Here is a 69844-nt window from a genome sequence, read left to right as displayed (position 1 = left end):
TTTGCTTCACAACCAATTCCGTATTTCTGTCTTCTCTCTCTTTCTACTGAGTCTAAAATGGACGCAAAATCCAGCCCAACTTCAACCATCTTCCGTTCTCAGTCGCCGTCGTCGTCCCCATTACCGCCGCCGCCGAGTGTTCAGGCCGGCTTGGTGGTCAGTCCGTGTGCTGCGTGCAAGACTCTGAGGCGGAGATGCACAGAGAAATGCGTATTGGCGCCCTATTTCCCTCCCTCTGATCCACTCAAGTTTACCATTGCTCACCGTATCTTTGGCGCTAGCAACATCATCAAATTGCTTCAGGTACCTCACCAGCCCCTAATTTCCCCATTTTCTCGAGTTTTCGTGTTATCACTCTGTTCTTAGTTGTTGAAATTGTGAATTTCGATGTGGAAATTGAAATTTGTTCTTGGAATCGTTACGAAATCGTTGAATTACCAAACGATTTTAGGGAAGGAAAACAAATACTATTGACAGGAATAGTTTGGTCAATGCGTATGCGTTCCGAGCAAAAGAACAAAATGGAATTAGTAGTGAAATTGATCTTTCCTTTCCTTTCTATATAATCGAGCGAATCATAATCGAGTAGAACTGTGTGTTTTTGGAGGCGGCTTAGTGCCGTAGGTGACTTGGTGTACAGGCAATGAACATAGTTAGGGCTCACATATACAACGATGTCCATAATTTGCCTGTAAATCTGAAAAATTACGCCATCCAAATCTGTAACGATGTTCATATTTTGCTTGTAAATCTGAAAAATTACGCAATCCAAATCTGTTTGTTTGTTTGTGTTGGCTCAATGGCCATGTGGAGCAATTATAATCAAACAATCAAACAAAGCAGCTCTTCTGTTTGATTTTTGTCCTCAAAGAACAACCAATCATATAAACAATCTGTTCTTCCACAATTCAAATCACCACAAACCAAACACTTCCTGATATCAATCACCTTATTGAATTCTTCAGGATCTTCCTGAATCACAGAGAATTGATGCAGTGAGTAGCTTGGTATACGAAGCAAGCGCAAGAATCAGAGATCCAGTATATGGATGTGCAGGGGCCATTTCCCAGCTCCAAAAACAAATAAACGAACTGCAAGCAGAGCTAGCCAAAACACAGGCTGAGCTTGTCAACATCCACAGCCACCAAACAAATTTGGTGGCTCTAATTTGCAAGGAACTAGCTCAAACACCACCACCGGTGTCACCCCCAGACCACCACGCTCTCGACAACAATCTCAACACTGCCATTCCTCAGAGCTACACAAATTTGTTTGAAGATAGCAGTATTTGGGAGCCTCTTTGGACATGATTAGACCTGAAAAGGTTGTGGGAAGTCAAAGATGGAGTAGAATATATGAAAGTTGAGTAGTTGAATATTGGGTAATATTAGGCAGTTGTTAGGTTAGATGGGTTCCTCATTTGCTCCCTCATAACCAAGAAAAGTGGAGTGAAGAAGAAAAAGGATGATGTTTTACTACACTAGATTAGTGCAAAAGTATTAAATCTTAGTGTGCGTGTATATATATATATATATCCTTAGATATCTTTGTCAAAGTTCCTTTACTTGAAGTGGTGTCAATTGTGTTGCTTCCCTCCTTTGAAAATGACCACAAATGTCCTCTTGCTATGATCTCGGGCTCGACATTTTGATTGATAATATAGTATTTGAAAGAAAGAGTTTGAATTATGTTCAAGTTTACTATTCTTTTTTTTCCTCTTTTATAATCTTGTTTGTGAATAAATTTTTTCTTATATGCTTTCTCATCCCATTCTTATTCTACTCCTTATTTCATTATTATAATATGATAACACTATGTTACCTAAACATTTTAAACAAATATGTCTGTCTAATGTTTTAGATAATGAAAATCCAAAATTTCAAACTAGTTGGATTGGTGATTAAAATAACTTGAATAAGTTCATACAGAATTTGATTGTAATCCTATTTTTAAGTTTGGAGATAAGGCTCGAGCAAAAATTAGGGTTTTGTTTTCTGTTTCCAATAATTACGTCACTCTCCTTTTTTATAAAAAGTAATGCTCGCTTTTTTTTAAATTGAAATCTTATTTATTTAATATTTAAAGGAAATTGAACTTGAGTTCATTAAGGACAATTTGGGGAGACAAGCCTCGTGCTCCACACTAATCCACACAATCATGATTAATCTCCCTTTTAAACGCGTTTTCTTCTTTAAATTACCCTAATTAATAAAATACTAAATTAATAAAAAACATGTTAACTTTATATTTTGCTTAAAAAACATTTCAAAATTAACAACACTAATAATATTTTTTTAAGGATAATAATAATATTTTAATGATTGACCCGAGAACGAACTATGGAACATCTTGAACCTGGTAGTAAGTATTTTATTCCGGAAGTTATATTCAAATAGACACTAAAAGTATCTCGATATTTTAATATATTTAAATTGGAGGAAGTATTGAATTTTTTTTTTTTTTTTCTTATCAAAATATGGGTCAAAATAGGTACAAAAAAGCATTACAAAATTAAAACTAATTTTGATTAGTTAAAAGAAGTTTAAAGATATTTAAGTGCTAAATTTAAACAAACTAATAATTTCAAATTTTGAAATTAAATCCATAATTTTGATGATAATCAAGACTTTTTAATTCAAAAAATATTTAACCCATAATTCCAACTTCACATAATAATCCAATAAGATCTCAACCTTTTTGGGTTGCATGTGTTTGGAGAGAATAAATAAAAAAGTAATAATTAAACACTTTTCGAAAATTTGATGATTCGAAGAATTAGGTCAGCCGAACCCGATTGGTATGATTTGGGTTATATTATCCGAAAACACAGTCTTCTCCATGATTCTTCTCGACTTTTAGTCTTCTTGTATTCTTCTTTTTAAAGACGAATCGGATTGAGATGTACTGACGACCATAATTTTCTAGGGTCGTCTCAACGTTCTTTCGTTCTTCATTTATTTTCGAGATTCAAGGGTTATTATCTCTTTGATTAACAATTCTTATCTATATGAGCGTGAGTTGCTAGCTCCTCAAAGATACCAGGCTTTATATCTTCAAGGATGTAAGGAAATCCTAAATGTTGTAGTTTCTTGGCTCTCGTTCTTATAATTTGACCTTTTTCTTGGTCGTAGTTCATATCAAAGATTCTGACTCTACTGACTCGATCATATTCAAATAACCTATTTGACCAATAGATCTCTTCATATACCAACATTTTCACGTGTTTCAATGAAATGAGCAACATATGCTTTGAGTTTTCTTTCTCATCAAATATCGGTATTTTTATGGTTGTTATCAAGTTGACTTTCGCAACCTATCAATACTCTTTCTATACAGTTTAGAATACAAAAGTGAACTTTCAAAGCCATCGGAAAATTGTGCTCTAATAGGTTTTGTTATCGTGTCTTGATGTTGTCGGACAAATAGGAAGTTCATCGAAGTGGAGTGTCGTAATTGATCTTTTTGGACAACGATCTTCTCTTTGTTGTGATCTTTGACAACACCCGTTTTTACTTGATTTGGTGACATTTTGATTATCAATCATGTTCTTTAGGCATACAATTCGAGAATCTTTGTCATGTATTCTCCCGTGACGCTTGTGTTAAGTGTCATGATGGACACTGCATTGGGATCGAACTTGAACAAAGGGCTATACTTAATGAGTAACTTGATTCTAGCATACGCCATGCAACATAAAATGGTGCAAGAGTCCCTCGTGACAATGATCTTTTAGATGAGAAAAATGTTGGAATTTATGTCATAAAACGTCGTAATTAATTATTTAATTTTTAATAATAATTTTGATGGTATGATATGAAAAATTCATATAATCCTAAATGATATGTAATTAACCTATTTTCAAGTAATAATTTATTTATCTTTAATTATTTCTCTCGGATATATGCTCGATTCGAAGGCTCGAGTTTTTCTCTCGGACATATGCTTTATTTATCTCTAATTTTTGTATGACTGTGATACAATTTTTAGTTCATTTGAACTTAGGCCCGAACATTATATGATCTAATTACATAATTTTATCATTATTTTGATAAATACGTAAATAAATGATGATATTCGAATATCTCGTATTTTCTCTTCAATAAATAAATATTTCATTTACGAACGATATTCGAATCATAGTTATGAGTCAAAGTGTTCAAAAAATCCAATCAACTCAACCCAATTCCAACCATATGCTTCGAGATTAGTTCTTGAATTACACAAAATTTAGATAGATTGAATTGAATCAATCTGAAAAAGTACCGATACAACTATATAGATATACATTTATTTTATTTTTATTTAATTTCATAATTATTTTTTACTTATTTATTGTCTCTTAAAAAGTAATTTTTTTAAAGTATTTTGAAAGATAATTTTCAAAATATTATTCAAATTAAATGGAGAATTTTAAAATTTTAGATTTTTTATAAAGTTTATAAAGATTAGATTTTTTAAACTATTTTATAAAATTATTTTCTAAAAGTTTAAGGCTATTTTTAAAAATTTAAGAATTTTATTCCAAAAATATTCATAAAATTTTAAACCTTTCAGTATCAAATTTAAACTTTCAAAAAAAAATCTAAAAATATCTTTAAACTTAATTTATTTTTAAATACGGATAATTTTTTTTATGTAAACCGTTAATAAATTATCTCAAACTACCTTTTCGAAAGAATTTAAAAATATTATTGATTTCTAAAAAGTTTCATTAATACCAAACTTTCTTAAAAAAAATATTTCAAAAATACGTTAAATTGTTTTTAGAAAAATTACATTAATACTAAGTTTAAAAAATACTCGTAAATTTTAAAAAGTAATATTAAAAGTTTGAGTATAACTTATGAGTATTAATAGACGATTTTCGTCGGTATATTAATATACAAATTTATTTTAACATTTTTTTTATAAAAGTAAAAAGGAATATATTTTAAAAATTTTCAAAAAAAATTAAGATATTAATAAATTCTTAAAATTTAAAATATATTTTTAAAATTTTCAAAAAAAAAATCTTAAAATTTAAAAGATATTTTTTGAAATACTATTAAAATTTTAAAATTAAAAGAAAAAATTAATTTTTTGAGGGAAGGAAGAACGAAGGTTGCTTCGGTTCTCGCGAACTTGGCGCGGTGGGGAATAGTGCGTGTTAGGTTGAATGGCTCAATGACCTGACCTAGGATCACGACCTCATGTATTTATAGATGTGTATAATGAAGATTACATTCTAAATCATAGATTTGTTAACAAACTATGAAATCATAGATTTTGTAACAAACTAGTAAATCATAGATTTGGTAACAATCTAGTAAATCACTAGATTATCTTACTATACACAAATATGATTTACTCTACAGCGGGCGCGGAATTTCGACGATCATTTAGCGTCGGCCTTGCTTCCATAACACATCAATTCTCCGAATACATTTCCGATTTCCCAACCTCTTCTTCTCTCTCTGATCCACAGAAGCAACAACGATGGCGGATACTGTAGACGACAATTACCTTCTAGACTTAATCACCGAGCAACGTTCCGAAATCCTTGCCGCCAAAACCCTCATCTCCGACCTCGATTTCGCCTACCAACTTCAAATGCAGGAGGCAATGAACGCCTCTCTTGGTTCGAAATCCTCGTCCAAACGACCTGCAACCGTTAACAGGGTCGTCCCTGTCTTGGAGTCTGAAGAAACTGGCGCGTTGGACTTCGCGACCACGCTTTTGCTTGAGGACATTGCAAGGATTGCCATGGAGCACACGGACCGGGAGCAGTGTCAGGCGGAGATGAGGAAAATGAAGGAGGAGCTTGACCGTCGGATTCACGATCAGAACTTTGCGAATTACCTTCTGAATGTTCCCGATGATGAGTGGAGTAAGTATGGGGATAATTATGAGAAGCCGTATGGTGAGAGTTATTCGTCGTCGTCGTCGTCTTCTTCTTCTTCTTCGTCTGTTGCTTCGTCGAGGGGTTTGTTGGATTCTGAATGTTTTAGGGTGTATTCGAAGGGGCTGATCAGTCAAGAGAGAATTAGAGATATGACGGTTAGGGTTGCCGGTATTGGGGTTGCGGTTTGTGACCCTAAGGATAATCTGTTGTTTGAGAAGACGAGGCCTCTGGAATCTGTGGTGGATGGTAAGGAGACCAGCTGCGAATGCGCTGAGCTTGAAGCGCTGGTTGAAGGGCTTAATATTGCTCTTGTTTTAGGCTTGAAAAAGGTCACTTTTTTCTGTGCAGATTACAGGCTCTACCAGTATGTAAGTTCCTACAGTTTTCATTATGTTTATACTATTCTGTGTTTAGAGTTCATTGAATTTTGTCTTTTAATATAATTCTCTGTTGGAAACTACTGATTACCTTTAGAATGCTAAGTGTATGAGCATGAGACTTTACTTGCTTTATAATCCCATGATAAGATGTTTTATTGTAAACAAGAATACTCTTTGAGAAGATTAATCAAATAACAATCAAAATGTGATTGATTATAGGATAACTTGATTACCAATCATTACTTGTGTGCATCTCATATGCAAGTCGTCCTCCCAATCCAACAGTCTTTGGAGCTTAAAGAAGTGTCTAGGGTTGAGCCTAAGATATTTTGACCTTCTACTAAGATTCGATATCATCCTACGTGTTAACTTGATTATCGGATAACTTGATTACCAATAATCGTAGGGTTAACTGTGAGAATAATCGAGGTAGGTGCAAACAGGACACTCACAGATATTGAAAACAAACAAGCAAAGTAGGGGGAGTAATTAGATTGAGTGCTTAAATAAAGAGCTTTCTTTGGAAGCCATAATAACGATACAATCTGCGAGGTTGAAATTTACCTTACAGACTAACAAGGTGGTGCGATGGTCATTCTAGCTAGATCATTTTGTTCTAGGATTTTTCATCTCAATTTGTATTTGACTTTATTTGACTTTCTTTTTTGGATTTTTACTGGTGGTATTGGTTTCTTATCGAAAAATAATGCTAATAATATCAAGGTTGGTATGAACTTTTTCTCTGTTGCATCATCATCTCCATTGTTCTTAGTGGTTGGCTGAATAATAATGACCGAGACTAGTTTTAAGTTTTATGTTTCTAGCTTAATGTTAATATGCTATTTATCATGATTTGAATTGCCAGCTTTTCACTCATCCTTGTTGACAAGTAAATAAAAAAATTGCGTATTGCCTTTTCCTTTAAATGATTTATCTTGATTCACATCAGTAATATTGGCAACCTTTCTCATTTTCCATATCCGATATGAAGAATTCATGTAAGAAAGTGTTGCGATTTGACATCATAGTTCATATTCTGTGGTTACAGATTATACGTAGCGTGGCTCCAGGCTCGAGCTCCATGGCAACATTGGTTAATGAGGTGTCTCTTCTTCAGGGAAAATTTACCTGTTGTAACCCATCCCTCTTGACACGTAATGATATCAAGTTTGCTTTTAGACTTGCAAGAGAGGCAATAGTTTCTCAGATCACCTGGCCTGCAGAATCCGAAAATGGAAAGTGCTTGAAGGAAACTTGTACCATTTGCTTTGAAGATGTTTGTGTGGATCAGATGTTCTCAGTTGATGGTTGTTTGCACAGATACTGCTTTTCTTGTATGAAGCAGGATTTAGAAATAAGGTTGCTCAATGGGAATGGGATGCAGGCAAACTGTCCTCATCTGGGTTGTACGTCGGAAATTAATATCAAAAGCTGTGGAAAGTTCTTGGATAGTAGGGTGATTGAGATTATCAGCCAAAGGATTAAGGAAGCGTCTGTGCCCGTTCTGGAGAAAGTTTACTGCCCCTATTCTAGGTGCTCGACATTAATGTCCAAAAGCGAGCTTTTAAAATATAGCGAGGCTTCATTTTTCAATGCAAAACTAACTGGGGCAAGGAAGTGCATGAAATGCAATCTGTTTTTCTGTATTAATTGCAAGGTCCCTTGGCATTATGATATGACTTGCTACAACTTCAGAAAGTTAAATCCCGTTCTCCGTCCTGATGAGGAAATGCTGAAGTCTCTTGCTTCGAAGAAACTTTGGCGCCAATGTGTGACGTGTAACACGATGGTCGAATTGGCCGAGGGCTGCTACCACATCACCTGCAGGTACATTATTTACCTTTATCTTTCTCGCTTGCTCTTTTTCTCCCTTGATGAATATGACAGTTCAAAATTCAATATTTCCTTAGCACCCAATGAGCATTAATGCAATTCACTAATGTCTACTTGCTTGGAAGATGGAGTGAGGGTAAACAGCATCTGAAATTGATACATTTTCTTAGAAGTAATTATAAAACGAATTCTGAAAATGAAAAACACCCGTTCGAGTTGGTTAGCTGCTCTCTACTTCGACGATTATTCTACTTTACTGGATAATTGGTATTGATTTGTCTTGTCAAATAAATGCTAGTAATTGGCATTGATTTGTTGAGGTCAAGTTCCATGAAAGCAAAGACGAGACGATCGACATGTGACGTTGCTACAAGTTTCTTTGTGAAAGTTTTGGTATACATTGGAGTTTTCTTTCCCTACTTTCTAAATATAAATGGATTGTGTGTGCAGATGTGGATATGAGTTTTGCTATACATGCGGAGCCCCCTGGAAAAATAAGAAGCCTACATGCACCTGTCCAATATGGGACGAGCGGAACATCATATGCAATCAACGTCAACGTCGACGATAAGCTCTTTAGCTGAGAATTCGGGGGTAACCGGCCCCTTTCTTTTGCTCTTCAGTTTCTGTTTGTTTGCACTCTTTTAGATGGTAGGCATAGATAAAAGCAGGAATTTTGTGCAGTTCTCTAGTTGGTGACATACTGATATTAGATCATAGGTTTATGTCAACTTTGAATGTCTCATTTTGAAACATAGCACTGGAAGAAGGAATTTTGAGATGAGGACAGTNCGATACTCAGGATTCAGTTTAGTACCACCGGCGTAGCCGACGGTGGTCCGGACGACTCCATCCAAGCAACCAAAGACGGCTTCCGATCTCCAGAAACATCCCAAAGCGAAGACTGCCGTTTTCAAGGAGTGATGGCTTGACGGAATCTTGTTAGAGTCCGCAATCCGATTCGGGGTTCTGATACAACAAGATTTCCCAGACAGGAGAAAGAAGAGGAAGAAGAGGATTGTGAAAATGCGAAGGCAAATTGTGGTCTGCAAAAGCGCCATTGCTGTCTGCAACACATGCGGTCAGAGCTGTTCGAGCACTTGAATCTTCATTTTAGCATTCATGGGCTCGAAAATTGAGCAGCATGGGCCTTATGGCCCGCAGCCCGCTAGAACATTAAAGCCCAGGCCCAATCAAATGATTAGGCCCATTTTTAAGTTACTATAAATATATCAAATATATTTTTAGTAATTTTTTTTTTTTTTTTTTTTTTTTTTCTTAAGCTAACCAACAAAGGTTATTTACATTCTCGTTTTCATTTAATACTCAAACTTACGAGATTTTCGAAAGGTTATTTGCATTCTTGTTTTTATTTAATACTCAAACTTACCATATTTTCGAAAAGGTTATTTACATTCTTGTTTTCATTCGAAAGATTTACCTTCAAATATTCAAACTTACTAGATTTTCGATTTCATTTACCTTCACTTCAAACACTCAAACTTACCAGATCTTCACTTCAAACACTCAAACTTACATTCTTAAAACACTCAAATTTACCAGATTTTCAAAAGGTTATTTACATTCTTGTGTTCATTCGAAAAGTTATTTACATTCTTGTTTTCATCTAAAACTTACTTTAGATTTTCGAAAGGTTATTTACATTCTTGTTTTCATTGTTCTTTACCTTCAAACTTACTCCAGATTTTCAAAATGTTATTTACATTTTTGTTTTCATTCGAAATATTATTTACATTCTTGTATTCTTGTTTTCATCTCGAGGTTATCTTGTTTTCATCCTACCTTTAGATTTTCGAAAGGTTATTTATTTTCATTCAAAAGTTTATTTACATTCTCGTTTTCATTCAAAGGTTGTTCGTTTTCATCTAAAGCTATATTTACATTCTCGTTTTCATCTAAAGGTTATTTACATTCTTGTTATCGTTCTAAAATTAGATTACCATATCAATTGAGATATTTACATTCTAGTATCGTTCTAAAATTAGATTATCATATCAATTGAGATATTTACATTCTTATTTCATCCAAAAGTTTTAGTATCGTTATAAAATTAGATTACCAATTAAGAGATTTTTTTATTTTAAAATATATTTTATCTGATATTTTATTCGATACAAAATTTATATTTTATTCATGTGAGTGAGATAATGTTATTGACATACTTTTCTTATCTAAAACGGTGGGTATATGACTGTTCTAAAATTAGATTACCATATCAATTGAGAGATATTTTATATTTTATATTTTATCAGTTACCATATGAATTGAGAGTATTTTATATTTTTACAAAATTTCATATAAAATTTGATAGGGTAGAGGAGGGAAAAGTAAAATTTGGAATGTTCACAGTCTTAATTCAAATAATATATTTGAATGTATAATATTTTGATTTGGAGTGTTCACCCGTCTTAATTCAAATAATGTATAATAAATATTTTGAGATTCTTATTTTTTTTTTTTACCAAAATTAAGTTTTGATTTTAATAAAACTAAAAGGTTTGTTAAAAAAATGGTAACTAACTAAATCCATAAAATCTAATTTGGGAGAATGAACTAACCAACTAAATCTTAAAAAAATAAACTAACCATAACGAAATTAATTAATTTTTTTTTTTAATTATAATATTCTTAATTTTCATAATATATATTGAATTAACTTTATATTAAATATAATATTCAACTTTTCTCATGGTTTAGGCTTCTATCATGTACACCATGGTTTAGGGTTTTATCGTGTACACCATGGTTGAGCGCAGTTGCTACCTCTCTCCGAATTCGCGTCCCTCCTCGTCCTTCCCTCTCTATAACCATATTCATATATTGATCAGTTGTAGAGGCTTGTCACCTGAATGTCGGCGCCGCACAGGATTTTCTGTGCTATAACTCTCCCTCGCCATCGTTTGTCTTACTCTTCAGCCTTCAATTATAGGGTCTTCTTCCCTTTCATTCCCTACTCTTTTTCCCACCGTATTTTATCTCCTTCTCTTACTATAACAGACTCAATTTCCTTCCCTTCTACGGTTTCTTCTGATTTTCGATTCATGATGCCTTACAATCAGGTACCCATTTCTGAATTTTGTTCGGATGTGATGAATTGATCCTCTCGTTTTTTGTATCTGGGTATCTCTGTTGGTTTTGTTGATGCTTCTGGTAATCATGATCATCTCGTTTGATATTGAGAATTTGTTATTTGTTATCTTTTTGCAACGTTTGATGGGTTTCGTGGAATTTATGATGATGAGTATCATTACAATGCTGCATGCAAAGGGTCCATTAGTTTTTTCTTTTGTTTTGTTCTGTTTTTGCCATATCTGAAACACTTAAATTATTTCTTTGTCTCAAGGAATCGGTAACATGTAATTAGAATTTTATGTTTGGATTGTCCTTGTTAAGTTTGATCTTGATTTGCAGCGAAGGGGTGGTCGTAGAGAGCAGAAGTGGAAAGAGAAGGCAAAGGTTGAAGGAATTTCTACAGAGTCAGAGGCTGCTTCTCAAGTTGTAACTAATGCACTCAGTAATTTGAGGGTTACTGAGAGTAATCAACCGCATATTCCTATTACCAGTGTGCAGTTTGGAAATGCCCAGCCTACAAACCTGGCCACCCCTGGGCTTGGTCATAGAGCAATTTGGAAACCAAAAGCTTATGGAACAACCATTGGGGCTGCAGTGGTTGAAGGTGAAAAGGCATCTGCCGTTGGAACATCTATTGAAAACAAGGGGAGTAATGCTGAAATTGCTGCAAATAGCAGCGCCATTGCCTTGAATCAATTACTTAAGGGCAATCAGATCGAAAAGTTTACTGTGGATAATTCGGCATACACACAGGCACAAATAAGAGCTACATTCTACCCTAAATTTGAGAACGAGAAGTCGGATCAGGAGGTATTTCTTTTTCAAGTTACACTTGGGACTCTGGATTTTTCTTTATTACACTTAATTGTGTATATTTAGCTCGTTTGTTAGATTGTCATTATTCTACCTCGAAGATGGTTTTCCCATTCACCATGTCATTGGCTTGTTTGGTTATGTGTTTTTCTAGGTGCATTCTTTGGGTCATCGACCGAGTTTTGTTTTAACTTCCGCATTTTCTTGTTAACTACATTTAGGAAGAAAAAACCCAATAAGATCTAATAATAAAAAAGAAAAGAAAAGAAGGCCAGAGGGACTCCATTCCAGTATGTATGGAGGCCGGAGGAATACCAAAAATTTAAAGAACTAACGTTTTCATGAGGAAGGTATATAAAAGTCTGAACTCCATTCCAAACAATTCTTCTTCTTCTTCTTTTTTAGTAAGATTTAGTTCAATATTCAACATCCTTACTCCTGTCATCGAAGACTTTTGTTCCTCTAATCAAACACGTATTGTTGCCCGTGCAAAATTACTAAAACCTTCTCTTTCTACCACCCCTAAAAACATCTTAACGATCCAAGTGTATGCAATAAGTCGAAACTGCATCAGGTTGAAAAAGAGTTTGCACCAAAGCTTATAAGAAAAATTAATAAAGTGGTGATTTTAATTAGCAAATAAACTTTGCTTACCACTGGCTCCACCATCCAAGGTGAAAATTGATTTTATATGGATTTCTGGGAATCCTTTGCAATAAACTGCTTGTGTATAGAATTATAGGTTGGGAGAGTGAACACCCTGGACTGCGTTCTGAGGCTTTCATTCTGAATATTGGGGTTGCATCGGTTCTCTCTCTAAGAGTGTGGAAGAGGATTTGGGTTATGATTTATAGCGGTGAACTTGTTAATTTTTTACCAAAACCTTCAGTGTTAGTTTGGGTTCAAATACCTATCTAATCTACTACATTCCTTGAGATTAGACCAAGTAAACCTCCCATTCACTTGGGGGTCCTTTTGCATATGCCAATAAGGGTTCAATTTTGTGGGAGGTTGGTATTTTCGCAGCCTTCGGGGCCTTTGGATTGAGAGAAACGACGGAGTTTTGAGATTTGGAGAGATCTTGGGAGAAGCTTTGGCACACTGCTACTTTTAATGCTTCTGTTTGGGTGTCAGTTTCCAAGGAATCTTGTAATTACCTGTGAAGTCTTATTAGATTGAGTTGGAACCCTTTTCTGTATAGTTAGTTGCGTGGTTGCTTTTAATAGATTATCTAGTTTACCCCTCGTTTGCCCTTTTGTATTTTTTTCAGAAAAATGAGAGCATGATTTCTCCTTTTTTTTTTTTTTTTTTTTATGGATAAATGGATGGGGAAATTATCTTGTGAACCTTCTACTTTTCTTTTGGCTTCTATTGGACCTTTGTCTTTGTGAAACATGCATCATGTCATCATATTTAATGAAATTTTCCATTATGGAAAAAAGGACGGTTTATATGGTTATTCTGGGGTAATTTTTTATAAGGTGATTAGATGTTATTGTTTATTCTTTATAAGATAGATATTTATTTCATTGTCAATGATTAGAGAATTTGTTTCTTGGTAATATGTTTAATGTGTGTATGTTTTTATGTCAGATTAGAACAAGGATGATAGAGATGGTATCAAAAGGCTTGGCTACATTGGAGGTATAAAGATTTACCTGCATTTTTTGTCAAGAGTACCATAATGTTTATGGTGCTTAATCTTCCATTTATAATGGAGTTACTACATATCATTTAATGTCATTCACTCCCTATTCTGGTTTTTTAAACCTTTAATGATAGTGTTTTAGCTTCAAAGTAAAAGTATATTAACTGTTTTGGACGTTGATTCAATATTGGGTGTTGTGTTGGTGACAATGCATTTTGTGATTTTTTATGCTTTAATACTGCAAAAATGGGTCCATACTGTGACCTTACTAAACAGGATTTGTTCTATAGGTTTTACCACTGTGTTCTTGAGTTCTAAAAAAAAGTGGTTCCATTATTGTGAGGGTTAATATGGTTTTCTTATAGCTTTGGAACGATCCCGTTTCCTACTTCATGATAAATTCATATCTTACCGTGAAAATTTTCATTGCTTATACTGCTTGGTTACAGTTTCTCATGGTTATAGTATATTGAATGTGTTCTGAATTCTATAAGTTGTTATTAAGTTATTTAACTTGGAAATTTCTGCAGGTTTCACTAAAACACTCTGGGTCTTTGTTTATGTACGCTGGTCATCAGGGTGGAGCATATGCAAAAAACAGCTTCGGGAATATGTATGCCGATAATTGTCTTTTCTTTAAAAAAATTTTTTGAAGGGTGTATGATATGCCTGATTTGCTAAAATCCATTTTGATAAAGCCAGTATGGAATCAAATTTGAAGTGGTACTCAGTTTTTTTGGTATTCTTTCTTGAATAAGGCTCGTTAACTGCTCTGCACACACTTCCTACAATATCATTTGCCATTATTATTATTTCTTTTGTAGCTTTTAGTATTAGATGAGGAGGATGCCATAAGTTTGGACTTCATAACTTTGGAACTTATCACGGTTGCCATTTCTATTTCGCCACATTTTTAAGCTTTTCTGAATAAAAATACCATTTCAGATACACTGCTGTTGGTGTCTTTGTTCTGGGAAGGATGTTTCAAGAGGCTTGGGGATCTGTAGCACCAAAAAAACAAGCAGAATTCAATGATTTCCTTGAGGTATTAGTTTTTAACCTTGATCCTTGCACCTTCTTTATGCCTTTTTTCTTGTTAATTGGAGCCCCAGTTTTGTATATATTGTACAAGTTCTATGTTTGGTTCTTTTTGTAGGTCCTTTTGTTTCTACCATTTTTTCCACAAAGGACGACTTTTCATGAAAAATAAAATGCTATGAGAATCCTTAACATGTTTATATATTTTCTGTCATCGTACATTTCCTTGCAGCACTCTAACCATCTTGCTACCTTTCTTCTTTTAGAGTAACCGTATGTGCATATCAATGGAGTTAGTAACTGCCGTTCTGGGAGATCATGGCCAGCGACCACAAGAGGATTATGGTAATAGCAATTTAGAACTTTCAATTTATTAGTCTTTCGACTTAAATTTAGAACTTTCAACTTGAACTAATCGTTTTTTGATTTAATTAAGAGGGAGCGCAGGAAAGATTTGTATGATCAATCTGTCCTCTTTGATACTGGATGGAATTCTTTCTCAAGATTTTTTTTCCCTTAAATTTTGTTTTTTAATTATCTTTTCTAAGACTGTTGATTTGATTGAAACTGGAGTAAATTCTTGCTTGAGTGTCCTTTTTATAGATTTTCAATCATGAAGCTGTTCTAATTAATTTTTGAGTTGTTATACATAATAATTATCTTGACATTCTTCCTGCCGTCCAATCAAACTTATATTTACCTTTTTCCACATTGGTCGTTTATGTTTCTATTGAAAATATTATTATTTTTATATTGTGCTTTTCTCTGTCAGTATGTTGCATTAGGTTTTAAGCAATGCACTCTTTCATTTCACGCAGTGGTAGTTACAGCAGTTACAGAACTGGGCAATGGAAAGCCGAAGTTCTATTCAACTTCAGAAATAATAGCTTTTTGTAGAAAGTGGCGCTTACCTACCAATCATGTTTGGTTATTCTCAAGCAGGTGATGGTCCATAATTTCATTTAATTTACTTGGTATGAACAATTTTTTTTTTTTCAGTGTCGGTTTTGACGTCTTATTCACAATCCCTTTTTTTTGTTTGAAGACAATTTGTTTTTTTTAATAAAAGTAATTTCTAATGTGTTGCGTGACATGGAAAATTGAATTAAGGGATTATCTCCCAAAAAAAGTTATGATATCTTCACAGTTGCTGAACTTGCCAACATCCAATGCTTCTCAGATCTCGACATTAATGCTACATCAACCTGTGGTTTATCATTTATTTTTTTGTTGTTTTCTCCCAAATAAGTGGTTGGTTATTGAAGATTTTTTAAGATTGTTAGTCTTATTTGGCAGCAACAAAAGTGCTTTATTAGATGTGTATATCATCCAGGGTTCCAAGTGTTTCTTGCATGCAGCTACTTCTCTACTTTTGTTTACTTTCATGCAGCTTTGGTTTTAATTATGTCTTGAGTGCTCAAGTGATTTTTGTTTTAAACTCGGATGTTCAAATTTGAATATAGTGTGAATTTTACTTTTTTTTTTTTTTTTTAACATGTACNCTAATCTATTAGTTTTTTCTTTTTTCTACCTATACCCTTTCTTTTTTTTTTTCATAAGAATTCCGCATATTTTCATATTTAGGATTTACATATACAACATATATCACTGTCAAGAGTGAATTTTTTTTTTTTTTTTTTTTTTTTAACGTGTAGTGTCTACTTACTGTTTGTTACATAAACAACTCTCTTCTGGCGCCTGATCCCTTTTCTCTTGTAACCACTGAAGGAAATCAGTGACATCTTTTTTTGCTTCCTTTGATGCCCTATGTGAAGAAGGAACTGCTACAACAGTATGTAAGGCTCTTGATGAAGTTGCAGAAATATCTGTACCAGGTATTTTTATTTGTCAGTTTAAACTTTAATTGGTAGCCAGTACATTTATCAGCTGCATGCTGTCCTTTTCAAATTTGTATTCCTATATACCCTTTTACCTTTGTTCTCTTCTGAGACCTTTGTTTTCTTCTGAGACCTTTGTTTTCTTCTGAGACCTTCGTCAAAGTTAGTATGCTATCCATTGAATGGATTGTTCAATGGATAGGTCTCTTTGATTTACGTCTGTTCTATTTTTCCATGACTTGCAGCAATGAACTTAAACTAAGGAATTCTTACATTTTTGTGTGTTGTTAATATTAATTATAATCTTCTCATTTTGATGGATCGTGCAGTGTTTGCTCACTCTTTGTTATCAGTTGAAAAGTTTATAATGGTTGTCAACTGGAATTGGTGTGCAGGCTCAAAAGATCATATAAAAGTGCAGGGTGAAATTCTTGAGGGTCTTGTGGCTCGTATGGTGAGCCACGAGAGTTCAAAACACATGGAGAAAGTATTGGAAGAATTTCCTGCTCTGCCATATAACGAAGGAGGTATGGTGTTGGTGCCGTTATTTACTTTTAATCCTTCTCCATTGGCACCCTTAATTTTGTTTGTATACCCTGTTTTGTTTAGGTGGACTTGATTTGGAACCAAGCCTGAGGGAAATTTGTGCTGCAAATAGATCAGATGAAAAACAGGTAATAGAAATTCCTTGGCATGAAATATGATGGTTTTGCGCGTTTTTTTGGAACAGAAATGGAATGATTTTCATCTATTAAGAATCATATTTTTATTCTTATCTCTGCTTCTGTAAAATACAACTGCAGCAAATAAAAGCACTTCTTCAAAACGTGGGTAGTGCTTTTTGCCCTGATCATTCAGACTGGTATGGTGATTCCCACTCAAGAAATGCAGACAGATCTGTTGTATCAAAATTCTTACAAGCCAAGCCAGCTGATTTTTCCACCTTCAAATTACAGGTTAGATAATCGTTACTTCATGTCAGGACAATGAATTTTTATCTGTTTTTGCGTTTTCTCTTAAAACAAATATTGATTTATCTTTTCCAGATTTGAGAACCAATTTCCCTACCAATGTTTCACGTGTTGGTTATTTTTAAATTCCTTATTGAAGAATTTTTTTGTGGAAATGAAATATCATTCCCCATTCCTCTGTTTTTATCATTGATTTTGTTGGTCATAGTAGTTACCTTCTTTGTGAGCATTTCACTTTACTCGAATTGATCTTGAAGTAATCCAAATCTATCCAGGAAATGGTTCGTCTAATGAGAGAAAGGCGTCTTCCAGCTGCCTTCAAATGCTATCATAACTTTCACAAAGTTGGTTCCATATCAAATGACAACCTTTTCTATAAAATGGTCATTCATGTTCAAAGCGACTCTGCTTTTCGGCGATATCAAAAAGAAATGAGGTACTGCTTGAGACTTTCACTCTATTTTCATTTGCAGTGTTCAAAATAATTGTTCCTATTGGTATCGCTGAGCTACTGTCGTGTTTTTATTAATGGTGTCAAATGTGTTGAACATGGTTCAGGCACAAGCCAGGGTTGTGGCCATTGTATCGAGGTAATAGCTAACCTTTCATACTGTGAATTCCTTTATCTTTATTTCAACTACTTCAATTCAAAGTATCTTAGGCATTCTCTTTACACTTTTGTACATGATGATTATGATTCATAATTCTGATGTTGGACTCTGGTGTGTTTTGTTTCTTATTAGTTGATATCGTGTTTTAGCAGAAAAAAAATTGAACTCAAACAAAATTTCCTTCATGGTTGAAACTTTCTAGAAAGAACAAGAAGAAAAAGACTCCCAGTGTTGGACAAAAGAAAATTAAGTAACGGAAAGAAATATAAAGATGACTAAACTTGAACTTTTAGGGTTATACCTTACATCTTGAACTTTAAAAAACGTCAAATAAATCAATATAAAGATGACTAAACTTGAACTTTTAGGGTTATACCTTACATCTTGAACTTTAAAAAACGTCCAAATAAATCTCTGTACTTTCAATTTTGTGTCTAATAGTAATAGGTCTCTATTAGATTTGAAATTTTATAACTCACGATGAGTCGAAACAAAATTGAAAGGTTATGATTTGTGAATTTTGTCTTGTAAATCCATGAACTTTTAAAAATTTCAAACATGACAGTGAGTCTATAGATCTAATACACTTTTAAACTTTTCAAATTATAGAGACTTACTCGACCCTATATTAAAAGCTTAGAGATTTATTCAGCACAACTTTGATAGCTTAGGGTGTGCTTGGTTAATAATTCGGTAACATAAATTTGAAAACAAGGGATTCAATAAAAAAATGGAGTTGTGTTTTACGTTATAAATTATGTATAATTATCACTTAGTTTTTTATTTTTTAATAAGAAAGTGTATTCATTTGATAGTTGAATTAAAAACATAACAAATGTGGCTTTTACGATTTCCCCTATCTGATCACAAAATTCAAAAATGGTTTTACAAAACAAATCTGCTAAATAGATATTTGTCATGCCACAAAAGGCTCCCCAATTGTTACTGTTGAAAGTGTTCATGAAAGATTATATTTGTCTTAAACCATCACACAGTTGATTTAACATAACATAAGAGCAGGAGGTGCTTTCTTGAAATCATTGTAATGTCATTTTCTTACCCATTATTATTGATAACCATTTGTTTGTGTCATGCAAATTTTTAAGCCAACCACGGAAAGAGTGTTGAAGTATTGGTAGAAGATTAAATTTACCAACACCATATAGAATTAATCTTCCATACTTCTTTTTATTCTTTTGGTTTTATTTAAGGGTCGAATTGGATTGAAAGTGAGCTGAACTCCCCAATCTCATCATCTTTTTAATTTTTTTCCAGCCAATAGTTGCCAACTATGATCAGCAAAACAAGAATGATTTGAAACCACCCTGAAAATACGAGGGAATCTAATCATTAAAGGAGACTCACCAAGCCAAATATCTAATCCATAAGTTGATTGATTGCTATTGCCAACATTGAAAATTAAAACCCAAGCTTAATATGTTTTTCTTCAACTTCCAGTTAGCTGTTCCTAATTAATTAATTCTGTTGACAAGAAACAACTTCTCACTAATAGATGAAAGGAAACTGATGAGTAAAGATGATGAACAAGAAACAACTTCTAAATAATTAATATTTTATTGAGTTTAGTAAGGATATTGTCGGACTTCTCGTAGATTTAAATTGAGTGGCAAGCGGATGCTTGAGAATGTGTATACTAGAGTTCTTAACACCTCCATTCTCTGAAAAAGAATGTTGGTCCACAAGTAAGACACCCAGTCTGGATTGGACCAGTTGGAGTGATCAGATTTAATGAATCTCTATGGTGTGTGCTCATTGAATATTTGAGAGGTGTCTACATTACAGCCATTCCCGGTGGGAGGAGAAAGAATATAAGTTCGAAAAGTTTAAAGCTTAAAAGGGTTTAAGGAGTTTTTTAACTTAATTTCTGATGCTATTTATGTGAGGATTAAAAGTAGAGTCCATGGAGGTGGGGAAGAGAGTTTTGTGAAGGTTGTCTTAGAACACTAGGGTCTTGGTTATTTAGGGAAGAAATTGATAGTCGAGAAAACTAAATCTGGAGGTTGTGTTGATCTAAGAAACAATATTAAAGGAAGTGAATAGAAGGATAATCAAATCCTCCCGGATTTCTATTGATATCATATGAGTGGAGATGGTGGCATATGAACCCTGACACAGGCCTCAAAGCTTTTCCGCCCTGCTGATAGAACTTGAGGCACATTCAAGATAGCCTTTACGAATGCCCCCGAGGTTTAAAGACATGGTGGTTTCACATGTCAAAAGTGATGTTACAAAACTTCACCCACCCATCATAGGAACAGCAAGCATGTCTTTAAACCTTTGATGTCGTGAATTGTACAAGATCACAAAGCTGTCATAAGTCTTTCCTAATTTCCTCTTTCCTCATTTACACGTTGTAAACCCTCCAAGCTAGCTTCAATATTGTAACATCTTCATCCTCTTTAGTAACAAATTGTTCATTTAAGAAGAAAAGGAAAACGAAGAATAATAATAAGAAGAACTAAGTAGAATATGCTGTATCAAACTATTCAACTCTCTTCTAAACTGTATAAAAGACTTTTGCTCACAGTTTCACGTGTTCCCAGGTTTTTTTGTTGACATTAATTTATTCAAAGAAAACAAGGAGAAGGCTGCTGAGATAGTGAAAAGTAAAAACAATTTGATGGAGACTGAAGGCAATGGGACCTTGGGAAGAGATGGATTTGCTGATGAAGATGCAAATCTGATGATAAAACTGAAATTTCTTACATATAAGGTAATTTTTCTTCAACTTGTCTATTTAAGTTATTGTAAAAGTATAAGAAGGAAATAATTTACCTCATACTAGGGCAGGACTTACTTGTCGGTTCTTATTCTTTTGTACCTTCCAGGTTCATTGGGCCAGTTTTATTGTTCACAACATGATTCCTTTTTTTTTCTAATTTTGGAAAATAATATTCGGTTCAGTAGATATTAGCCATTGGTGCAATCCTCTTTTATTTGGGTCATGGTGTAAACATCACGAGCCTTTCAGTTTTAATTTTTAAACCCTAGTCGATTAATGCTCGACGGTTTTTCTTTTCTTTTACTGATGTATTAATGCTAATTTTAGTTGAGTATAGTCTTCACAGAGCTTTATGATTTAATCTAGAATCCTGAGGTCTGAAATCTGAGGTATTAAATTAACAAGTTTCTGAGTATCGCATGTTGTAGGGTTTAGGTTAAGAATTGTGTGAATGTGGTTACCGGATTAAAAAAAGAATTGTTCAGGTGAACTGTCTGTTGTAATTGCTATTAACAAATTATTTTATTAATTAGTCTGAACTCTTAATATTTTCTCGTAGTTGCGGACTTTTTTGATTCGAAATGGTTTGTCAATTCTCTTCAAAGAAGGTCCAGCTGCATACAAGGCCTATTACTTGAGGTATGATCAATTGATTAAATGAAGATGGGCATGCCATATTTTTTACTCGCAAATTTAGAAAATGAATCTATAGTTGAGACGGAAATTGTAGACTAATAATTATTCATGGTGCAAGTGCAATGGGGTTACTTCCCTTCACTCCTGCACTCGGTTAATTATTATTTTTTTTTTTTTTACGAGATTACAACTGCTGGAGTTGTTTTATTTGTCATTTTTAAGTATGAGTCTCTTGTGCAAGTGCATCTTGCTCATTCTCCTCTTTGAACTTCTATCTTGAGGTGGCTCCTTTTAAAAAGTTCTAAATGAAAATTATTTTGCACAAAGTAAAAGATTCTTTTTTGGGAGTAAAAGGAAAACCTCCACCTTCAACCACACAAACGCAATCATGAAGTAATAGATAAGAAATAATCTTACGGACTTGCAATCTTGAAGAACCTTGGAGATCCTTGAGTTTATACCAAAAAGATGCTTCTTAATAGAAATCCTCAATAATCAAGTAGTCCAACTAGAGAATTATTTTGATAAATGCTGAATGTTACAAAGGAATCATGGAACGATATTTTTCAAGACTGTATTTAACAAGACTATGCTGAATGTTACCAATTGTTTTTAGTTTTTATTTTTGGGATACAAGCTAATTGTATTAACTGAAAAGGAAAAGGAGGTACAAAATTACTAAAGACGGAGTAGAACGGTGAGGACTATTTCACCTAGGAAAATCCTGATTGTTAAAAACTCGCCAAGAAAGCCTACCTCTCAATTTTAGAAGCCATACATTTTTACCAGAGAACTCTTATCCCTGTTTATTTTAAGCCCTGAAATGATCTCAAAAGTTGCTAACATGAAATTAAATATCATGTCATCAGCAAATTAGAGATAGGATGGACGAATTCTCTCTCGTTCTACCTGAGGGTCCTTGTCAACCCTTATCCATTTCAATTGACACCATCTTGCTATGGATATTGACTACTACTAGGAAGAGAAGGGGGAACAGGAGGTTTCCTTGTTTCTCACCCTTCTGTGGTATAGATCCGCCCTTTAGGTTTACTATTGTTCAAAATGGAGAAGGTTCGTGGTTTGAAGGCAATTCCACATCCAAGATCTTCATTTCTACCCAAAGCCTTTTCTTCCACAACATTACATCCCCAAAAAAAAATCCAATCTATTAACCATCGCTTTCTTGGAATCGATCTTAAATATAAGACCCTCCAACTTCAGGTTCCTATAATCTTCAATTTTCATTTTCTAAATGAGGATTTCATCCAAAAAAAAAATTCTGTACTACGGAGTCTCCTTGATATTCCAAGAATACTATGGAGAACTTTCCTAAATCATTCGGGGCCATAAGCTTACAGTGATCTTATAAAGGATTATGGTAAGGTTAGTAAGTCTAAAATCCTTGGTTCTCCTTGCACTCTCATTCCTGGGGATGAGGCAAATAAAATTTTCGTTCATGCACTAATCAGTGACAATCCTCTTGTAGAACTTTTCCCAATTCTTCCTTCAATTTTTTGTGCTTATATTTGAGAAAGTTAAATTGAAATTAATAGTAAGACTATAAAAATGTTGAAAGGGGCTTAGAATTTCTCGGAGTGAATTACTGTATTTTGTCTAAACATTCATTATTACATTAGTATTACAATGAGGGTGTGTTGTTTTTCTCTTCTGTATTCTATTCATCAATGAGATTTTTGCTTATATTTTTGTTTTAGAAAATCTATATTATTTGTATTCATCCTGCTACTAAAGTGAAGCATATCTATCTTTATTTTAAAACTGTAGGCAAATGAAGTTGTGGGGTACATCATTTGGAAAACAGAGGGAGCTCAGCAAGATGCTTGACGAATGGTAAGTATATAATTATTGATTGTTTGGCTGTTTTCACTAGAATTGTAGGTACTTTGCAGGAAAAATTAATGAAGTTGATGATATACTTTTAACATGATAGGGCTGTATACTTGAGGAGGAAGTACGGGAATAAACAACTGTCATCGTCTATCTATCTTAGTGAAGCTGAACCTTTTCTTGAACAGTATGCTAAGCGCAGTCCTCAGAATCAGACTCTTATCGGATCTGCTGGAAATTTGGTTAGAGCAGAAGACTTCTTGGCTGTTGTCGACGAAGGAATGGACGAAGAGGGTGATCTTCAGAAAGAGGACACAGCACCATCAAGTCCTATGCTCTCTAGGAAGGATGTTGTGCCAAAAGCAGAGGGCTTAATTGTGTTTTTTCCAGGTACTTGTATTTGCTAATTGGCCAGGCCTTATTTATTTCCAAATGTTCTAAAGATTTTTGTGGTCAAGTTTTTTTCATGTCCAAATTCCATTATCTAGGTTAGGATTATGGATTATCTTGGTGGAGGACTTCATACTTCCTTTATATATATGTGTATATATGCATATATGTGCGCGCGCGTGTATGTGCGTGTATGTATGTATGTGACCATGTATTTTTGTCATATTTTGGATTTCTTTAATTTCTCTTTTGATAAGGCTACCTGAACGTAGTTCTTGTAGCCATGCCCATGCCCATGCCCATTTGCATTTGAATTTGTGTTTGTCCTTTTCTGAAGCATGTAACAATAGTATGGGTATGCTTTCTAGTACTTTTAATTTGTGGTAAAAGAACTAAGAGAACCATTCTACCATCTATATTTAATTTATTCAAGTCAAGACGTTAAAGTATAGGTTGAATGCAGTTTGAGCTAAAAGAACACGTTTATTGTTGGTTGTCAGTTTCCCACATCCTTCAATTATAAAGCTACATATTTTCAGTTGACACTATCACATTGAGGTTTACAAATGTATTTATTGTTTCAATGTGGAAATTCTTTAGCAGCTATTGCTCTTGCATTTTGACTCATACAAGATGCTGTAATTTTTTATCTTGAGTGGCCCTCAAATGCATTATATTTTTGTCGCTTTCAATTAATTTTAGCTTGGTACAGTTCATGAAATACATAGATCTTCTCTAATGTATTATGCAGCATTTTTTGTGGTTTAACCAAATTCTCTGGTTAATAGATTTTTTATAATTCACTTTTATACGTTGCTTTGAACTTCAATTTATAGGAATCCCAGGCTGTGCAAAGTCTTCTCTTTGCAGAGAGATACTTAATGCCCCGGGAGCACTTGGAGATGACCGACCAGTCAATACTCTAACGGGTGACCTGATTAAAGGTAATAGATGAATTTCTTGACTCTTCAATGATTTTAAGCTAGAGATTTCAGATGTTGCCTCTTTGTTTGCCTCTTGGTTAGGGTTCCAAGACAATTTTTATAAAACGAAACAAAGTAGTTTTTAAAAACTCGATTCTGTTTTTGAAGTTTTGTTTAGAATTCAAATGTGTTTTTAAAGGTGCAAAACTGACCAAAAGTTGTGTGGCAACAAGCAATATTTTCAAAAACAAAAATGGTTATCTGGGCGTAAATGAAGAGTTAGAAGAGATGGATAGATTTTTTCAGTAGGTTTTCTATTTTATCTTTCATGAGTTTGATATATTTTTACATCTTGATTTTTTGTTACCTGGAAACAGTAAAAAAAATAAATTCTGATAAGATAGCTTGTTTAGACTTTGGAGGTTTGAGGTTTTTTCTTATCAGGAGAGAAATGTATAGGCCACAGGTTCCAGGGTTAGGTCTTTTGGCCTCCTCAAGAGGCTAATTTGTAGTTCATTCTAACTTCCTAATTGCTTTGGCCATTCTAAGCTTTCTTTTCCTTTTCGAAGCTAGTGAGAAATATAGGCTTTTGGATCCGGAAGAATGCAACTGTGTCTTGAGATTGCATTGTTTTAATTCCCAAAATTCTTGGTTAAGAGTGTTAGGCATATAATTTTGAGCAATCAACTTGTTTCTTATATATTAAATATATACAGGAAGATATTGGCAGAAGGTTGCTGATGAGCGTAGGAGAAAACCATACTCCATAATGCTTGCAGACAAAAACGCACCAAATGAAGAAGTGTGGAGACAAGTATGTTCTCGTTCTTTACTCTAAATAGTAAACATCGATCCAGTGAACAAAGTGGGAGGAATATAAAATAAAGTGAATGTTGCTAGCTTCTTCATCAAATAATTTGGTTACAAATTAAATTCCCATCTTCGGTATACTGCACAGTATTTTAGCATATTGTCTCTATCTCTAATATCAACTTCTTATTTGTAATGGGACTACAGATTATTAAAAGAAAATTCCAGAAAGTAAAAAGAGTCCTTAGAGTCTTTTAGTTGTGGCTTGTAATACTTAAGTTCCTTCTTTGTGGCCTACAGTTTGACTATCTCACTAATATTCCTTTTAGATGTATCATTGGAACTTGTGGTGATAGCATTTGATTTTGACGTCGGAGGATATTCTTTGGTTCTGTTCTTGTCGTCTTAATCCTTCTGTCCCTTGAATTTTCTTTTCGGTTTTATGTAAGCATTGTTTCATTCCAAAGATAGAAATTAAAGGTGAAATCAAATTTGGTATTTGATATTATATCTTGGACGGGTCCAATTTATTCATAGAGCCTCTTTGGTGTATGTCCATGGACCACTGTATCAGCATATTGCATTTCAAAATTATTTATAGTCAATTTGATGCTAGCTCAAATATTTATACAATATGACTATTGATGCTATACCCATTTCGTATTTCCAGCTTCTGGATGAACTTGATAAGGCCATTTTTGTCATATCTTCAACCTGACGGACCTTAGTCCTTCCAATCAATCTGCACCTTGGAATAGGAAAATTGAATCTAGTTCAGAAATTTCATAGATAGGCCACTTTTATTATAACTATCACTTTTGGTTAAAGGAGTTGAAAAAAAGCTATCCAATTTATTGATATTAGCATATGTTTCAACTTCGTTAGAACTTTTTTTTTCATTTTGACATTTTAAATATATTTGATTCTCTTGTTTCTTAAAGTATTGATTGTTTAAACACAGGATGTCAATCCCGAAAAATCATGATTGAATGAATGTCTTACTTTCTGCTATATTTTGTATTTCTTATAAAATAGATGACTATTTTCTATTAAGCCTATTTACAAAAAGAGACCCATCTATTTTGTGATGGGAGAGGCCAAAAGGCCGTGTTAGTTTTTGAGGATGTTCTGTTTTTGAACTGTGTACGTTTTTATTCAACTCCTTATAAGAAACTGCTTTTGTGCAGATTGAAGATATGTGCCATAGCACAGGAGCCTCTGCAGTTCCAGTTATACCTGATTCTGAAGGTTATAATCATTGGATGCTTATAACGTTCAGTTCCTTGTCTCATGATATGTCTAGAGAAGTTATTTCTTTAATTGCACGAAACTTGCTTTATCAACAGAAAGTTCATGGACTATACTAATATTGTGATGCCTTTTTTCACTCACCAATGAAATCAAAAGTTTCCTCCTAAAAAAAAAATATGGGGATGCCTTTTGAAAAAAGTTGCTTTTAATCCTGCATGCAATTCAGACAATTGAATTTGAACTTGTGAGGAGAACTGAGAAATGATTTGGATGAATCATTAATGATTTGGTGTTGCTGGTTCTGGTTTAATATGTTTCCAGCATCTGTGGTATGACGGAACAAGATCAGAAAGGCTGTTCGAAAATGCTTTGTTGTGGAGTATAAAACATGGGGAAGTAGACCTTGGAGAGAGAAACTAATGATAATAAAGGAAAGAAATAAAGAAAACTAGTGATACCTTAAAGGTTGGCTTCTCTTAAATCTGAGGCTGCTATACCCAATTATGCTAAAGGTAATAGAAGGAAATTATGGAGAGCATGACTGATGTGAATATAATTGTCTCTAGCTTCCAACTCATTGTCTCTTCCAATAGTGATTTTTCATGGCAATGAGGAGTTTATGTTGATTCTGTTGCAAATGTTGTGTTGATAAAGGGGATTGTGCCTATTGACATCATTTATGCCATTACTGGAAACTGTTATTTTGGTTACTCGCCCTCCACATTTCACAGAAGAATTCTCATTTACTGTCGCTGAATGTGCAGGAACTGATTCTAACCCTTTCTCCCTTGACGCATTGGCTGTGTTCATGTTCCGTGTGCTGCAAAGAGTTAACCATCCAGTATGCACTCTATGTTGATACTTCAAACAGTAAAAGTATCTCATTTATCATCATTGATTGGGTTACTCTCTTTCTAATGATTCTACTAATGATCTGTGATTCTGAAGGGAAATCTCGACAAGGCGTCCCCTAATGCAGGCTATGTCCTACTAATGTTTTATCACTTTTATGAGGGCAAGGTGTGAGCAGTTCTCATTGCTCCATTTCATCCTCGGTTTCGCTTTTAGTATCTTGATCATTTTTTCTCTAATGCTTTCAGAGTCGTAGAGAGTTCGAAGGTGAGCTTATCGATCGTTTTGGGTCTCTGGTTAAGATTCCATTGCTGAAATCTGATAGGTATAATACCTGATCCTCAGCACTGGTCTTATTTTTCATTATTTCCCCCTCCCCATGCGCTACAATTCTTGTTTCCAAATATTATTTTTAATCAAATTAAAATTCAGAAGGGGATCCAAATCCATACCATAAAAAACCAACCCGTTTCCTAGAAATGTCATACGAGAGCGAAATTTATTATTTGAAAAATTAACTGGTTTTTTTTTTTTCCATCTGCAAAATATTGAGAGTGTTTTCTGAGTTTGTACATCTAATATTTTGCTGTTCTTGGACTGCAGGAGTCCTTTACCTGACAATTTGAAGACTATCTTAGAGGAAGGATTAAGTCTGTATAAGCTCCATACTAGTAGACATGGATGGTTGGTGGCTTGTTCAAGTATTTTTAGTTGTTGAACTTTGTTGACTTGAAGTTTCTAGCATAGGAATGTCACTAGATGATCTGCAATGTGCTTTCTTGTCAGCTACCTCTTATGTAAATCTGGAACTTTTTTGCAGGACGGACTCTACTAAAGGTTCTTACGCGAAAGAATGGGCGGAATGGGAGAAGCAATTGCGAGAAACTTTGTTTGGTAACGCTGAGTATCTCAATGCTATTCAGGTGCATTTTACTTCTCTTTATCTATCCATGCTTCCATTTAGTTTGTATCAAACTATATTAATAAAATAATCAATGTTAATTATCCAGGTTCCATTTGAGTTTTCTGTTCAAAATGTGTTGGAGCAATTAAAGAAGATTTCAAAGGGTGACTATAAAAGCCCTATTACAGAGAGGAAGTCTGCGACCATAGTGTATGCTGCTGTTAGTCTTCCTGTTCAGGAGATCCAAAATGCTCTCGACACGGTAAGTGAACATGTATACAAACCACTTTGGCTCCCACAGCCGGTAGCCCATGGATATTTTTTCAACGTGGTTTTAAGTGAAATTGGTTCAAGACCCAACAAAACTTAAGCGGATAGGTTATAATACTTCCTTTTCTGTGTAGTTTGCCAAATTAGCTTCTAAATCCTTCTCCCGACTTCTAACAGACCGTTAAACAATATTCGAAACATCTTGCAAGTTCCATAGTCTATGACTGAAACATAGTGGATAAGATAACTTGGGAGGAAAAATAGTAGTCCTCATAGAAAAGTATACATCCACGAGCTAAGTTGTTCGGATTTGAAAATTTTCTGGTTAAATCTTCAAATAATCATTATTAGCTTCCCTTTTGGTTTTATTTGTGATCTGCTCCGATATTTTTCCATGTTATCCTTTATCCATTATTTATCTGTAATTTCATCAATATGCACAAGCCAAGTCCCACAATGTGTATCCTTACGTTTTCCAACATTATTGTGCAGTTGGGCAACAAAAATCCTCAGGTTGAAGCATTCATTAAAGAAGGCTACAAGGATTACACACTTAAAAGCGCTCATGTCACACTCGCACACAAAAGAAGCCATGGCATTAAAGCTGTAGCTGACTACGGCATCTTCGAAAACAAAGAAGTTCCAGTTGAGCTGACAGCCCTACTTTTTTCAGATAAAATGGCTGCCTTCGAAGCTCGGGTTGGCAGCATTGAGGATGAAAGAGTGATTTCGAAAAATGAGTGGCCGCATGTAACATTATGGACTAGAGAAGGGATTGCAGCAAAAGAGGCAAACTCATTACCACAGTTAGTATCAGAGGGGAAAGCAACTCTGCTGGAACTGAACCCTCCCATTATCATATCAGGCAAGGTGCAATTCTTTTAGCCTTTTCCTTCCTCCTTCCATTTCTCTGCATTATCAGAGGTTGATTATCAGAAATAAATGGCATAAAATTTTGGTTGCTGAGGTTTTAGATTACAGGTAATAAGAAGTTTTGTAGGATTTTTCTATGGCAAAAGTTTCTGTATAGCCAGCCCACTTTGATCTACTTGAAAACAGGTCGAATTTTTGTTTTTGTTTTTTTTTTTTAATAATATGGAATTTATTTTGTTTTTTTTTTTTTTTTTTTTTTTTTTTTTTGTTGAGATTAGCTTTGCATATGATAGAATTTTGTTGGATAGCATTTTGAAGTGTTCCAGAGCTGTGGCTGCTGCTGTTATTATGAATTTAATAGCATACCAACAATATTTTAAATGAGCTACTGTTATTATGAATCATTTGGTAGAAGGAATGGATATCCAGAATTGGCTGTGGCTTTATTGATTTTGAGGGATTGAACAGATTCCTGAGGTGTTCTTCATATTAAAAAAATGGTTATTGATACATTAACCCAAGAATTTGTGTATGATTGCTAAGATTCAGATGATGGGGACAAAATTAAGATTCAGATGATTGCTAAGATATCTCTAAAATTTTAATTGTGTTAAATATGTTCTTGGCTTATTCAGAGTGGATTGAACGTATAGTCCTATTAAACATAAAATTCAATTTTATATTTTATGTATTAATTAATTTTTAAGAATTTTGAATATGGTAAAAACTTATTAGATACAAAAAGTACAGCACTTTTTCTCCAAATTAGTGTCTATGGATTACGATTCTCAATATATTCGGATTGCATTTACTTTTCTTGGATGTGGCTGTGGCTGTAGCTGACGTACCACCCTTTTAAGAATGGAGAAACTTACTCCCGGCTTTCTTTTGAAATATGTGGTAAGAAAGAAATCTGAGAATATTTGCACAATATACCTCTTCATTTACCTCTTCATTGCAATTAAACACCATGAATTTTTTCCTTTTTTTTTTCTTATACTCCTTAAAGTTCAAGAACTTTGCAAACACTTTGGGTTGGGTTGGGTTGGTATATTTTTTTTTTTTCTCATACCCAGCAACATGTGAAAGTATAATAGACGTCTTTGCCAATCCATGCTTTGTCAGTCTCTCTCTTGTGCATTGTCATCTCGCTCACATTCTCAATCTTGCTCGTGCTCTATTTCTCGCTCTTGATAGGATTCTTGAATCTGAAAGTGGAGAGCAGAGAGGTCAAAGAATAAGGGAAAAAGAAAAGAGGAAAGGTAAGAACAAGAAGGAAGGAGAGGGGGAGGGAGGAGGGAGACAAAAGGGGGAAGAAGAAGAAGAGAGAGGGAGAGAATTTGTTTTGTTTTAACCTAGTGAGCAAAGCCATAAAACTTAAGAAATTGAGTCATATTTCATTTGGACTCAAAATTTTGAGTCATTCAATTACATTATTCAAAAAGTTCAATGATTAAGCTTACAATTTAAGCATACTTACAATACGATTAAACTTCATTGCAATCAATCTCAAGATACGTTTCTTATCTCCTAAAATTCTATTCTCTACAACAAATCGTAGAACAAAAGTGTAATGTAATCACAAAAGCTTAGGTTTGGAATTGATTTCATTTTTCAATCCACTTCAACCACATGCAATTATCTTTAATTGATCTATTATATCTTTTTAAATTCACAATATAGTAATAGATTATTATAAAGATATCTTATAATATAGTAATAGATATCTTATCCACGATGCTAGAATAGCAAACTTATAGTTAAATATTATTTGCTTTTGGCGTATTGCTACACATAAATCCACATATATCTTTTTTACATTTACACAATTAGATTAATTTTCAGATCAATAGCAAACAGAAGATTAGTGTGATATACATTAATCTCAAGTGTTGTTTTACTTCAATTCTTCATGTTCTTAAATGCAAATTCTACTAGACAACAACCCACTAGTCAAAAATTGAAACATGTCTTGAGCACTATAAATATAGCACTATCCTGCTGGACTAATGAACTCAGCTTGAAAAAAGTACCTTGAACTTGATGGGGGGAAAAGCCATAAAGGGATCACGAGCTTCTTTTGGAGAAGATATCATATAATTCAAGTCCCACAAAGACGGCTGCTTCGCATGAGAATACACCTATTATATGAAAAGAAATGAAGGGATGTGAGAATGTACCAGCAGTATACAGTTGGATTCATGAACTAAGTCCAAGTGCTTCACTGCTTCAAGTACTGTTCAAAAGTTGTTACGTTGTTGAGAAGAAAAGCATTTGTAAGCTATTAAAGAAGTCTCAATAAGCTTTTATCTCTTACTCTTTTTCTCGTACTCTTACTCTTTTTTCTCGGCTAAGAAGCAAAGCTGCTTTACTAATAGGTTCAGACAATGGAATAGCTTATCTCTTACTCCTTTTAGGAGTCGGCTAAGGAACAAAGCTGCTTTACTAATAAGTTCAAACAATGGAATAGCTTATCTCTTTCTCTTTTTCTCGGTAAATAGGTGTCGGCTAAGAAGCAAAGCTGCTTTACCGATAAGTTCAAACAATGGAATAGCTTATCTCTTTCTCTTTTTCTTGGTAAATAGGTGTCGTCTAAGAAGCAAAGCTGCTCTACCGATAGGTTCAGACAATGAAATTGTGAGACCGTAAAGGAGAGGAGCGAAGTTACTTTACCAATAGGTGAAGGAGCGAAGCTGCTAGACTTTTTACCTCGCTGATTGACTAATATTTGTAGCGTTTTTAAGCCGTGTAGCCACAAAAGATATGCACCAGCTGTAACTCTTGAAGAAAAGATATGCACCAGCTCTAAGCCTAGTAGCCACAATTGATTGATGATTCTCCAGAAGAATCTTCTTGATCTATAACTAAATTAAGTAAAGCATCTGAATAAATCATAGGTTTCTAACTTTTCAGCAAATGGCATCGGTAAACCTTCCATTGATACACAACAACCACTGGGAGAAATCAAGACAGGCCGCTTTTCTATCTGCTTGATCCAACTAAAACACAAAGCGTGGCTCTGATATCAAACGTCACGAGTCCATCCTACCTTCAAAAACCACACGATCCATGATTCCAGATCATGGCCATCCACCATTTACATTTCCATAGTCATCTTCAAGCACATAGAGAAGTTTCCTATAAGTATGACCATCCACAAGTTCCTTCTCCTGCACTTCCCTCAACAAACTCGTGGCTTCTCCAACCCTCCCTTGCCTGCACAGTTCATCCAATACCGTCTTATATGTAATAAAATCAGGAGACCTTCTATTACCAATCATCTCCCACAAATAATTCACTGCTTCTTCAACCTCTCCATTGAGAGCCATAGCATTAACAATTGAATTATATGATATACTACTTGGCACAAACCCCTTTTCCTTCATTTCATTGCACAACTCCCTCGCATTATCCGTTCGCGCTTGCGCGCATAACCCATGAATCAAATAATCATAGGAAAATGAATTTGGGAGGCTACTATAAACAACACCCATTTGGTGGAAGACCCTGAGAGCATCATTGACATGAAGGGATAGCACATACCCCTTTATCATACAATTTAAAGTAAATATGTCAGGTTCAATGCCATCATTCACCATCTGTCTGAACAGGCATCTAATAGTCTCCATATACATGTGATTTATATAAGCATTACGACCCCGACTCAAGAATGCAGTAAAAAGCAGATTATAGGTTCTAATTGAAGGCCTACAATTCAAGTTTCTGTTGTTCTGCATATGCTTAAATATATTGATAGCTCTAGTCAACTTCCTTGCCTCAGTAAAAAAATATATCATAGTATTGTAAAGAGTCTCAGAACCAATAGAAGGAACAGCAAGCACCTGGTTCACAACATTATCCATTTCTTCGTACATTTTCGCCTCACCCAGCTTCTTAATTGTAATCTCATAAGTGGAAACATCATGTCTGAAACGAGACTGCTGGGAGGCCCAATTGAACAGTTCAAAGCACACCAAAGGATCTCCCTGAACAGAAATGACATTATAGAGTTCTTCGGAGTTAAACCTTGGAGGGATTTGAGAAATTGCCTGCTGAAATTGGGCCTCGTTCAGCTTAGGTTTGATTCTGGATTTCAATCTCTTACTCGCTCTCCTCCTAAAGGATCTTGAAGGTGCCCTATTAGAGTAGAAATTCAAACAAAATTTCGTAAAAGAGAGGACGGGAGCTGGATAGTTTTGGATTTGAGATAGACGGAGAATATGGCTGAAGTTACCATGATCAGTATTCAACAACAATGAATGAAATGAAAATCTTCTGAGACAAACGAAATATGGATTCGATGGAATCGAGTTACAGAGCTGGTTAATGGAATTCCTCAAGAACTGAATGCGAATGCGAAGGAGGAGATTCATATTCTTCAGAACACGAAATCAAAAACAAGAAAAAGCTCAAAACAAGATCAAATGAAACACAACTTTGAGAATTGAAGAGAGATTATAGCGCAAAAATACAGATTTTCAGACGATTTGCTGCGAATTTTTGGTAGAAATGAAACAGGGCGCTCCCAGAAGGGAGAGGCGGACAATAGGTTTTAAAAATTTAGGAAAAAATCTCTCCTTTATTTACTTTGTTTTTAAACTCAGTTTCTAATTTTAACCTTTGTAGTTCTTATCGAGACTACTCTCTCATCCGACTGGCTTACCCAAGCAAGGACATAGTTTATCGTAGCTAGTCGAGCCCAACATGAACTAAGCTCGTTTTACACCAATCAGCAGATAGTGTTACGGGATGCTCTAATTGGGGTAGCTATTCATAAAAAGGTTGCCCACGGGTCCGAGTATATCTAGCGAGTCTTACCGAGGAATTCGTGAAGGTGGGTGATCCTATTTAGTTATCTCTAACGAAATATTCTCTCTGAGTTGGTCTATCTTCCGAAAGAGTTTCAATGGTCTCAATCTATAGTTATTTCTTATCCAGTTCAAGCATTGGTGATCTTAGCGACAGATTCAGGGTTATATTGACTATTTTTTCTAGTCTGTTTATTCTCGTTCTCGTTTGCTATTACATTTCCTCCCGCTCTTTCTCTCAACAAAGTTATAATATGTTTATGGAAATTTACTATATGTAATTCCCGTTCTTGTTGTTCAATCATAGCTCATGGTCACTCTCGATTTCATTGTCAAACTTGATTTCTTCAAATATTTTGTTACCGCTTGGACTCTATTTTCGATTTAATCACACACTAACCCTTTAAATCATTTTAATTATACGAATCTCTCACCTAACAGTAACCTTTTAAATATTAGGTAAGTATTCCAATGCTCGTGACATACAACATGCATGAGGTCCCATAGTTTCTAATCATAGTACATAATTATGATGGAAACCAGACTTCCATTCCTTTCACGACATAATGTTCTATGAAACATGCATATATATACTCGACATATCTATCATGGTTAACATACATTGCTCATCAATGTTATCATAATATACATGGTGTGACATACTAGAAGTATATGCATCATAAACATTCATATCACAATGTAATGTATATCATATCATACGTAACACACTATAGCATCCTAAAAATATGACATGTAAAGGGGCCATAGCGTATGTATCATTCATACTACACACAAGTCATCCGACCAAGTCTATGTGTATCTAACTGTAAGACCACATACTTTGTTGGCCTAAGCCGGAGTCATCATACTTTCTTAATGCTAACTTGAATCTACTCCTTGAAATTCAAAGAGCCCCACACTATCGGGTTGAGATAATATTAAATGATTTAACTTAACTAACGACATCAATTAATTCAACTTTTGGTTTAATGATACTTTAATTGGCTAAACAGATGTCATACTGACTTTAAATAATAGAAAATGATTTATCGTTCCAATCTAAGACATCTAAGTCGCCTAAGTTGAGTCGAAGCTAAGTGAAGCCAAGAGTGAGTCGAGCATAGGACGTCAGTCCAAGCGCGAGCCATGGTTAGGAACGCGGTTGGATAGAGCCGCGAATGTTGGGAGTCAACTCAAGTCAGCGTGCGGGATGTGGGTTGAGTCAATTAGGATCGTGGATTAGATCCAATCCACTTTGAAAGTGAAAATCAAATACAAATATAAACACTTACGAAAGAAACCGAATCCAAAAGGTTTCAACCCAAAAAAAATGTGTTACAGCCCAAGTCCACCGCTAGCAGATATTGTCTGTTTTAGTTCATTACGTATCACTGTCAGCCTTACGATTTTAAAACGCGTATTTTAGAGAGCTTTCCACACCATTATAAGAAATGTTTCGTTTTTCTCACCAACCGATGTGGGATCTCATGATCCATCCCTCTTGAGGGCCTAACATTCTTGTTGCCACACCGCTAGTAGATATTGTCTGGCTGTGATACCATTTGTAATAACTCAAGCCCACTGCTAGCAGATATTATCCGTTTTGGTCCATTACGTATCGCCTTTAGCCTCATGATTTTAAAACGCGTCTGTTAGGAATAGGTTCCCACACCCTTATAAGAAATGTTTCGTTTTCCTCACCAACCTATGTGGGATCTCACGAACCATCCCTCTTGAGGGCCATCGTCCTAGTTGACACACAGTCAGTAGATATTGTCAAGCTCCAATACCATTTATAACAGCTCAAGCCCACCACTAGCCAATATTGTCTGCTTTGGCCCATTACGTATCGTCGTCAGCCTCACTAAAATTACATATAATCAACTCTACATGAACCATAACAACCAAGTTCACCGCTAGTAGATATTGTTTACTTTGACCTGTTACGTATCGATGTTAATCTCACGATTGTAAAACGCGTCTACTACGGAGATATTTTGCACACTCTTACAAGAAATGTTTTACTCCCTTCTCCAATCGACGTGAGATTTTAACAATTTAGATCAAATCATTTGTGGTAATTACAAAGTGAATCGTCTCAATATTGTTATTAGGATAAAACACTCAACCTTATCTATATTATTATAGATCATTTATGAGATCCCACATCAGTTGGAGAGCTTAACGAAACATTCCTTATAATGGTGCGGAAATCCCTCTCCTTAGTAGATACGTTTTAAAATCGTAAGGCTAACGGCAATACGTAACAGACAAAAACAGACAATATCTACTAGGGGTGAGTTTAGACTATTACACCATTTAAGTTATTGTTTGAACATGATACCCTCGTATGTTTCGATAGTTTCGTACTTAACTCCACTCTACATTTCTTTCCTTTTTATTTTTTCTTTCTCGGGTTTGTTTTCATACTAACCTTTATTCCACGTGTACTATTCTAATACAAAGAAATTAAAAATTTATAGTAAAAATAATCAAATATGGTTCTTACATTTTCTCTTTATTTATGTAACTTGGCCCATCAATGTCCCTTTCAACAAAGTTGGTATAAATACCTTTCTTCTTCCCCAAATTTGGTCACAAGTCAAAATAGTTGGGCGACCATAGTTTTAAATAAATAAATAAATAAATAAAATAAAATAAAATAAAAAATTTGAAAGTTTTATTTTTTTTTTATTTTAAAAAAATATTATTACATTTAAAAAATACTCTTAGTATTAATATATAAACAAAAATCATTAATATTTTTAATTTTTTTTTCTTGAACCTTTAAAAATTAAATTGATTTCTTTAATTTTTTAATAAAAAGTTTAAGAAATTGTCATTTCTAAGTATGTCTAAAATTTTAAATAATTTTAATAATTAAATAATCAATTTCTTTGAAGTTTTCTTAAACGAAAAAACCCAATTTTAATTTTTTTTTTTTTTTAAGTTCTCTTGTTTTTTTCCTCAAATTTTTCAACCACCAAACATAATAAAAAACGTCTAGCTAAAATATAAAATCCCATAATCTCAATAAAAAAAAAAAAAAAAAATCATTTTTGATGGCGGAAAACCGTCTTTCTTGACAACAACAAATGGACTGATTCGAACGGTGAGAAAAGATCATGGACCCTTAGAATTGGTGTAGTCGTTTAATATATTATATCCCGTAACGTCGTTTCAGATCATGGATCAAGCCAAGTATCACATCTTCTTCTACCCATCCTGTATATTGTCCTTTTTGTTCTGTCTTGGAATACAAATTTTTTTAGTAAACGAGATTTTACTAAAAAAGTTCTTCATATTCTTATGTGAATTTGATATAACAGGTGAGAAACAACTATTTTTCAATTAAAACAAAATTCTCTTTTGCGAGAACCGTAAGTATAACGTCACTATATTATATATAACAGAACCCTTTTTTTTTAAGACTCATTCGTTAGTAGTTAATAATACGAGTGATTATAGATTTAGATTCTATTCCTGATAGGAAAGAGCAGTAAATAGAAAAAACTAATTAAGGCCACCATAAAAAGAGTTTAAAATATATAATTAAATTTTCAAAAATCAACTTTTTAAAAAAATTTAAAAACATCTTTGAACTAATTTTTTTTGAAAAAATATTCATGAATTTTAAATAAAATAATATTTTTTAAAATTTCATAGAATTTTTAAATATAGAGCCGTGAGTACTTTTTGATTTTTTTTTTTTTAAATAAAAGGATATTGGAAGGTATTTTTGAAATTTTGTTAAAATTTAAGAGTATTATTTAAACTTTTAAAAATTTAAAAATATTTTTAAAATAAAATAGATAGGTAGGGGTATTTTTATCCAATGAGCATAAATCTAAAAATAAAATATGCATTTATTTTAATTATTTTGCGAGAGAATTATTTATAATTCACTAATAATTATTCGAATTTCCACGTGTTGGGAGAAAAATACAAATCCATTCCGTTATTCTATTCTTGTGTTCACATGTGAATAATACACCAATCTACGGCCGCGACAATTCCACGTCGACAGGGGTAGTTTGGTAATTTTGTGAGCCCAGATTGAAAATTTCCTTTTTTTCTTTCTGAAAAAAAAAGATTCGATATAGATTAAAGGCGCATTTAAATAGTGGGGTACTCCTAACTTTCCTGTCCAGTTTTTATTTATTTTATTTTTAAAGCTTTTAAAAAATTATTGACCGTATTTTAGGAAATTTAATTGGTTGGTAAATTTTAATTTTAAATTACAATATATATATATATATATATTAGTTTTTATAAATTAATTGTTTAGAAGTTTATAGGATTTAAATTAAGTTATTTCTTTAATTTAAATTATTGGAAACAAAATTTTTATAAAATAATTATGAATAAAAGGTTAAAGTTCATTTAACCAATTTTAAATATAAACCAAATTAAAAAAAATTATATATGAAATATTAACATTATTAATTAATAATTGTTAATATTTTTAATCAATTATAATTTTATAGTTTTAATATAATACGTACATGTTTTACTATTTTTGTTAATTAAATTATAATTTAATTATAGGTAGGAGTGATAATTAAATAACTTAATTTAATTAAATAATTAAATAAATATAAACTAATCAGAATAATAAAATAGTATATTATAGCAAATTTTAATAAGTCTAAATAATATATTAATATTTAATAATTAATTTAACGATATACTTTTACGTTTCAAATATTAAAATCTCATGTTGAATTTTAAATTCCTAACAATAATATCCCATATTTGAAAAGTGAAACCGAATTAAAATTTTTTAATAATAATTTTATTTATTTATTTTTAATTAACTAAAAATAATATTTGGGTGAGAAATAAAATTAATAAATAATTAAAAACAATAAGGTGATGCAAATTAAATCATTTGAAATGTATTTACAAACTCTAATCTCCCTCATTTCCACACAGAATAATAAATTAAAATAATCTAAATAAAATAATAATATATAAATATTAAAATATAAGTTTTCAACTTTATATTATATTTTTGTTTACCTTATTTCCACACAGAATAATAAATTAAAGTAATATAAATAAAATAATAATATATAAATATTGAAATTTAAGTTTTCAACTTTATATTATATTTTTGTTTATCAAATATTATTAAATTTATTAGAATTTTTTATCTTTTTAGTTAAAAATTATATTGAAAAAATAAAAATCTTGATAGGGAATTTTCAATGGTTGGATTGAAATATGATGGGAGGATGGAGATAGAAAAGGCTTACTCGTCTTGGTTTAAAAATATTAAAATAATTCTATATTTGTATTAAAATATTTTGGATTAAACTAAGTAATAAAATTATTTACTTTTGTTCATTTTTTTGTGCAAAATAATATTTCATTAAAAAAAAAATCAATTATTTGATTCGAAAATGTGCCCGGCTGGTTATTGATTTTAGGGAAAAATCGTGCGTACAACATGTAGAGAAGTTTGATGACGTGGCACAATAAGAAGCATTCTTCTACACGTTATCTTCAAATCTGAGCCGTCGAATTAATTTTATATAAGAAATGATAAATGATTAAATAAGTTTAACGAAATGAAAAATTACTTACGAGCACAGCGTATCGCAGCCCGGACATGTTCTCCGTCATAAACCGGAATGGATAATCGCCGATGAGTCCGAACTTTGTAATTGGAGGGGGATTGGTTCTGGTTGGGGTTTCGGTCAAAAAGAAACACTAGCGTTAAAGGACAGGTTCGAGTGGAGAAGTCGGCGTGGGCGACCCGAGCGTTTCTTCATCAATATACGGATTTCAATTCTTCTTCCACTTTGTAGAAATCCAATTTTCCTTTAGGTAACTTTGCAATCTGATTTTACGCTATCTATTACTTCAATTGATTGGTGGCTTGTTTTTTTTTTAATCAATTATGCTTGAATTTTGTATGTGAATCTGATTTTGTATTCATTTTGGTTGTTTTCATGAGATCAATCGCAGTTTTGAGGACCATGCGTTGTTGGTGTGTGTTGAGTTGCTGATAAAATCGTCTTTTGGCTCATCATCGTTGGGGATTTTGCGGGTTGTTGCTTGGAAGAGATGGACTTGGTTGCTAATTGCAAGGTACCTGATAATCCTGGGTTTTAGTTCAATTTGTATTGTTTCAGTGCATGTTGTAATTTTTATGACTGGTAATTTGAATTTGGGGATACTCTACTCATTTGCCTTGTCACTTGGCTTGCTTCTGGATTTGTTGCTGTAATGTAAGGTTAACGTCGACTTTTGGCTCTAAAATGTCGTTTAGCCATATTCCTAGGGGATTTGCTCCTCTGGGTTACTTTTTTTTCTTCTTTATTCTCTGTTGGCTTGAGATGATTGGGATGGCACAAGTTTAACTTAGAGTTTGTTTTTTACATTTGTCTAATTACGCTCTTGATGTTTACTGTGATTGCTGAACACTGTTAAAATTCCTTGAATTCAATCAAGTGGCCAGCCTTTTGAGTCATTGAGTCTTTCAAGCTCCCATCTCACTTGGATTACTGTTGAACTATTTTTTACTATCAAATTTAAATGTAATATTGTTGATTAAACTATAGCCTTGAGTGTTGAACTAAGAGATTAAAGAAAGTTAGATTGACTTTCGTTTTTTATAATGAACAAAATAGGTATAGCAGGGTTTGGCCAGTTGAGTATTTAGCAAGAATTACTGTAGTTTGATTAGGTAGTTGTAATACCATTCCATCTAACTGCATCATTTTTTCAGGCCATTTATATTTCAATGCAGTATAGGATTGCAAAGTTCAGAAGAGAAGAAGTCTAGTTTTAGCTTAAATTGAATGCAACTCATCTAGAACAATACTTTAATCTTCCATTGTATAAGATTGAACACATGTTTATGATGTTAGTCTTAGTTGTCCAAAAGTCCAGTTTTTCATTTTCGTTTTCTATTTGCTGGTTTATCTTCTTCATAAATTTCAAACTTCTAATTCATCATTTAAGAAACTCCAAAATTAGCATTACTAATTAAATTTGATTTTTTGGTGGTTGTAACTTTGATTAGACAGAGTACATCTTTATCCTTCCTTGCATTGATTTTATTAGATCAATTTGGATATTATGAAGAAATTTTAATGCTACTGATTTGATTTCTACTTGTGATGTTTCATTTTCACTTGTAGGATAAATTGGCTTATTTTCGAATAAAAGAGCTCAAGGATATTCTCACTCAACTAGGTCTCTCAAAGCAAGGAAAGAAGCAGGTGAATTGTCTGAATGTTGAATGTTATTTTTTATTTTGATGAGAAACAGTCTTGTTGAGAAAAATGTAAGTAATACACAAGAAGACAAAGAGGGTTGAGGTGAATACAAAGGTCCAAAAGACAAGAAGAAAGCTATTATAAGAAGTCCTAATTGTTGGTTTCAGCATCATTATCTTGAACATGTTGTTTGATTCAAATTGTATAGTGGTACATTGGCAAACGTCTGATGGTGGTTTTTGACTTTTTCTACTTCTTGCGCAGCATGGTGCATGAACATATTTCATTTCTGCTGGAGTCTGGATGTCACTCAAAAAAAAAAAAAAAAAAAAAAAAAAAAAAAAAAAAAAAAAAAAAAAAAAAAAAAAAAAAAAAAAAAGCTATACAAGGTTTTTTATGGTGCATGATAGGAAAATGTAAATTAAAATTTTATTTATAAAAAAATACAGAATTATGAACAACGCTTTGTAAAATTTTGTTTATCTTTAGAGAAATGAGGGTTTTTGGTTATTTCTTCATTTATTTACGAAAGTCTTTTTTGAAAAAAAAGAAAAGAAAAGAAAAGAAGTTGAGGTTGTGAGGGAGCCTTTTTGACGAGGCACACTTTTCTAAAGCACGGTTTGGTGATTTGTTAAAGTTGTATTGTTTATACAGACGTTGAGGTTAGTTGGGGGAACTTTGGTTTGTCTAAGAAAGCACAATATCTTTGATGAGCCTATGCCAACCAGATATAGGTCTTTTAGGTTGTCACTTGGAATAAGAAAGTAGAATTCTTCTGGCAAGTAGGTACTGTGTCTTCTTAGGGGGCTTTTGTATTAAATTCGAAGAATGGGATTAAGAGTCCTTGAGTGAATTTCTGTTATTCCTAACTGTTGAGGCTGGATTAAAATTTCATAATCTTCCATAACTCTAGGAAGGAGGTTTTGCAATCCTTATGGGAATGCATGTGAGGATTTCGTTTGTTGTACCATAAATTCTTGAATTGAACTGAACTGAAGGTATGGGATATATTATTGAAGTCAAAAGATTATCTTGGGTTTCTGCCAGCAGCATTCACTTGCTCATCTTGGATTCAATTTATGTTCCTAAGTCCTTTGATAAATCTAGACTTCTAATGAACTACAAAGTTCAAATTCATGAATGCTTCAATTAGAAAGTTGTAATTATGTACTTTCCGGATGGTGACTTCCTTTGTCCAGCAAAGAAAACAAAGATGTAGTTGTTAGGCCATAGACTTGTTCAAATTTTTATGCTGCAGTGCGGGAGAAAGATAGAATCGTTGGAGACGTAGAAACCACCAAATCTATTATCTTCAGTGCAGTGAAATGGTTGTTATAATAAGACAAATTTTCCCTATATTTTTGGTATATGCCTACTCTGCTCTCAATTAAGTTAACCTAAACTAAGATAGATTGACAGGTCAAATTTTATAATTAAAAAATTTGCCCCCAGCATTATGAAGTAATACTAAGTACAAAGATCCATTAAGATAATCTCGTTCTGATATACAACGAACATTTTTTTTAATTATTGCCCATATTTTCAATATAGAACAATTCTTGTTAAATTGGTTATCTTAACGATACATTTCTTTTTTCATATTTCAAAAAATTAATTTCTTATGGTTACCCTCCTTTCAGTATGCCTAAACTCTCCTTTATTTCTTCAATGTAAAGAACTGAATATTAGTAAACCTTTATTGAAGGAGTCTCTTGTTTGAGTTGGTTGGTGATGGTTCCTTCTGGAAAATTTTCTTTTCCGTTGAAGAGTACTTTTGACGAAAATTCTTCCTCTTGTGGTTTGTATGATAGCAGGACAGCTTCAGCTTCTGGGAGAAGGGAGTCGTGACAAGAGTTGTGTGACTTGTTAGGACTTTATAACAATCCTTAGTGCATTAGTGGGAATTTAAATGTAGTTAGATGAGTTTATAAGAAGTTTGTTGAAGTGGTGTTGATTTGGGGGGGGGGGGGGGGGGGGGGGGGGGGGGGGGGGGGGGGGGGGGGGGGGGGGGGGGGGGGGGGGGGGGGGGGGGGGGGGGGGGGGGGGGGGGGTGGCTGCACTGTTATTTGTTCTGGTTGATTTTATTGTAAGCTCAAAGGTTTTATGGTTTGTTTTGATCTTTTGTTTTATTGGCTTTTAGTTTGGTTTCTTCTTCGTCGAATTAACTGCCATTTGACTTTTCATTTTATCAATGAAAAGTTCCTTCTTCTTTTGTTTGTTTGAAATGAAGTTTACCTGCTAGCACAGGACATATGAAAAAGTTTAACAAGCTTGTCCCCGAGCTCTCTCTCGATGATATTCCCCTGTCAAATGAATGCCCTTCAATAGTCGAGTAAAAGGTCTGCGAGTCTTAGGTTTACAACCCAACTGGAAATTGAAGTCCTCATAATTACTTGATTTTTGGGAGAATTTGATATCCATTCGTTCTTTTTTGTACACTGACTTCTCTTACTGCAAATATCTGTGCCAAAGAGGAAAGACTAGAAAAGTTCAACGACAATATGATTCCATGCTTATCAAGTTCAGTTGTGCGTTGGTATATATTCTTTTGCATTACAAGTTGCAATATGAGTTGTGTTGTAGTGATTGTCCTGCATGTTTTTGTAGGACCTTGTTGAGCGGATACTAGCCATTCTTTCTGATGAACAAGGTAAGAACTATAAATTTTGATAATATTCTTCTTTATAACCGCACTTAAGTACAATCGACCCTTATAGGGTCCCTTCACTCATGAATGAACCTTAATACACTGGATTCTATTTCATAATTCTTCGGCTGGAATACGTTGAAGGCCTTAAATATGTGCAATTCTGTTATGTTGATTGTTCCATTTTGCATGTCTTGGTTGAGAGTTCAATATATGAATGTTAAGGTCTTGTGTTCAATTTTTTTGGTTAACTAAACCAAAAATTCTTTGGTTTCTCCTGGTATTATGCATTGATGACTCCATTGTTTTACATCTGTGAACTTAAGTTTTAGCTAGTTTATAGCTTGGTAAGACCTGTGTTTTCTGTATAATCAATATCTCTTGCAATTATTTGTTTCAGTTTCAAAAATGTGGGCAAAGAAAAATGCTGTTGGAAAGGATCAAGTGGCAAAACTAGTTGAAGACACGTACAGGTTTGTCTTCTGGTGTCATATTTTTCTTCCAGGTTTTTCTTGACAAATTTCGTTTAATTCAATAATTATTCACATGTTTATGTTTCATAAATATATCATATCTTGCATTCACTCAAGTAGTGCTTTCTTTTTCACATTTTTTTATTCCTTTTGTATGCCCAACTGTCATCTTTTATTTGTTTCATCTTCTTACTTATGTGATTTTCTTACACAGAAAGATGCAGGTTTCTGGGGCCACGGATTTAGCTTCTAAGGGTCAAGGTGTCTCAGACAGTAGTAATGTGCAGGTAAAAGGTGAAACAGATGATTCTTTGCAATTAGATACAAAGGTTCGATGTCTCTGTGGAAGTGCTTTGCAAACAGAATCAATGATTAAGGTCTATCAAACCATTCCTTTTATGCGTTTTTCCTCATAAGTTCCTCCATGTTTTTATTTATTTATTTATTTTGATCCCATTCATGGTTCCATCTGCCTTGAAACATCAGTTACTTTTGTTCACCAGTCGTCTTTTGTTTTTGGCAGTGTGAGGATCCACGGTGCCAAGTATGGCAGCACATTAGTTGTGTTATAGTCCCAGAGAAACCTACGGAAGGGAATTCACCATACCCTGAACACTTCTATTGTGAGATCTGTCGACTCAATCGTGCAGACCCGTACGTATCTACTACAGTTGTATTTCATTTAGACTATTGGGCTTCGTATGAAAAAATTTAGTTTATAGGCTTCTTAGTTGTGGAATTAGGGGGTACAGAATATATGTTTGCATGTGTTTTGTAATCCATTCCAATAATTATTTTCTTTTATTTTGTCCTTCCCATGTGAATATCCATATGGATTTGTGCAATAGAGGGTTATGAGGCTTGTTGTTTGCTTGAAAGTATCTTCTCCCTATGATTTGATATTAAGAAGTACAAACACTTCAGTTTTGCTAGTGTGTCCGTGTCACTCCAACACTTGCTGGACATGTATCAAATACTTGTTAGTGCAATAAATATGTTAGACACTACAAAGTTAAGTAGGTCCAACATTTACTAGACATGCATCGAACACTAGTTAAGTATACTAAATAGACACATATATGACAAAAATAATAAATTTTGAGCGTAAAAGACATCAAACTAATTTTTAAGCATATAAATGCATAAACTCATTGACTTTGATCTTTCATCGGGTATAAAAATGATATGTATTTGAAAAAATTTATATTTTAATAAGCATGTTCTTGTTGTGTCCATGTCCTAGATTGTAAAAAAGCACGTGTCAGCATGTCCATATTGTGTTATAAGTAGCTTATGTTGTCAACATAAACTGGCTTTATAGGAAGCAGAAATATTTGAAAATGAAATATTAAAAATACTTCGGTGAAGGGCATGATTATACAAGAACAGTCTAATTAGGATTGGATCAGTTTACAGTAACCTGTATGTTCATTAAAGCAATTATAAACAGTTTCTAATAAGAGTTAATTAACTAATGTTGTTTTGTTTTCTTCTTTGATGATGTATTTTCTAATAATTCTTTTCTACAGTTTTTGGGTTTCAGTTGCACATCCTCTGTTTCCCGTAAAGCTGATAACCACAATGTCTACAAACATTCCAACGGATGGGTGAGTTCACATTTATTGACTTCTGATTCAGGATATTCTGTATCCCACATCTCCGGAAAAGAAAAAGAAACCTGAAAGCACCGTTTTTATGTGTGGATACAATTGTTAGTTTAAGTTTAAGTAGTATGCCATTTCTGCTGTTTCTTTTTGGTGTTGACTCGGTAACATCTCTTGAAATTATTCAGTTCATGATATCTGTGGACTAATTTGAGCGCTCCCTTGTAACTTCACTTAGCCACTGGTTTAGGCTATCCTCTCCTTGTTTTTGCAGATTTCATTATGATAGTGAAATGTCCTGTTTCTTTTCAAAAAAGTTTAGATGATTATATTTACATTTTAAGAGTTGGAAGTAACTTAAACGAATGGATGAAGGATCAAATGCTGGAGACGATTATCTCAATTACTGAAAAGTGCAGTTTCTTTGATCTACACTTGAACTGGGTGCTTTCTCTTTTTTGTTTTATCCATCTGATACCTGATGGAAGCAGTTTCCCTGGCAGAAGTTCTGATGTCTTTTTTGCTATTAGTTTTTGAATTATTCTTAGTTTTATGATTTAGGGAAATTTTGGAAGTGTTTTTGCCGCCCCTTTTGCTTTGAGAGGATATTTCTTTGATCCATCTGGACACTTTGAATTGTTAGAATGTTACCTTTTTGGAAAATAAAATTTGGCTTTTGATGTTCTAAAAAGAAAATCGCCCATCCTATCTAAATTCTTTCTAAGTTCAAATGAATCTGCATAATATCTTATTAGTTCACAGCCAGAGTTTATCTACTTTGAGCTGAAGTAAGCTGCTACATGGGTGTGAACTGCTGAATTATGTGTGAATAACTGGATGTGTGTGTGATTGGCTTGATTGCTGCACGCAAACAACCTGTTGGTAGGGGTCTGTGCTCAGATGGACTTGTAGCGAAGATAAAGATGTTCATTTTTTTTGTTCAATTCTTGCTCTTGCGAAATTGTTACAGTCGATTAAAATTTTATCTTATTTGACCAACCTAAAGCATTTTATATGCCATTAAGAAATTCTTTTTGGGTTTATATATCCAAAGAGGTTTTTGAGGCTTTTGGTACAGTACCAATGCTTTCATCATTTGGTAGTTCAGTTACAACAGCAGGTTTTTATCATAGAGGAGGTGATGAGTTATTATTAATTTTTTGGGCTTAAGGAACTGAGCTCGTGTCAACTTTGTTTTCTTTGGAACAAAGTAAGTTTCCAGGTTAAGAATTTGGGAGACCATTTAACATTATTAGTTATGTTTGCAGACAAAGTATTTGGTCTTTGAGCCTACATTACTTAATGTGGAAGTTTCATAGGCATATCTTTATTTTTACATTTCTACATTCACATTATTGCTTTACTTGCTTTTGATCTTGGACATACACTTTTGATTGCTGATGTATGAACTATGCATGTGGTACCCCACCACTTTTATTTCAGTTTTAATGTTGCACTTTTCCTCACATTCCAGATCGTATATAAAATGGTTTTCTGTATTTTGAATGATGGGGCTCTTGTACAAATTTGTAGTACAAATCCAATGCAGAGTGTGGATAGAACGTTTCAACTCACGAGGGCAGATAAGGACCTACTTTCTAAACCGGAATACGATGTTCAGGTTGGTTGGCACATCATATTATTGAATCTTTTTCCCTGTAAACTGATTGATTTCTTGAACTGAGTATGTCTTTATTATGTTAGGCCTGGTGTATGCTTTTGAATGATAAAGTTCCATTCAGGATGCAATGGCCTCAGTATGCAGACTTACAAATTAATGGTATGTTATTATTATGTTTTTTTATAAGAAAATTAAGGCTATGTTATTAATTTGTCGCTCTATGTATCAAAACTGTAATAGCCAGTTTTGTGATTGTACTTATCTATTTATGTATCAAAACTATAGTTGCCAATTTTGTGACTGTACTTATCTATCATATTTGTAACTATGTTCTTGGTAAATTAGTTGTTGCATTATGCATGTATGATTGAGGATCTCTACTATGCAGTAGGACACTTCATTTAGTGTTGAGGAACAAATTTTAATGGCTTCACAGGTTTGGCTGTTCGTGCCATTAATAGACCCGGCTCTCAACTTTTGGGGGCTAATGGTCGTGATGATGGCCCAATTGTAAGTTCTTATTAAATTTCACATTTCCTATTTTCTACTGGAACAATTATATTTTCTCCAACACCTATCTTTCTGATACCTTTGTTCTGTCAGATCACAGCATGCACGAAAGATGGAATGAATAAGATAACATTAACAGGATGTGATGCTCGAACTTTTTGTTTAGGGGTTCGAATTGTGAAACGACGCACTGTTCAACAGGTTACTTTTTTTGGATCAATGAAATGCTCGGTTCTCTATAAAAAAATAATTTTTTTGGGAACCATTGTTGTTAAATGTTTGACTAGGTTTTGGATTCTTTTTTATATCATTTTGGAGCACCTTTTTTATTTTCAGCTATATTTAGAATACATTTTTTTAGTGGCAGTTTTCTAAGACAAGTACTTTATTCTTATACATTGCGTCATTTCTTGTTCTGTATGCATCTCCATAGAACTGAACTTACCTTTCTCATTAAGTTACTAATTTCTACAGCCATAAGAAAATTTTGTAAGGGGGGACGGATGGTGATGACGGCTTCTTGGGTAGATGGGTTTTGGTTACTAATCCTTTACCTGGTGGTGGTTTAGGCATTGAGATTATATTTATAAGAACGTTGCTATTAGGAAAGTGGTGCTTGAGACTATCTTGAGGGATAAGCATTTTGGGCATTATTTGTGAGAGGTAGATTGAAATTGGGTGCGTGAGAGAGGGAGATGGCTGGAAATAGAAGGCTAAAAAAGAATGTTGGAGTTTTTTCTCACATTATAAAGGAGGGGAGTTGGACATGTTACAAATGCACATGTTTGTATTGTTTTTCATTTCTACCTTTTTTGTCTATTACAAATGTTGGCTTTTGTTATCACTAGTATCTCATTTCTACCTTTCTTTTTAATTATTATTATTATTTTTTTATCTCTATGCTCGTTTGTTTACATGTGTTTTTTCTTCTTTAGATTCTAAGCATGATTCCTAAGGAGTCAGAGGGTGAACGTTTTCAAGATGCTCTTGCTCGTATTTGCCGTTGCATTGGTGGTGGGAACACTACAGATAATGCTGATAGTGATAGTGACTTGGAGGTTGTTGCAGAATTTTTTGGGGTTAACCTACGCTGTCCTGTAAGTCTCGTGCCATTTACTGAAAGACGTTAGTCTTCTACATCGTATTATCATCCTTATCATTTGAGATATTTGTGAGAAGGGGGAGAAGTGTTTCTCAAGCCTTTATATATTATGCTTATCGCCTATTCTTTTTCTCTTTGAAATGTTAAACACTTTAAATTGGATCACCGGAGTTGGCTAATGAAATTCCAACAGAAGGGAGAGGATAGTCAAACCCCAAAAGATCACTAAAACTAAGAGAATTCAGACTATCACTATTTTGTTTATTTGGTAAGAAACTTAGCTTTCATTGAAAAAAAAAAAAATGAAAGAATGCATGAGTGCATACAAAAAACAAGCCCACCAAAAAGGATCCAATACAAGCTACAAGAATGGACTTCAATCTATAAGAGACTATGACCAAGCTGGTAGTTATAAAAAGTTCGATTAATGAACATGCATAAAGAAGAATTAAATGTAGCTCCTTCTAAGATCACTCAACCCCTCTAAAGATCCTATTATTCATTTCATGGAAATTCCTCACAAAACAGCAAAAAACAAAAAGCTTGATTCAAAACTTCCCCTCTTATCCAAAAAAGGAGGGTGCAAGAGAGCCTCCTCAAACTAAAAACCAACTCTGTTATGAGCTCACACAACTCCAAAAGACCTGGAAAACTGGCTTCAAAAGGTGACGAACTTTGACTATCATTGTTAAGAGTAGCAATGACATAAAATCTGCACCAAATAGGCAACAAAAAATGAATTCATCCAGTGACAAAAAAAAAAAAAAAAAAAAAAAAAAAAAAAAAAAACCTTTTCCCAATTGTTAAAATTATTATTTTCTTTCAAATCACATGCTCCTGAAGAAAGCTCTCATACGTTGTACTGGATTTTTGTTTCTTCTTTAAAATGACAATCCCAAGTGAATATCAAGAGTCGGGTTTTATCAATTGGGAGGGTGCTGTGCCAGTTGGTAAAAGCATGAGATTCCACATTCGATCAATAAAGTGGCATTCCAAGTTCAAGAAAAAATGGCTTTGAGATTTAGCTTCCTTTTCACAAGGGAACACTGTTTGGAGGGAGAAGGGTGCGACAAGGGAGTCTTCTTTGGATATTGTCGTGCTTGTTAATTCCCACATATATAAGTTCCCACAAGTAGAATTTTACCTTTTAGGGTATGTTGGAGGACATGCTGATGAAGGAACATTTCTTCGTTGTCAAAAGGAAGTTGAATAGGTGTTCTCTTTTTCGATCTTGACAATGCTACAGACAGCGATTATATGAAGGAAAATGCATTCTTATTGGGAGCTTTTGCAAAAGAATCCAATTGGATGGACAAGGTTTCACTCTCAAACAAGAAGAAATTAGAGTGCTGCTCTCTTTAGTCTTCCCTCATTTATTCTGCTTCCTTAGTTGACAAGGGTATTCCAAGGAGAGTAATTTGTTCAACTGTAGAGGTTTCCAAAAAGTGAAATTTTTGGGGGAGAATTTGATTCTAATCAAGAATCCGTAGTTAGTCCAAGTAGTAATCTCAGTTGGAGTTCATGAAAAGATCTCAATGAACGAGCTATTGAAGGATCTCTTTGTAATTTTTTTCAAGAAGAAATCAATCCTCTTTTGAAGAATGTCTTTTGTTGCCTTCATCTCTTCTTCATGAGGATGCATTAGAAGATAAAAGACAAATTCAATCATCAAACAATAAGCTCTTAAACTTTACAGAAACAAAAGTCATTTTGGCCGTAAAGAATTTTGGATCTAATCAATCACTCGGTTCCGATGAATACATGATGAAGTTCTACATCTTTAGAGGATTTGAGGGGGAGCTTATGATGTGTGGCCCCTTGCTAGGTTCTATGGCTCTCTCTGGGCCTCGATAACAAAACTTTTTTGTGTAATTATTTCCTAGGTCTTATTCTTCCTGATTGGAGTCATTTCCTTTAATTGGACTCCTTTTTTGTCTCCACGACAGAGTTCGATAAAAAAATATTGGAACATCCTTAAAAAAGACATTATTAGAGTGTTCCAGGATTTTTTTTAAGACCTGAATCATAAATACAAGCTTAAACGAAATATACCTCTTGCCTTTACAAGATCATAGCTTGAGTTCTTTGTGAAACGTTAAAAAAGCTCTTCCCTACACCATCACTAAGGATCAATATTCATTTGGGGATTGTGAACGAAGTTGTGGGGGAGTGTGCCAAAAGGAAGAAAATGGCCCTGTGGTTAAGCTTGACATCAAGAAGGCCTTTGGCAACGTTGAACTGACTTTTCTACCCCTGTGACTAAAAGCTCTGGTGAAACATGTAGAAAATGGATCAAAGGATGCATGCATATCCTTGCCAAATTTCTCCATCGTTATTAATGGCTGCCCTAGTGGGTAGACACATGCCCAAAGAGGCCTCAAGCAAGGTGACCCACCCTCTCCTTTTCCTTTTGTCTTTATTTTTTCACAAGAAACATGAGGTATAAGCATAAATTAGAGTCAAATCCTTTTTGTCATTATTATGGATTTGTTTTTTTCCCCATAAGAAACATGAGGTACAAGTATAAATTAAAGCTGAATCATTTTTCCATGTTAGATGTGTCTGGCAGAGATATGTTTGAAAATGCTCTATACACATGTTCGACATATGAACACGTGTATGCGTTTTTTTAATTAATTATTTATTTATTTATAAAATTACATCCAAAATATCACATTGAAAACCCAAACCTCTCAAGCAATCAATGATGTCATGGGCAGAGGGGGTTGACGATGGTGTTTGGCGGCAGGGCGATGACAAAGTTCATCAGAGAGGGAAAGAGATTGAACAATGGTGGGGAGAAGTAGAATTTAGGAAGGGGGAATGGAACAGATTTGTGAGGGTTAATGCCTAATGGTTTTTTTTTTTAACAAATTTTATTTTATGGGGTTTTAGTGTGCTGTGGGATTTCGTCTTTATTGGTTTTGAGTGGGCTCATGGGCTTTTATGCACCGTTTAAATTTTAAACTTAATTCAATGGAGACATAATCTTCATTCACTTTTTATTATTATTATTTTTTTTTAATAAAAGATTTTCTTTATTTTTGTGTTAGAACTAAAAGTAATTTGGGTTATAATCTCTGAACAGTTTTTAACCTCTTCATCAATCAATGAAGTGTAAATTTTATTTCTTTTTTAATAAAGAAACTTCGTTCTTGATGGGCCTTTTTTTTCTTTCTCATTTCAGTTTGTAAGTTTTCTGGAAAATTGAAATTCCATATGAGAGAAGAGCTTCCAAGCTTCTTTGGTGGTAATCTTGGAAGAGGTTGCTACTGGGGAGTCTTTTTTGGATATTGTCATGCATGTTAATATCCTCATTTATAAGTTCACACAAGGAGAATTTTACTTGGGGTATCTTGGAGGACATGCTTATGAAGGAATTATTGCCACAATACTCTGATCATCTGCAAATAGGAGAACATTGTTCATGGATGGATATTTCATCAGTGGCAACTGTTCAAAAAGTACAACTAATCCTACTTCCCCTTCCTCTTTGTGGGATTATTCTGGGCTTTGGATGGTCTGTGGTTCTTCCCACTGATATAATGCTTGGTTATCCTTTGTAGTCTTTATTTGGTTGCTATAGAATGAGAGGAGGCACATAATTTTCCTGATAAGAAGACGTCAAAAATTCCTTTTGAATCTCTTTCTGTTTCGGCTTTATCATGGTGTAAAAATGTCTCCCCCTTTTGCAATCATGGCATGAGAACTCGTTTAATTAGTAGGAGGCTTTTGTAGCTTCCTCTTGATAGGGTTTTCACCTGTATAAATTCATCATATCAATGGAATTGTTTCTTGTCCTAAAACAAAATAGTGATAATAACAATTGATGATCATAATACGGAGATCTAATTTATCTTGGAAAATAGTTTGGAACCAAGTGACTGGTCTAGTGGATCATATAACCGTCTGGATATGGAGAAAAATGAAAAAGAATATGGTTCACGGTCATCTGAGTAGTGGTTCTGCTCACTTTTAACTATCAACTTTTTAATTACCTTTACCTTGGGCAACAAAGTCAATCATGTTGCAGTATTAAGCTTTTTTCATGCACCATATGTGTATACCACATTCCTCACAGTTTTGAAGAATATACCACATTTCAGATGGACTCTGAAGTTGCAAGGTCTAAGCTATTTTTGCAGTGTTAACTTAAGGACAACGAACGAATGTTACAGAGACTTGACATTGATTAGATGGTTTCACTGACTAAATTTTGGTTGTCAAACTGAAGTGAGTGTAATGGGATACCCATCAGCTTGTAATTTGGTCAATTCTAATTGGCTGACTACTGGGTATTACTGATGTGCATGCATATCCACTTCTACAGAATTATTTTTGTAAGGAACATTGTAGCAAGAATTACCTTTAATACTGTGCAATCAAGGAACTGAAGCTAGAGTGCGAACTCATTTTTCAGCTAGAATGTTCTTACATCTTTTTGGATACTGGCGCACCTTGTGTTGCATAAATCATTTATTGATAGTAATCTGCATTTTTCCTGTCTGTGCTTCTGTCCTCTAGATGAGTGGTTCAAGGATGAAGATTGCTGGACGATTTAGTCCTTGTGCTCATATGGGATGCTTTGATCTTGAAGTGTTCGTAGAATTGAATCAACGTTCAAGGAAGGCAAGTTGTTACATCAATTTCTGATGCAAATCTTGTTCTCATATTTAACTGTTTGTATTTTTACTGCAGTGGCAGTGTCCAATTTGTCTGAAGAACTATGCTCTGGAGAATGTTATTATAGACCCTTATTTCAACCGTATAACATCTATGGTAATGCCGTAGGCATTCTTCTTCTACATTTTTACAAAGAAATTGATTTAATGATACAATATTATGGTTGTACAGATGAGACATTGTGGAGAAGATGTTACAGAAATTGAGGTTAAGCCTGATGGTTCCTGGCGTGTGCGGTCAAGAACTGAAAGTGAGCGCAGGGAACTTGGTGAGCTTTGCCTGTGGCACTCCTCTGACGGCACTTCGTGTGTTACTAATGAGGAAGTTAAACCAAAGATGGAAGCATTGAAGCAGATAAAGCAGGAAGGTGGATCAGATCGTGGTCTGAAACTTGGCATCAGGAAGAATAGTAATGGATTTTGGGAAGTCAGCAGACCTGAAGATATCAATACTTTCACTTCTGGTAGTAGATTACCGGAAAATTATGGGGGTCATGACCAGAAGATTATCCCAATGAGCAGCAGTGCCACCGGCAGTAGGGATGGTGAAGATCCAAGTGTAAACCAGGATGGTGGTGTAAACTTCGATTTCTCTACCAATAATGGGATTGAGATGAATTCCCTGTCCTTACATGTTGACTCAGAGTATGGATTTACTGAACAAAATCCTATTGCTCCTGAAGGTGAAGTCATTGTTCTAAGTGATTCAGATGAAGAAAATGACATTTTAGTTTCCTCTGGAACTGTTTATCAGAGCAACCATGCAGATGCAGGTGAGATTTCTTTCTCCATGCCACCTCCTGGACTCGCTGATGCATATCCTGAAGATCCAACTCTATTATCGGCTGGAAATTCATGCTTGGGTCTTTTTAATTCCCATGACGATGAATTTGGCATGCCTGTTTGGTCATTACCCCCTGGAGCTCAAGGAGGTGCTGGATTCCAATTGTTTAGCTCTGATGCAGATGTATCAGAGGCTCTAGTTGACTTGCAACATGACTCCATCAATTGTTCCACCATGAATGGCTATTTAGCTACCCCAGAGGCAGCTATAAGTCCCGCTTCTCTTGTTCCAGGTTCTTCAATTGGTCATACTGATGGTGAAATGAATGACAGCTTGGTTGATAATCCATTAGCTTTTGCTGGTGATGATCCATCTCTTCAAATATTTCTTCCTACCAGACCTTCAGTTGCTCCTATGCAGTCTGATTTCAGAGACGAGGCTGATGTATCAAATGGTGTTCATACTGAAGATTGGATCTCTCTCAGGCTTGGGGGTGATGCAGGCGGTAGCAATGGGGGGGAGTCCACAGCCTCCAGGGGTTTAAATTCAAGACAGCATATTCCATCAACAGGAGGCGAAATCAATTCATTGTCTGATACTGGTTAGTTATTTTCCGTTTTCCCTCTTCTGTTGCATTTGTGAACATTGGTTAAATTCAATGATGGTTGCAGATCTGAAGAGTGTGAATGCGAATTGTAGTTACTGCAATGTTTTGCCTGAAAGTGTTTTATTTTCTTCTCGTTCCTGACTAATGTTTTGTAACTTTTCCTACAGTGAAAACTAAAAAAGGTCATCTATTTATTTATTTTCCTTTCTTTTGGACCTTGACTTCGCAGACCATGTTCATTTTCTTTTGGATCTAAGAACTTCTTAAGGTGCGAATTATTAATTTATATTTTTAGTAATTAGCAATTGACATCTTGAAAGATGGGAATGCGACAAAAACTGAGAAAGTTATTAATTAGAGGCACATTTCAACCAAGAGGTTAGAGGTTCAAAATCTGTCTCCGGTTTGTTAGAACTATTATTATTATTATTGTTATTTTGTGATTTTTTTTTAACAAAAGCATGCACATGCACATGCACAAAATTGGGTTCTTAATGATTTGTTTATGCATAACATATCGTTTTTTGGCCGTTTTTCATTATCTTGCTCATATACTATATTAATAATTTTAGAAAGATCATGCCCAAAAGATCTCTGAAATTATACTCGTGGAGAACCATTTTGCAACTCCCATTAGCCTTAGCAGAGGCTCTACTCCCCTTTGTATATTTCATCAGAATTAATGAAATCATGTTTTTGTAAACTTCTTTTAAAATCTACTACTGAATTCCAGCTGCTCTCGTTTCTGCATTTGTATTTATTCATAATTCTGATGTATTGTTGATTTTGAGGCTAACTAGTTATATTCTTGCATCAGCTTCTCTGCTTCTTGGAATGAATGATGTCAGACATGACAAAGCAAGTAGGCAAAGATCAGGTAGTCCTTTCTCATTCCCTCGCCAGAAACGTTCGGTCAGACAGCGGATGTTCCTTTCTATAGACTCCGAGTCAGAGTAGGCTTTGGACTTTAGGTGACCAAGAATTGTTACTGCTCTCATTTGAATTTTTTTCTGGGGATAGGCAAGACCGTACATATTCATTTTGGTCCATCTCATCTTCAAACTTCAAAGTATTTTCAATATTTTGTGGGAAAGAAAGTCGTTACACTCATTGTGCTCATAAGCGAGCCATCGTCGTGAAAAAAAACTAGCGAAAGGAATCTGGCCAGTCATTCGGGAAATAGGTAGATATGGGACATCTTACCCCAACATCAACTCTCTTCACTCCTGACGGCTAGTCCTGAGATGGCTGGCAGGCTGGTAGGATGGCTTGTGTGTAGTGTGCGGGTTAAACTGTACAGAGAGATGTGGTCACAAATGAATTGGGTAGCCGTCATGTAATACAAATTTTTTCCTCTACGATGAGAGCAATTAGCTGTAAATAGCTTTGATTGAGATTTAGTTTATTTATAGAAATTAATTTTACTCCAGAAAGCAAGTAATGTTTTACTTGGCCTAATCTTTTCTAGATTTTCGAAGGGTTGGCAAAGGTAAAGAGTGGATGCTTCTCTTTTTGTTGCTAATTGTTCGAAAATACTTCAATCATTTCATGGCCAATGAAAATCGTTAATGAATTCGTGTTTATATCTATTTTCTAGGTTGCTTCTAAATATATCTTTAAAAAAAAATCATTATGAGCCAATATGATGAACAGGAGTCTATGTCGTAAAAATAAGACCAACAACCCAATGATTCCCTCGAATGGAGGGTGAATGAAAATTCAAAATCTTTCAATAGTTGGGGCATGAAACACATCGGAGATCCATGTGCAGGTATAGAGAGGTTGAAATTGCAAAAAGAAAAAAGAAAAAGAAAAGTTTTGTTGAGATTGCCCAAAACATTAACTGTATCACATTGGACATGATGGAAGCCACCATAAACATCTCACATATGGAACTTCCATATGATACGTGCAGAATCATAGGATAGGACACGTATTATCATACAAAACACAAACTTCAAATCATGATGATAGTAAAGTTACTTACTTGGTTAGCTTAGGTCGGAGTTATTATTTAGTCTGAATCTACGTCCAATTCAACCTCATACTAATCTTCTTGATGATAATAATTAAAACAAAAATGACTGCAAAGAACATATAGATCATTTTTGGTATTTCTTTTCTAGCAGAATTTCAAAAAAGTGAATTAGAAATTGACTCATAGTCTCAAGGCTTCTACATTGTATCATTAATAAATTAAAAGTGCTTTTATGAGCCGAAAGCAATGTCAAATATGCTTTTAAATGACCCACTCAAGCTTAAAGTTCAATACCTATAATGATACAGCCAGGCCAAATTGACTTCTAAAATGTTCTACGACAATTTGTCACTACGGATCCTTGGGAATTGTCGTCAGTACAAAACTATTGAAGAACTCACACTAGAATACATGAACATTCAAGCTGGGAAACTAAAGTTAGAAAGCAATTTCCCCAGGATACATGTTGTACATATAAGCACAGTTTGGTGGTTTCACGTAACAGCTAGTAAGCTTATGCAATAAGAAGACTGCTGAAAGCAAAACCACAGTTACTCACTCAGTCTACTGGCTCTGGATTCAAGACTGGAAGGATTCTTAGAGCAGACGAACCGAGATGCATTCCCCGAATAATTCCACCATATCCGAACTTGACTCTGTGACACAGAATCAATATGGAGTCCCACAATGCTGTTCTTCCCTGAAAACAAAGATCAGAACGGTTACTTTTTTATCCCAATAATGTTTCAGAGATTCATAGTAGTTGACATTAGTTTCGGATGGTAAACATTCGGTATTCTACGATATTGAACAACAGATAAGACGCTCAAAGGTTAACAACCTGAAGGGAAAGCTGAAGCTTCTTGTCCCAATACAAAGAGAAAACTGGAGGACTTTTCTTTCCAACAGCCAGTATGCAAGCTCCGGGGTGAATGACGGAAGGAACGCCATATATAATTGCTACGTACTTCTCGGGAAACCGTTCTTTTGGAGGCAGAACCCCCAAGAACAAAGGATTTTTGCTGGACTGAGCCCCAGCATAGGTTGAAGGATCCACATGTAGCATCCACTTTGGATGCTCTAGGAAAGCACAGAATAAATACATGAGTAAGTGAGAATCGGTTGGGAGCTCAAGTGTCCATTTCTTGTTCTTCTTATCGTAAACCTCTCCAGTCCCAAGATACTCGTAATTCTTCAAGCAGGTCCCTTCAGAAAGATCTGTAGAATTCACAAATTCATTGTTAACTAAAATATATTCTACAAATTTTGGAGAGATCAACAAGACAGCGCGAAACTGGAAAACATAATAAACTGCTCATCCAAAGCCTATGCCCACCTTTGATTCTTTGTACTGCATAATCTGCTCGAATGCTACTTTGAGGCAGTAAGCCTTTTACCCATTCACCCTTCATCAAAGCAAGGAGTTTCTGGTACTCTGTAATGGCATCAACACACTCCTGCATCACCGAAACTAACAGATTCTGCTGAGGGGACTGTGGTGCGTTTGCCAGAGGCATCTTGACTGCATTAAAGGTGGATGATTGTAAGCAAAACAATTACTATTATTATCATTATTACTACTACTTGTGTTATTGTTATAGAAAAGAAAGCTTCGTTTATTGAGACCAGTGAAAAAACAAGCAAATCAATTATAACCAGAGGCCTATAAGAAACAGAAATTCTTGAAACTTCTGATCGAAATGATGGAAAGCCTTACTTGTAGAGGCATCAATGGATTGCACGAGAGTTGCTCGTAACTGGTGAAGGAGTCCATTTTCATCAAGGGTCAATGTTGGTTGCCATTCATTAGTCCTGTCAACCGAAGACACAGTGGGAAGGGATTCCGCTGAGTCGCCTACAGGACTTATAGTAATCGAGACACCAAGTTTAGCAGCCGCTTCTTTTACCTTAAAAAATCAAGAAGTTTAGCAGACTAATAAGGTGTAAAGGATGTGCAACCTACCAATACCATGATCATTAGATTTCAAGTTCGGAACACCTCAAGCAACTACGAAAATATCACTCTCAAACACAGTTACAAATCAGCCCAGTTTGAAACTCACACATAAATCTTCATAAGGAGATGTACAAGGAACAAAATAGGAATAAATCTTCTATATGTATTGCTTCCACACAGCTGCTGTCTCAAGAATGCACTGAGGGTTTATAAAAGAACTAGAAAACGAGACTTGAAAATTAAAATTTTCCATTATACAGGTTAAACTATAGGTTATAGCACATGTTCATATGTTTTCTGTTATATGTAATCTATATTTGCACCAAAAACTTCATTATCAATGAGTTAACGTGCCCAATATAGAATTCCTAAATTTTGGTGGCCTTCACTTGAGAAAACGATTGAAATTTCAGTCATGGCAAATGAAAAATTAATTGCTAAAGCACAGAGTAAAACAACCATACCTGAACATGACTGGTTTCAATCTTTTCAACAAGAGTATTAAGCAAAGTGGAAGAGAACCATTGCCTGAGACGATCACGCCATTCTTCAATTTGAGGATATACTCCCAAATGCTTGAAAGCTTCAACCATTTCCTCCATAGACATTGGAGAGGGAACATCACCCTCTACCTTCTTAGGGGGAGTGGTGAATTTCTGTGAACTCGGTGACATCCTTACAGGCCTCAAGGGAGTACTTCTGGTAGTTCCAGAAGTATTAGCTGAAGTAGCCACAGTACTAGGACTGGCAATACCAACACTACCGATGGTGGGGGGTGGAGTTGCCAATTTTCCTGCAGACTCAGTTAATTTTTCATCTACTTCAGCAAGGAATTGTTCAAAGTCTTCTTCAGATGTAATTTCTTTCAGAGAGGATACTCGCTTGCTTGACCACGGGGTACAAACCACTGACTCCCGTCCTGATGAACTCTGCGCAGAAGGCAGTGGTGAGGCCACTCCAGAGACAAGATACAAGGAAGACGCAGAACCCGGAGATTTCAAAGGCGTTGTGAAAGACTGCATTTTACTTCCACTGGTAGAGTTCAATTTATCTATGTTTCTTTGAGAGGAATAACTAAAATTGCCAACTGATTGATGAAGAGGAACAAGAACATCAGAAGGTGATGAGTAGGGCTTAGATTTTGGAGGCTTTACAGCTTTTTCAGATGTCCCATTATCATGCTTTGGTTTTAATCCCATAAGCCCCAATTGACGCTTGGAAAGAGGTGTTTGATCCTTGGTTCCTTTAGTGGCAGTTATAACAGACACAAAACCACTCAATCTTTTTCTATACAAGGATATCGCTTTGAAAAAAGCTAAGACTGTTCCTAAAAAGACTAAGCCTACCGCAGTTTGTACAGCCTTGGCAGACAAATCTGAAGCATAGAAAAATAGGATTTTAAACAAAATCAATGCAGCCATGGGAGCTCAAGTTCAAAGCAGACATAAACAAATGGAAATAATCTAGTAGCTTACAGGCTGCCTCTTCAGGAAAGTTTTTGAGCTTCAAATTGTCAACAATCGCATTTTCCCTTCATTGATTCAAGGGGGAAAAAATGGCATTAGCTTCAGTTTACTGAAAGACTGAATCCAGAGCATAAAACAATATCTAAGAACATCTTCCAGCACAACCCTTCCTCAAGTTCTCCTAATTTATCATACACATTCAAGACAACATGTATAAAAGCCTCATTCAGAACTAACAGAAAGCTACGAAAGATTCACAGGAGTTCAAAGGAGCAGGAACTAACGGAAAGATTCACAGTCCACAGAAAACAAATATCACGACGTTCACAAAACTCAAAAACACATAAAAATGAAAGCGCAATAGATCAAATCGTACCAGGAAAGAATACGAAGGAAGGCAAATGCAGACACGGAGGAGAGGGAGAAGATGCAGAGGAAGGTGAACTTCGAAGGTTGGAGGCTGTTGGTGGTTAGAGCGGCGAATAAGGCCGGGTTTTGGTATGCCGTGAACTTCAAGGGCTTCGGAGAAGAAGAGCCGTCGGCTTTTCCTCCATTTCCGGCTGCTGCCATTCGTATTGATCAGAATTTGAGATTCAATTTAGGGTTTTACAACACAAACAAGGTTTTGATTATACTATAGCAATGAGGAAGATAAAGATGTTCATCTTTTCGGCTCCAGTCCCCTGCGCTTGAAAATGCAGTAAAACCCCCATAGCTTCCCAAGGTTCCTCTTATACATATACATATACATATACCTATACATATACATATACATACACATACAAACATATACACATACATATAACCCTAAACTCATATCGAACCTAGACTTCTAAATCAAGGCCTGAGGCTCTACCCGGGTCTTTTGACTGTGTTTCATTTGTCTTGTCTTGACCTTCACCCGTTGGAATCGGCAACTTTGTCACCTTGTCTGTATAGTGTGGACCACAACCTACTCTTGTGGCATTTTCTCGCAATTATAATAAATGTAATGTTTTTGTTTAATAATATATAACTTATATTTCGAATGGATTTTGAACCTATACCTTTATTGTTGTTATTATTATTATAATTATTAACCTATCGTATTTCAATAATGTATTTTAAGACTCTTTATTTACTATAAAATTCTATTTTACACGGTTACTAATTATGGTCATAAAATATACATCTTAACTAATTACAGTAATAAAATATAAAAGTTACAACGTTAGTATGGGTTTTCATTCGTAAAAAAAGTATGTGTTTTTTTTTTTTTAGCGATCACTAAGTTTCTTTATAATTTTATATAATTTAGATTACTAGAAATATTCAAGCTTGACATGATCGATCGTACTTGTGAAATAATTTGAGTCTCAAACAAGTATATTGTCGTAAGATATTTGATCAACAAGATAGTTCAAATCTAATTCATTTATTCATCGATCATATCTCAAAATTATTTTTATATATATATTCAAATGAATAATTTCTACTTTTGACAAAATCTCTAACCAAAATCTATGAAGCCCAGGTTTTTTCTTTCATGAATTTCACTAATTTCATTAATTTCTCTTATTTTTATCTTTATAGGTTCTTCAACTATCTCATTAGACTCAATATTAGACTCAATAGTACCAAGATTGTTGAACTCAGAAAAAGTTGGAGCTCGATGATGGAAAGAGCTCACCATCTCTTGAGAGCTTAGGGTTCTGCTGCTGCTCCTCTCGAAAACTCTTGACGACTGACGCTCGGTAACCGTAGAATGAGACGATCCTTCCTGGTGCAAACTCGAGTCGAGGTAGTGATGATGGTGATGGTGATGGTGATGGTGATGCTTCTTTCTCTTTTGCTTCACATCTTTGTGCCATTGCTTTATGGCGTTGGCTGTGTGTTCTTCTAATGCTGCAGCTTTGAATTGTGAGCCCATCTGACGATTACAACAATCACAAGCTCGAATTCCCACTTCACATATTGTTGAATTAAAGAAAAAAATATAATTAAAATAATTAAAAATATTTTACCTGTGTGACTAGAGCATAAAGAGGCAAAGTAATGTAGCTGCACAACACTTGAACAGTGACCCTATTAATATGAAAAATAAATTATTACACAATGATTTTAAAGTTTTTTCATAAGAAAAAATTGAAACAAAAAAAAAAAAAAAACGAAAAAACTAATATTAATTTTATGGATGATATACTCACGCTAAGACGACTCTTGTGATGATGACCTCCAAGTGTTCGTGGTAGCAAGATTTTATCCCATATTGTAGCTGAAAATGTAGAGCTTAAAGAAATTAAATTAAGTAAATAGTTGTCAAAAAAACGTCAAATTACAAGTTTAGTCCTTGAATTCTTATCCATGGATCTATCGTACACAAAATTTATTTGTGCATGATAAACTTTTACCTTTCGATTTTTCAAAAAATGACTATTGTGATTGTGTCAGGGGATACGTATGTAAAGCTCTCTCGAACGAATTCAAAGACTAAAGTTATAATTTGACCAAGAAAGAAAAAACATGGAAAGGATAATAAAGATTTTTACCGTAACCCAGATAAAAAACGAAAACTCAAAGGCGTTCTGAAAAGAAAAGGAAAATTGATCAGATGAAACATGAATAACTTTTCTAAATATTTTTAAAAAACACAAAATTCCAAACCTTGATAAAGGAAGTATGCTAAAGTTTACCATGAACAAAGTGAAATGAAGCAGGGTGAGAACAAATTTGGGGTGATTGAACCAGAAAAGATCATCACTTGGTTCCACCATTGGAGCTCCTTTGATCACATCGGTCTTGTCTTGAAGCTCAAGGGCAAGCCTTGCTACTATTACTTCAAGTTTTGTTCCAAGAGCTAGCACTATCTACGTGTACACCCACAAAACATTTTAATTAAATTTCTATAATCTTTCCTAAATTATATATTATTGACTTTTTTTTTAGTTAAAATGTACTACTTTCGTAATCGTCTAAGCCCACCGCTAGCAAATATTGTCCTCTTTGAACTTCTCCTCAAAGTTTTAAAATGTGTTTAGGAGAGGTTTTCACACATTTATAAAGGATGTTTGTTGGAGAAAAGAACGAAACATTTTTTATAAGGGTCTGAAACCTCACCCTACTAGACATATTTTAAAAACCTTCATGAAAGCTCAAAAGAAAAAGCTTAAAGAAAACAATATCTACTAGCGGAGTAGGCTTGAGATGGTAAATTATAAACTTACAATTAACGGAAGGAAAGACACCCAGAAATAAGCATTCCAACCTGTTCATCACATTCATATGTAAAACCTTTTTTAGCCAAATTTAAACAAAAAAAAATATATATATATTTATTTTATTATTAAAACAAAATAAAAGGCTAAGCTTTTAAATTAATGGGGTAGAAAAACTCACCATGTACATCTACAAGAATGAAGATGACTACTATAAGCCACATGAAAGGACTGTCAGTAAAAAAAAAGTGTAACGAATAAGTTAAAAGGGTAATTTTTTTTTTGGCCGAGGTAATAACTTTTTGAAGGCTCAATTAAATAATTTACTTGATGCCGACGACAACTTTGAAGTCATCGTGCAATGATCTTTTAATATACTTTTGAAAGTTGAAGGAAGTATTTCCCTGTACGTGAGTCTGTTTAAAAAAAGTAAAAAAATATGGCGGTAAATATTTTTTTAACAAAGAGATGATTCTATGAGATCAAAATACTGTAAAATTAAACATGGTAAATAGATTTTACTAACCGAGATGAAACCATTGCGAAGGGTCAAGTAGTCGACTTTGGCCACGGAACGAAAGAATTGTCTCAAGAAGCATTTCTGTAAATTTTCAACCAAAATTAATTTCAAGGCAATTTTGTCATTAGTCTTTCTAATTTCGATTTTTTAAAATAATAATAATAATAACGTTTTAGTAGCTAATATAAAAGGATTTCTTATATATATGTAAATAAACAAAATATACTTTTTGAACTATAAAGATAATTTATTAAATATTAAAGATAAATGTTTCAAATAATTGAAATATTAGGTGATTTGATAACTATTTAATTTTCTATTTTTGCTATTAAAAAATGATATTTCTTTGAATACATATCTAAATTTAAAAACAAAAATATATATATCTAAATTTATTTTACAATTTGGCTTAGATTTTGAATTCATCCTTAAAGTAAATGAACTATATCGAGATAGTGGCAAAATTTATGTTTCAGGTTTAGGGTTTAAGGCTTAGGGTTCGTTTGTTTTTTTTTTTTTTTTTACTAGAAACTAGAAAAAGATTAAAAATTCAGCGGTAAGACTGAGAGCACGAGGAAAAGATTAGAAACTCAACCCTAAGAATGAATGCATGAGGAAAAGACTATAAAAACTTAACCCTAAGAACGGAAGCACGAGGAAAAGACTATAGAAACTCAATCCTAAGAACGAGTGCACGAGGTTATAACCTCACACTCAAACATTTAAATTCATGAAAATATGAAAGTAACAAAAATGAGAGATATGATTGAGAAAACTTACTATCCAGAGAAGAAATGGTGGTGTTGCACAAGAACTGATATGTCGACGTCCGAATGTTGTTTGCCTTGTAAATCTAAAGCGATGTGGATCTAATAATTGGAAAGTTAAATCATAATTAAGCACACGGGAAAATTATAAGATTAATTTCAATTATACTTCTTAAATTTAAAAAGTTTTATTTTAATTAACCCCTAAAATTTGAAGTCTTTTTTCCATTAAAAACGACCCTAAAACATTTAGGTTCATGAACGGAAAAGTTTGTATCTAATTATTTGTTATAATTAAATCTATTTACATACGTGAAGAAAATTTTAAGATTATTTAAAAAAAATTGAAGTGCATTGAAACCAACACGAGGGCATTTTTGATAATTTTAACCTAAATAATGGTAGTTTAATGTAGTATACCACAATAAAAATAAAATAAAATTGCTTGAATTACCATTGGCCACTTGATAATCCAACGTAAGAGTTTCTTCTTCCCAAGCTTTCCAGCGTCTCATCTGTTGAAATTTCATTAAAAAAAATTAAAAAAAAAAAAAAAAAAAAAAAATCAAATTTAAAATCATATAAACTATATGTATAAAATTATATTTTCAATTAATATGGGAGAGAAAAGTCATTTAAATCCATAGTACATATATTAATGAGTATGCATAAAAATTCAAATATTGTAACGGCCACACTTAAATTTAATTTAACACTCAGAACCAGATTGATTTAGACCGGAGACCAATAATATTTAATTTACCTCACAAAACGACCGTACTTGCCGTTTTGAAGCATTCTACTACTAAGTACTAAAAAAAATATATTTTCTATTTAAACCCAACGTATTCTAGAATTTTTTAAATTGTTTTGGAATTAACATTTTTATATTAATAATATCAGTTTTTTTTTTATTTTCTTAAAGTATAATTTTAGTCACTATAGTTTAATATTTATATTACTTATGTAACATAAAACAAATGGACACATGTTTTGCTCATGGAGTTTTATTTGTTATTTAATAGACACATGTTTTGATCATTTACTTGGTCTAACTTTAAGAATAACCCATTCATGAGGGGTCGGAAAATTACAAGATGACTATAACTAATCAACCAGATCATATATTGTGTTATTTAGATTGTGCTTCTTAGCAACTATCTTGCATTTTATGTATTGGGATCTAGAAATATTTTGTGACTACCAGATAACTTTTTCTAAATTTTCCCATAAAAATTTAAATTCATTTATTTCTCTCATGATTAGATTATTTCGGTTTTGATGCATTTCATGTAACGAAATTTTATGGCTCGAATATGGGTATCCAATCCTTATGGATTAACGGAAAGGATAAAAGCTATAAATCCTATGTGGGGGTATGGAAGAGTATTCTAATATCCATGTAATAAATATATGTGAATATGAAATATATATATATATAATTTTTTTTAATTAATGTACCTTTACTAAATAATTTTTTCTCTAATTTGATGTAAGTATTTTTTGAATTTTTAGAAAAATTTAAAAGTATTTTTGAAATTAAAAAAAATGGTTATTAATAAAAAAATTTAAAATGATTTTTTTTTCCAACTTTTTTTTTTAAAATTAATTTAAGAATAATTTTTAGGCATTTTTTTTTTTAAATATAGGTATATTATTGAAACTTTTTTAAAAAGTTTAAATTTAAAATTTAAAATTTTGAGAGAAGTACAAATATTTTTATTAATTTAGTAAAAAAAAAAAAACCAAAATTATTGTTCTTTTAGTGTTAAAAGATTAAAATAGATATTTTAAAGGCGGAAGGACTAAAAGGCAATAAACTCAAAACTTAGGGGAGTGAAATGAAATAAATAAATAAATAAGATAGATAGAGAGAGAGAGAGAGAGAAGACCTTGGCCTTTCCTAACGCCATGGTGAGAACGCTGTAAAGAATCTGCATAGCTGCCAACACGAATAGGAAATTGTTCAATTGATTCATTCCTCCTTGCGATATCAGCGACGCCTTCCCCTGCCATTGTAATTCACGATTCACCAATCAATTCGTCACTGACGAACACCGAACTTGATTTCAAATTTTGATTCGCTCAGTGTTTCCCAATCATTACCTTCGCAGTACAGTAATCAGAAGAAGAAGAAGAAGAAGAAGAAGAATCACCGCTACTACTACTCTCCTCTTCTTCGCCTCCCGCCGCGAGGCTCACAAATTTTCCTGGCAGCCACGAAAACCACCGATTTGTAGCGGAAGACGATCGCAGTTGCTCCATCTCCAAATTCTTAATCGCTTTGATCTGTATTTCTCTCTGGCACGGAAGCATCGTAAACGCTACGCTATTCGGAATGCAAATCTTCGATACTGGCTGTTGCGTTACCGTAAGAGTTAGTGACATGAACCCTAGAAGCATCAAAACTGCGGAATCGACGAACAAATACAGATGCAGAAATCATTAATCCTCCGATTCTCATTCTCTTAACTTCATTATTCGACTTCAGGATTCGGAAATCGTACCTGATTTAAGCTTCTCAACCGCCTCGAACAATGCCGTTTTCCTCTTCCGCTTCAACCACTGCGCAAAATCAAGATCAAAATCAAAATCCAATCGACCTCTGTAAACTGAATCAGAAACTAGATTTTGACTTACATTGGAGAGGAGATGAATCAAATGCTCGAGGAAGAGCGAGAGGGAGATGAAGATGAAGCAAACCGCAGCCACGGCCCAAGTCGGCGTGAATTGCAGGGAGGAAGGATCCAAAGCAGCAGCAGAGGCGGCCATTACATTAAAGCAAAGGAAAATCAATCCGAAGAAGAAGGAGAAGAGATCTTGATTCTGTAGAGGCGCGAGAAGGAGATGATTTAATATCGATAATGAAAGTGTTGAGAGTTATGGGGCCATTGAAGTGGAAGCTTTGGCGCCAGTACTTCTGGTGAAGGCTTTGACTGAGGCGCCGTGTGGTTGAGAATTTGGATTTTTAATGCCCTTTCTTGCAAAACTACCTATTTATTATTTTTTTTTTCTTTTCTTATTTTAGTTTTAAGAAAAAGACATTTGAGCTAGTTTTTTTAAATTAAAATTTATGAAAAATTGCCAAATTTATTTAAATTTAGGGTCCAACAAGGATATTTGTAACCATGGTTAGTGTAACGTTTCGAGCCAAATACCAACAAATATTGTTCTCTTTAGATTTTCCCTTCTGATCTTTCCCTCAATCTTTTAAAACTGATTTTCACACCCTTATGAAGAATGTTTCTGTTTCGTTTTCCTCGAATCAATTTGGGATCTCACAGGATCTCACCCTTACTGATGCATTATAACTTTGTAAATATTTGATATTTAAATTTTACGTAAATTTTAATTATTAATGTAACATGTATTATGGATAAAAATAATTTTTTTAAAAAATAGTTTAAACCCAATTCAACTCAATTTAAATTTCAGTTTGGGTTCGGTTGGATGTGAACTTTATTGGAATGGTTCGAGCCAATATTCCAACTAATCCCAAGTTTTGTTTAAAATATTAAATTATTTAAATTTTATAAATCTCAACTAAATTAGGTCCAAAAAAGCTTCAAATTTTAAATGTAATTTTGATTTAACATCACATTTTAGTTTCTTTTTTGTTTTTTCATGCATATCAGTCAAGCGACACGTGTGTTAGGTTTCATTACACCTCAACACGCGGTTTTTGCTCTCATTTTTTTATTCTTTTTTCTAGTACAAGAAGATCGAGAAGGATGCACTTCTAGTGTATCAGTTATCGTGCCCACGGTAAACACTGGGTAGCCAAGTGCAGAGCAGATAATTACTGAAAGCATTTAAGTAGTAAGCCCACCCCAAGATGAGTGCTCTCCTATTTCGACTTTCCTAGAGCCTATGGTAGCACAGCTGAGACAATGAATGAGTTCTTTGTCCTAGATGGAACGACAGAAGTTTTGAAAATTCAGGAGAAGGTCACAACGAGATGAGCCATTTATCACCACCACGATAGATGCCAATTACTTTTTTTTCCATCGTACGATCCAAGAGTTCCCACCATCCTTAAATTTCAAAAAATTTATTAATATTTTGCGGAGATTTATTATTACTATTATTATTAAAACAACATATTATTTTCTAATTTAAATTTTATATATATTTTAATTATTGGCATCCTTTCCCTTGGTCAGCTGTTTACACGATCCAATATTATATTCATTTATTTAATTTAATATTCTTAAAGAAAAAAAAACAAATATTGTTCATTTTATAATGGACGCATTAGTTTAAATTATTTTATATTTAAATAATAAAGT

The 69844-nt window shown here is 34.0% G+C and overlaps 7 protein-coding genes across 14 annotated transcripts; 4 read left to right on the top strand and 3 right to left on the bottom strand.

The window, feature by feature from the left end:
* Positions 1-28: 28 nt before the first annotated feature.
* On the top strand, positions 29-1629 carry LOC111469412 (LOB domain-containing protein 1-like). Of its 2 annotated transcripts, none has more exons than XM_023114661.1 (2): positions 29-303; positions 984-1629. In XM_023114661.1, exons 1-2 carry the CDS (start codon positions 58-60, stop codon positions 1308-1310), a joined length of 573 nt encoding a protein of 190 aa, XP_022970429.1. In that variant the 5' UTR covers positions 29-57; the 3' UTR covers positions 1311-1629. The 2 variants fall into 2 exon arrangements, with proteins under 2 accessions (XP_022970429.1, XP_022970428.1); XM_023114660.1 differs by having other exon boundaries at positions 966-1629.
* A 3446-nt stretch (positions 1630-5075) lies between these two features.
* LOC111469406 lies at positions 5076-8878 on the top strand. Its single transcript, XM_023114649.1, has 4 exons — positions 5076-5143; positions 5355-6249; positions 7310-8088; positions 8545-8878. The coding sequence occupies exons 2-4, from the start codon at positions 5476-5478 to the stop codon at positions 8663-8665; spliced, it is 1674 nt and encodes a 557-aa protein (XP_022970417.1). The 5' UTR covers positions 5076-5143; positions 5355-5475; the 3' UTR covers positions 8666-8878.
* Positions 8879-10872: 1994 nt separating this feature from the next.
* LOC111469400 (tRNA ligase 1) lies at positions 10873-30052 on the top strand. The gene is made up of 27 exons (XM_023114640.1): positions 10873-11174; positions 11527-11997; positions 13594-13644; positions 14179-14261; positions 14594-14693; positions 14953-15031; positions 15505-15628; positions 16415-16521; positions 16920-17051; positions 17134-17198; positions 17328-17480; positions 17771-17931; positions 18054-18085; positions 20671-20840; positions 21409-21488; positions 23271-23336; positions 23437-23723; positions 24560-24667; positions 25363-25460; positions 26644-26704; positions 27472-27548; positions 27656-27727; positions 27808-27884; positions 28163-28243; positions 28380-28482; positions 28570-28725; positions 29226-30052. The coding sequence occupies exons 1-27, from the start codon at positions 10965-10967 to the stop codon at positions 29616-29618; spliced, it is 3597 nt and encodes a 1198-aa protein (XP_022970408.1). The 5' UTR covers positions 10873-10964; the 3' UTR covers positions 29619-30052.
* Positions 30053-30671: 619 nt separating this feature from the next.
* LOC111469407 (pentatricopeptide repeat-containing protein At2g27800, mitochondrial-like) lies at positions 30672-34167 on the bottom strand. Of its 4 annotated transcripts, none has more exons than XM_023114651.1 (3): positions 31924-34167; positions 31640-31747; positions 30672-30814 (listed from the first exon to the last, which is right to left on the bottom strand). In XM_023114651.1, the coding sequence occupies exon 1, from the start codon at positions 33977-33979 to the stop codon at positions 32687-32689; it is 1293 nt and encodes a 430-aa protein (XP_022970419.1). In that variant the 5' UTR covers positions 33980-34167; the 3' UTR covers positions 30672-30814; positions 31640-31747; positions 31924-32686. The 4 variants fall into 4 exon arrangements, with proteins under 4 accessions (XP_022970419.1, XP_022970420.1, XP_022970421.1 ...); XM_023114652.1 differs by having other exon boundaries at positions 32280-34167; XM_023114653.1 differs by having other exon boundaries at positions 32316-34167.
* Positions 34168-40040: 5873 nt separating this feature from the next.
* On the top strand, positions 40041-57118 carry LOC111469401 (E3 SUMO-protein ligase SIZ1-like). Of its 4 annotated transcripts, none has more exons than XM_023114644.1 (17): positions 40041-40246; positions 40388-40510; positions 41566-41646; positions 44251-44293; positions 44691-44763; positions 44978-45140; positions 45287-45417; positions 46293-46370; positions 47901-47988; positions 48072-48147; positions 48425-48498; positions 48592-48699; positions 49434-49595; positions 54125-54229; positions 54299-54379; positions 54455-55698; positions 55746-55892. In XM_023114644.1, exons 2-16 carry the CDS (start codon positions 40487-40489, stop codon positions 55670-55672), a joined length of 2505 nt encoding a protein of 834 aa, XP_022970412.1. In that variant the 5' UTR covers positions 40041-40246; positions 40388-40486; the 3' UTR covers positions 55673-55698; positions 55746-55892. The 4 variants fall into 4 exon arrangements, with proteins under 4 accessions (XP_022970412.1, XP_022970411.1, XP_022970409.1 ...); XM_023114643.1 differs by lacking the exon at positions 55746-55892 and adding an exon at positions 56491-57118 and having other exon boundaries at positions 40043-40246; positions 40458-40510; positions 54455-55667; XM_023114641.1 differs by lacking the exon at positions 55746-55892 and adding an exon at positions 56491-57118 and having other exon boundaries at positions 40044-40246; positions 54455-55667.
* Positions 57119-57861: 743 nt separating this feature from the next.
* On the bottom strand, positions 57862-61824 carry LOC111469403 (transmembrane protein 209). The gene is made up of 7 exons (XM_023114645.1): positions 61451-61824; positions 61084-61139; positions 60073-60983; positions 59369-59558; positions 58988-59173; positions 58493-58869; positions 57862-58351 (listed from the first exon to the last, which is right to left on the bottom strand). The coding sequence occupies exons 1-7, from the start codon at positions 61642-61644 to the stop codon at positions 58211-58213; spliced, it is 2055 nt and encodes a 684-aa protein (XP_022970413.1). The 5' UTR covers positions 61645-61824; the 3' UTR covers positions 57862-58210.
* Positions 61825-62563: 739 nt separating this feature from the next.
* Positions 62564-68486, bottom strand: LOC111469391 (MLO-like protein 3). Its single transcript, XM_023114623.1, has 15 exons — positions 68196-68486; positions 68063-68120; positions 67662-67963; positions 67448-67564; positions 66010-66070; positions 65569-65657; positions 64795-64869; positions 64596-64684; positions 64450-64499; positions 64278-64318; positions 63747-63920; positions 63603-63638; positions 63261-63328; positions 63078-63138; positions 62564-62983 (listed from the first exon to the last, which is right to left on the bottom strand). Exons 1-15 carry the CDS (start codon positions 68325-68327, stop codon positions 62564-62566), a joined length of 1773 nt encoding a protein of 590 aa, XP_022970391.1. The 5' UTR covers positions 68328-68486.
* Between the last annotated feature and the right edge of the window lie 1358 nt (positions 68487-69844).

This window comes from Cucurbita maxima, unplaced genomic scaffold (genome assembly GCF_002738345.1).
Source record: "Cucurbita maxima cultivar Rimu unplaced genomic scaffold, Cmax_1.0 Cma_Scf00040, whole genome shotgun sequence".
NCBI classification, from domain to species: domain Eukaryota; kingdom Viridiplantae; phylum Streptophyta; class Magnoliopsida; order Cucurbitales; family Cucurbitaceae; genus Cucurbita; species Cucurbita maxima.
This window is presented reverse-complemented; position numbering and strand designations above follow the sequence as displayed.

Bases quoted from the DNA above. Each gene is read 5' to 3' on its own strand.
- LOC111469403 (XM_023114645.1), bottom strand. From the start codon at position 61,644: ATGGCAGCAGCCGGAAATGGAGGAAAAGCCGACGGCTCTTCTTCTCCG. The intron at 60,984-61,083 runs GTAAGCTACTAG...TCTATGCTTCAG, and splicing joins CTTTCCTGAAGAGGCAGCCT to ATTTGTCTGCCAAGGCTGTA. The intron at 58,352-58,492 runs GTTGTTAACCTT...CTTTGTTTTCAG, and splicing joins AGCTTCAGCTTTCCCTTCAG to GGAAGAACAGCATTGTGGGA.
- LOC111469400 (XM_023114640.1), top strand. From the start codon at position 10,965: ATGTCGGCGCCGCACAGGATTTTCTGTGCTATAACTCTCCCTCGCCAT. The intron at 15,032-15,504 runs GTAATAGCAATT...CATTTCACGCAG, and splicing joins GCGACCACAAGAGGATTATG to TGGTAGTTACAGCAGTTACA. The intron at 15,629-16,414 runs GTGATGGTCCAT...TAACCACTGAAG, and splicing joins GTTTGGTTATTCTCAAGCAG to GAAATCAGTGACATCTTTTT.
- LOC111469401 (XM_023114643.1), top strand. From the start codon at position 40,487: ATGGACTTGGTTGCTAATTGCAAG. The intron at 45,141-45,286 runs GTCTATCAAACC...TGTTTTTGGCAG, and splicing joins AAACAGAATCAATGATTAAG to TGTGAGGATCCACGGTGCCA. The intron at 55,668-56,490 runs GTTAGTTATTTT...TTCTTGCATCAG, and splicing joins CAATTCATTGTCTGATACTG to CTTCTCTGCTTCTTGGAATG.
- LOC111469406 (XM_023114649.1), top strand. From the start codon at position 5,476: ATGGCGGATACTGTAGACGACAATTACCTTCTAGACTTAATCACCGAG. The intron at 6,250-7,309 runs GTAAGTTCCTAC...CTGTGGTTACAG, and splicing joins ATTACAGGCTCTACCAGTAT to ATTATACGTAGCGTGGCTCC. The intron at 8,089-8,544 runs GTACATTATTTA...TTGTGTGTGCAG, and splicing joins TGCTACCACATCACCTGCAG to ATGTGGATATGAGTTTTGCT.
- LOC111469391 (XM_023114623.1), bottom strand. From the start codon at position 68,327: ATGGCCGCCTCTGCTGCTGCTTTGGATCCTTCCTCCCTGCAATTCACG. The intron at 64,685-64,794 runs GTTAGTAAAATC...TTTTTTAAACAG, and splicing joins TTCGCAATGGTTTCATCTCG to ACTCACGTACAGGGAAATAC. The intron at 63,139-63,260 runs GTGAGTATATCA...TCATATTAATAG, and splicing joins ATCACAAGAGTCGTCTTAGC to GGTCACTGTTCAAGTGTTGT.
- LOC111469412 (XM_023114660.1), top strand. From the start codon at position 58: ATGGACGCAAAATCCAGCCCAACTTCAACCATCTTCCGTTCTCAGTCG. The intron at 304-965 runs GTACCTCACCAG...TGAATTCTTCAG, and splicing joins ACATCATCAAATTGCTTCAG to GATCTTCCTGAATCACAGAG.
- LOC111469407 (XM_023114650.1), bottom strand. From the start codon at position 33,979: ATGAATCTCCTCCTTCGCATTCGCATTCAGTTCTTGAGGAATTCCATT.